Consider the following 72089-nt stretch of genomic DNA (forward strand, 5'->3'; position numbering starts at 1 on the left):
TCATCTAGCAGATATATCACTTGCAGCTGGAGCAGAGCCAGTGCCTTTCCTGCCATTATTAGATTTCATACCAGGAAGAACAATCGCTTCACCTTCCCGAGCTGTTCTCCTACAAAGAACCTCAGGATTATTACTGTGTGAAGACTCTGACAGTAAGAGCCCAGTTATCTATTTAAGCCTTCTGCCTACTGTGGGCGTGAGAACCTTGTATCACCCAAACTGCACCAGACTGCACCGGTGTCAGGCTGCTTTCCACTGGGAATGGTGGAATCTGTCCATCATCTTTTGAATAGTTGCCCTAAGTGGGACGGGTATGCCCAGACGTGGGTTCCGTGCTCCCTGTGCCACTGGATTCAAGGTAGCCTGGCTGATGAGGGGTGATACCCCGAAACCGGTTCCAGGATGTTTGTTTTCCGGTCCAGGGAGGACCTGGCATGGAAGTTTCCGCTAGACTGTTCCCATGGGGAGCAGGCTCAAGACTTATTTGCATATGACTGGGTCCAAATTGGGGTGGCGTAGTGCGCAAAAGAACAATGGATTTAACCCAGATCTGTGACTGGAGGTGAATGTTTGACAATGTTCAGCATTCTGTCCATCATCCTTTTGTGTTACTAATGGTGGAATCTTGCACAGCCATTTACACCAGTCAGTTGATGAAAATAAGACATATGCAAGAATCAATCAGTGAGATATGACTTGTTGTTTTTGTAGGGGTCGATTGGTGCAAATGGTGGTACTAAATTACCCAATACTTGTGAAATCATTATACTCCAGCCACTCTAGAATCTCAGTCTTGGGGTGTACGAGTGTGCCACGGCGAGCAGAAAGAATGCTGTATTAGAATCTCCACTACATTGTATTTAAGGGCATCATTTAGACGTTGGTGGAGTCAGATCACTGCTGTAAATCTGCGGTGCTCTGCCAAACTATTCTGCCACATCTGTCGCTCAGACACCCTATATGCCGTCGCTGTTGGCTCCACCTGTGTAAAGCTTTGATCTGGCTGCCTGTTTGCCATGTGGTCTGTTTGCCAAGTGACCACCAGGTCATAGTGATGGTTATTGTGCCTTATAGATAACATAACTGCTGTCAATGTTTTTTCCTTGACTCTTTGCCATGTGAGCCATGGTGGACACAAGCAGGAAAAAAGCAAAAAGGCCCCAACGTGTAGGGAGTTCTCTTCCTGCACCTCAAAGCCATTTGGCACAACTTTGTAAATCTTTTTTCGTTGAACAAAAAGGGTTTGCTGAGCAAGAGCTTCAAATATGGCACCTGCTGAGCACATCTTCAGCACTGTAAAGGGAGGCGCATGGTCAGGCGGTGGGGATCTCTCAATATGGTGGATGGTCCTCTGGTCATGACCTCAGTCATGCCGGCAGGTCAGGGATTATCTATTAGGGTTTAAACAAGGACCTTTGTGATAATCTCATATGTTTTGAGATTCGAGCCTGTCTGATTACAGAAAGCATCAGGAAGGTCCTCCCCACTATTGCAAACAAGCCAATTTCTAGGCAATTTGTTACAAACTGGCTTCTTTTGAGGTGGCACAATAATAATGACATTGCAGCACCAGTCTTGGGCTGCAGTTAGCAGTCTGCTGTCTGTGTACAGCATGACTAAAAGGGATCAAAGAAAGTGTTGGATGGAGTGCTTGAATACATCTCAGCCATCAAGTGGGCTGCATTCCAATCCATTTTTTATCCCACTGTGCCACCAGAGAAAGACCAGTCGTTTCCAAATCAGTCTTGCTTCTCCCCTTATAACAACAACTCAGCCAAAACTGCCAAGACAAGCCCCCCAGACAGGAACACAAACAACCCCAGACTTCTTTCCTCCTATTTCAGGCTCATCAGTGAGGTGGCGCTTGAGTCCTCTGGCACAGGGGGCGTGGGATCCATATCTGGACATACCTGTTGCACTAAGGGTCTGGTGCAACAAACAAAAAGTGAAACAAGAAATACTTGATTTATTATCAGCGACTGACGATCTCATAGGGCTGCATTCCAGTCCCTCTATTACTTTCCAATGTACCACATAAGACAGAGACCAGCCATATGCAAATCAGATTTGGGCCTGATTTGCATGAGCATAGTTCTTGTCTGTAGTGGCACAGTTGGCAAACATTATGAAGTTGAATGTGGCACGAGAAACTACAAGCACCTGAGATTAACTTAAGTATGCCTATCATCATAATTTTTTTCCCTCATTGTGACACCCTGAGGCTGAAGTGTCCCGTGCTCACTGTGCTATAGGAATCAAGTTGCAGCTCTCTGATAATGCCTAAATAGTTCAAAAATAGTGTCTATAGTCTACCTATTGAGAAGAGACCTGACATGACAGTTGGGACTGAGCTGTTCCTGATTTGAATGATGGTAGTTCTTGTTTGGGGTGGTACATTAGGCAAGACATGATGGCAGTTTAAAAATTGCACTCACAGGCAAGCAGCACTTATTGCGCCACCCACTTAAGTAGCCCATTTAACATATACCAGGCCTGCCATTGCTACCTGTTCGTGCAGTTAAAATCCGCCATGTCGACCTGGCAAGATAAACCTCTTGCCAGGCCGAAATCTTTCTTTTTAATACATATAAGTCCCCTACAGTAGGCCCTAAACAGTACAGATGGAAGGGTGCAGTGTATTTAACAATTGGGACATGTGCATTTAAGTGCCCTGGCAGTCTGAGGTACTGGGTTTTTCGGAACCCAGTGGTGTCAGGGTACACCCTAAGACCTCGGGTACTTTCCTGATTCAGACACAGAAACTCAGAGTCTTCTAGGTGAAGTCAAAGGTCGAATTTATTGGCTGCAACCAAGTAACAGGCGTCCTAGAAGTACAACACGATGTATATTCTCAGGAGACTGCTCAATCTTACAAAGCCAGTCTTCTCTTTTTATACAAAATATTATGCTTCAGGCAAACATTCTTAGGTTTACAGTTGACCATTCACATATTTTCACTACAAAGAAAAAGCAGAGTCATGATGACAAGCCCACATTTCAGTTCGTCCAGCCCACAACAAATTACCCGGCAAGGCCCAACATTTTCATCAGATATCGGTGGACCCCCAATAAAAACGGGCACCTCCTCCTCGTAAAGCAAGTCGTAGAGAAAGAATCAGGGACAGGTGTAAGCAAGATTAGGCAGGGTGTGTGTGCGATGAAAAGGTTTATGGTAGGCTGTGCCTTGATGCTATCTCGCTCGGCCACTGGGAAAGGAACTGGCCGGGCAGGTTCGGCCTGGGGCGATGGTTCCAGCTTGCCCAGGTCGCAGAGAAGTCAACCAAGGTGTACGTGTCCTTTGGAATCATGTTTGGCTTTAATCATTGGCCTATGTGAGGGCAACTCACAAAATGGCTGCCGTACACAAAATGGAAGCCGAGGGTTCAGGACGCAAATTACGAATTCAAGGTGAAATTGTCACTCCAATATGACGAAAATGCTTGTACATAGTGTACTAGCCATTCTCGGTCTTTTGATATCAAAATCGTCATACTACGACAAAGTTTATTACACGAGTCCAGAATTTTCAGAACCACAAACCCTCCTTTTGCCCTTACATAGGCAATTAACCTATCCTCATGCTAATCTGAGTCCAGGTCTATATTCCTAAATTCATTTAGATGTTGCTGTAACATCATCCTAGTCCTTAGCTCGTCTCTTGATACAGGTTTCCTTACACATGATGTAGCACAGAGGCCACATATTGCAGGAGCACACTGCACGCACAGACAGAACAAGAAAAGAATGGCTAAGACCATCCCAATGACCATCAGAATTTTCCATCCCCAGGCGGATATCAGTTCCCAGAACCATCCCATTAACGACCAATCTCCTTTATCCACATGAATAGGTTTGGAAATCTTATGCAGTTTGGAGATGGCCTGGTACACTGTTGGAGCGTTATCTGGAATGAAAACACAGCAACTCGATTGGATCAATTTACATACCCCACCTCGGTCTGCAAGTATGGCATCTAATTCGACCCTGTTCTGAAGGGTCATGAGACGATCCGACTGGAGCTCAGCAGTCAAGTTACTAAGGGCACCGGCAGTTTCAACCACGGTGGATTCAACCACCCTTGTCAATTGCCTTATGTTCCTGCTGTTAACCATGGGTCCCCAGAACGGCAGAAAACCCTTTACGAAGTCCCCAAATTATTGTCCTGCAGTGTCTTCTTTACTGAAGACACCTCTAACTATCCTTGTCTTATGGTAATCTGCCGCAGCTGTGTAGGTGGGAGGCAGCAGGAACGAAACAAAACAAAACATGTGCCCGAAAAGTCAGGGGGCAACCATGTGTAGGCTCTATCATGGCAGATGAAATAGGTACCCTTAACTGCTAAAAACGAAGGGGAAGTCTGGGACGCAAAAACATATGTTTCAGTACAGATACTCTTCCCTAACTGAGCTCTGGGATTCTTGCCAGTACCTTGCAGACACAGGTGACCCTGATGGGGTACTATCCAAATCGGGGAAGATCTCTTAGCTTGCTGTTTCTCACTCAGAGTAGCTCCATATCCGGTCACGTTCCATCCTATGTATACTAGTGTCTCATCTCTCGGGATAGTCTCATAGGAAATATCTTCCTTAATCATGTCTACTATACCCTTAACTAGAGCACTATTCTTAGGATTGTCTGTTACAGAACATAGGGGGTAGACTTCATGTGCATAGATGAACATGAACTGTATGCCCACACAGAACCATTGTTGCTGAATGGCAGGACCAGATAGGGAATACCTTTATCCGTTGCGTGAGGCATAAGACCACACACCCAACAGTTAGTCGTGTTCATTACTAGTTGGTGTTGGTGCAAAAGCTGAACGAAGGAGTTATTATTAAACTCTAATCTCCTAGCGGATTCATGTTCAGGAACGGGTTGAAAAGAGTGTGGGGAAACAGTAGAAGGAGGAGGTATGGGCGATGTAGTGGGTGCAAATGTCACTCGAAAAGAGAATAAAACATATCCTATTAAAAATATCATTACACTGAATAACATGAAAATGCACAATATCAAAAAGCTTTTCTTGGTCATCATTTTACATATTCTGCTTTTAAAGTTCATTTCTTTGGCAGGTCTCTCCATCTCGAAAAACTCCATCCTCTCTAATATGCTGCTCGCGATGGTTGGGTGTTCTATGCTAAGCAATGCTTCTGTCAGTCCAGGGCAACTCCCTTAGACCAACCAGAACTGTCGACCTAACGTCTTCAGCTGCACCCCAAAGACTTTGGGCAACCGCGACCCTACAGCGGAACCCGGATGGTGGTTCGAAAAACAAAAATAAAAAAGTTTCTCAGATGAGAGAGCTGCACTTTCAAAAATAGCAATGAAAAGACTTTTTTTTTTTTATTTGTCCATAGTTCTCGGCCTCAAATTATATTGTTGTTTTCCCGGTATTGTCTGGTCCCGGAAAAGGAGTTCAGGTTCTGTAGTGTCTAATCGAATTGGCGGTGGCACAGCTGCTTGCAAGAGATTGTCACTTTCTTTCTCAGAAATTGTTCCTTTTATACGTGCATCACTGAAAGGTGAAAAACGAGGCACAGTTTCAGTCTCTGAGTCAGCGACACCCTCCTGGACCCACCGGTCGTACGGCAGAGGCAAAGGCACACTCTTACAATGTACACCGTGGATCCAGTGCTTCTTTCCTTCTACTCGAACGGCTGATCTTGTTGAGAGAAGTACTAGGTGAGGGCCGGTCCACCTGGGCTGGTCATTCTTTGTGCGCTGAAAATTTTTCACCAGCACCCAGGATCCAGGATCGATGTGATGACCTGGAGCTTCAGAGGCTTGAGGCAGAGTATCGTGAACCTGTTGGTGTAAAACACGCAATTTAGCCGTCAATTCGTACAAATAGTCAAGCAAAACAGGGTGTTCGATTTCACTGAATTTCGTGGGCCTTGGCACTCCCCATATGTTGGCCGGGTGGCCGAACACTATTTCATAAGGACTAAGTCCCACTCGCGAATGCACAGTCATTCTGGTTGGTAGGAGTGCTAAGGGCAGAGCGTCAGGCCATTTAAGACCAGAGCTCGCTTGAATTTTGGCCAATTTAAGTTTTAACGTGCCATTGTAGCATTCTACTAGTCCAGCTGATTGGGGGTGATTTGTAGCGTGAAATTTCTGATGGATGCCTAGCCCTTCGCATACTTTCTTCATCACTCGACCCACAAATGTACTCCCATTGTCACTCCAGACCATTCTAGACATTCCAAACCTAGGGAAGAACTCTTTCACAAGGGCTTTTGCTGTGGATAAGGCAGTGTTGTCTTTTAGCGGATATGCTTCTATCCATCTCGAAAAGGCACAAACAACGAGTATGTATTTTAAATTGTTGCACCTTTCCATGTGGATGAAATCTAGCTGCAAAACCTCGAACGGATACGTAGGAGGTGCAAAATGACCAGCTGGAGTTGGGGTTCCCCTACCAGGATTGTATTTCAGACACACCATGCAATTCTTGACCACATTTTCTGCACACTTGGGAATTCCAGCATTCTGCCATACCGGAGCCAACAATTTACAAATCCCTTTCACACTGATATGAGCCATTCCATGGGCCATCGTAACCACTGCAAGCACATACGCATCGGGTAACAACCATCTCTGATGCTCTGACAATTCAACCCAACAACCATTGGCATCCATTTTACCCGTACTTTCTCTCCACACACTCAATTCTTTCTCTGTAGCTTCAGCTTGAATAGATTTCACACTCTATATCGTGTCTTCACACATTCCAACGTCACCAATCCATCTTGCTGGGCCTGCAACATACATTCGACTCATCACATTCCTTGCTGTTTCTTTTGCGATTTCGTCAGCAAATGCATTTCCACGACCAACATCATCAGTCACCTTTTTGTGTGCGCTACACTTCACAATCGCAACTTGTAACGGCAAGGTCAGTGACTCAAGAAGCTAATTCACCAACTGACCATGCTGAATCTTAGCTCCATGCTAACGGTGCTCCCTGGTGGCGGCGGGCGCCATCTTGGGTTGGGTTGGTCGGCGTGCTCCACCTCCGCCACACCCCCCTCGTCACCATCCTATTTAAACTCCCATTATGTGTCAGCGCAGCGGACGAGCGCAGCGGGCGCGACGTAGGCGCGCCGGAGTTGCGCCTGAGTTAAGCCCGTCTGCGCCCGTCCGCGGCCGACCGGGGCTAGGGGCATGTCACCCTGCCCCTTACATCGTCTACTCCTCGGAGAGTCTGAAACATCTGCAAAGTAACTGGCCGCTCCCTCCTTCCACTAGCAGCACCATCTCTGCCCTCGGTCTCAGCCCTCCTACCTTGGTATCCCGCCCATCCCCTCCGACTTCCCTCTCCTCCCTGTCCTTCATTTTATTGAACACCAGGTCGGCTGTGAAACACTACCAAGAGCTGTTTATCTTGCTTGACTCCCAGAAGCCAGATATACTGTGTCTAACTGAGACGTGGTTTTGCGAGTCCTCTTTGCCATCCCTCTTAGCTGCTCTCCCCCCTGCCTACGCGGCCCTTCGGGTCGATCGTCCGGCAGGAAAAAAAGGAGGTGGCGTGGCACTCATTGCCAGATCAGAGTACAACTTTCAACTTCTCCCTTCCACTCCTATCGACTCTGTTGAGTACCTCGTGGCTCGCTCAGTCACCTTTTCCCCCCCACTTATCTGTCTACTCACTTATCGACCACCCCAGAATACTCTCCAGTTTACATCAGCATTTCAGGACCTATTGGCCTCGTTAGCGGTCAATCATGCTTCTGTCCTTATATTAGGCGATTTCAACTACTGGCCCAACGATCCGTCAGAATGCTTAGCATCAAAGCAATTTACAGAATTGCTTCATTCATTAAACTTTATCCCCCGCGTCCAAGTCCCCACACATATTGGTGGACACGTGTTAGACCAAGTCTGGTCTCTTAACTACTCCATCTCTTCCATATCAGTGTTCCCTTGTCCATGGTCTGACCATGCATTTATTTCTTTCTCTCTTCACCCTAGCCTATCAGTCAAGATCCCGCCGGTAAAAAACACCTGGGCACGGAATTGAAACCGTGTTGATCTGATCTCATTATCATCCTCCCTCTTAGCCTCTGCACCCAATTTATCTGGTTTACCATCGTCGTCACAAGCTATTGGGATAGACACCTGGCTTGCGGGAGGCTGTAATTTCTCAGCCCCCCTACGCCGGATATCAATCAAAAGATCAAAGGAGGCGAATCAGTGGTTTGACGAAGACTTAAAGGGAAAAAAATTGTCTCTCCGGCGGGCCGAGAGATTATGGAGAAGGGAATATTGTCCCCTACTGAAAACCTGTTATCTTACACTACTGCAGGAGTACAAAAAAGCTATTGTAGGAGCTAAAACTGCCTATTTCTCAGCAAAAATTCTAACAGCCGAAAATCAATCGCGAGAAATTTTTTCTATTGTTCACGAGTTCGCTTTTTCAGAAAGGAGCATGTCTAAACCTCCTCCCACTCAATCCCTTTGTGACTCTTTAAATTTTTATTTCCTTGATAAAATTTCCAATATCAAGAGCAATATCCCTCCTCCTTCTGCCACTTACGTGGATCCCCTCCCGCCTATCCTTCTGCCTTGTCTAACATCAATTCCTCCCATCACGGAAGAAGTGTTTCGGGAAACACTTCTCAAAGTTAAGTCAGGTTCCCCAGCTGATATCTGTCCGGCTCGCATCCTCCAACAACTCTACTCCGTCTGCACACAGCCCCCGATCACCTTCCTCAATAGTTCCCTTTCACAAGGGGTTGTGACTCCAACCCTTAAAGCAGCCACTATTGTGCCTATCTTGAAGAAACCTGGACCAAAACAAACATCAAGCCCTGGTGCTCCTCGATCTCTCCGCCGCTTTCGATGCGGTGGATCATTCCATCTTGCTTTCACGTATCGGAGCGGCGGGAATCGGGGGCTCAGCACTAGTTTGGCTCTCGTCCTTCCTGCGGGATCACACCCAGGCGGTCCGGCTGGGAGAGTTCACGGCAGCTCCACTTAAGATCACTTGTGGTGTTCCCCAGGGCTCTTCTCTTTCTCCTCTATTGTTCAATCTCTATATCTACCCTCTTATCTTCGCACTTCAGCAGCTGGAGGTCACTGTATATAATTATGCAGATGACCTCCAGCTTGTCTTCAATCTTTCTTCTTCTACTCACGCTATTTCTAATTTTCAATCTATTATGATTTTTATCAGGGACTGGATGAGCCACAACCATCTGAAGCTGAACCCGGATAAAACCGAGTTGGTGCTCACTGGTGGCTCTTCCAGTCCCTGGAATTCTTCTTTCTGGCCTTCCACTCTTGGTTCTCCTCCGGTCCCTTCTTCCACGGTCAAGACCCTAGGTATAAAAATTAACAATCAGCTTACCCTCCAGTCACAAATCAGTTCTGTCGTTTCTTCTTGCTCCCTGATGCTCCGCACTATTCGCACTGTCTCTCGGTTTTTTTCCCCTCTGGCACTTAAACTCATTATGTCTGCCCTTGTGATCTCCTGGCTAGATTATGCCAATGCCCTATACAACGGCATCCCGGCGTACAGCCTACGTAAACTCCAGCTCGTGCAGAACCAGGCAGCTCGGCTGGTGTATGGCCTCCCCCGCTTCCATCATTCTACACCATTGTTGAAGGCCCTGCACTGGTTGCCTGTTCTACAGCGGTCTCTCTTTAAGACGGGCTGCATGGCTTTCCAGGCACGGCAGGGAACGGCCCCTGCCTTCATTTCTTCCCTGCTAAAAGATTATGTCCCCACTAGACAGCTTCGATCATCCTCTCAATCCCTGCTACAGGTTCCTCGCTATAACAGGAAAAAATGGGGAGGTTCCAATTTCTCAGTTCTGGCTCCCACCTTTTGGAATTCCCTCCCTGACCACCTACGAGCGACCAAACAATACTCCCTCTTCCGCAAGGGCCTGAAAACTTTCTTGTTTGTCCAGGCCTTCCCACACTAATTGTCCCTTTTTAATCTTTTGTTCTCATGCCTCCAAAAGCGCCAAGAAACCGTATGGTGTACGTTGCGCTATATAAGTATTTTAAATTCAAATTCAAATTCATGCGAAGTCAGGAACCCACGTTCTTTCCACAATCGTCCAAAACTGTGAGCCACACCAAATGCATACTGGCTGTCGGTATATATGGTCACTTTCATTCCTTTTGACAACACACACGCTCTTGTAAGTGCAATCAACTCTGCTGCTTGAGCTGAATTATGTGGGATACGTGCAGCTTCAACAATCGTATGCAAAGTCGTGACAGCATATGCTGCAGTCGTATCACCATTCGGCAGCTTGAAGCATGAACCATCCATCCATAAGGTACCATCACACTTTACAAGAGGAGTATCTTGGAGGTCTATTCTCCCTTTCGTTTCTTCTTCTGTTCTGAGAAAACAATCATGCTGTTCAGAAGCATCTAACTCTGCTACACTCGGCAACAACGTAGCTGGGTTCAGCTTGTTGCATCTTTTTATGTGCACATGACTCGCTAACAATGTCAACTCGTAACCTGACAATCGAGCACTAGTTAAGTGCTGTGTCTTGGTCCTGTTTAACAACGTGTCCACTGCATGTGGAACCATCACAATCAATGTATTATTCATCACTAAACCAGCAGACTGCCGAATAGAAACAGCTGCTGCCGCTGTGGCTCTCAAGCAACTCGGCAATGCTTTAGCTACCGGATCCAAAGTCGACAAAAAATACGCGCATGGACGCTGCTTGTCTCCAAACAACTGTGTCAACACTGACAATGCACAACCTTCTTTCTCATGGACATACAATGTAAAGGGCTTACTGTAGTCGGGGGTACCCAACACAGGAGCTGAACATAATGCATTGCGCAATTCAGAAAAACTTTTCTGACACTCTTCAGACCATGGGACGGGATTCGGTGTACCTTTACAAATTAATGCCACCAAAGGTTTGGCCAGCAAGGAAAAATTTGGTATCCATTGCCTGCAATATGATGTAATGCCCAAGAAAGCATGCACTTCTCTCTGTGTCCTTGGCACACTCAATTTTGCTATTGCCTGAATTCTTTCTGGGGTCAGTTTCCTTCCCTCCTTAGATAAGAGATGACCTAAGTAGGTCACTTCTTGTTGGCAATATTGCAATTTCGAGAGAGACACTTTGTGATGCAAATCACACAAATGACGCAACAATGACAACGTGGCTTTTTTACAGATTTCCTCAGTATCTGCAGTGACAAGTAAATCCTCGACATACTGGACAAGGGTAGCACCATCAGGTAAAACAATCGTATCAAGCTGTGTTTTTAAAGCCTGACTATATATTGATGGACTTTCACAGTAGCCCCGGGGAGCGCGTTTGAAGCGGAAGCTTCAACCTCCTAAACTGAAGCCGAAAATATCCCTCCTCTCCTCGGCTATCGGGATGCTGGAGAAAGCATTCTTCAAGTCAATCACCGAAAACCAGGCCGCGGAAGCTGGGATCATAGTCAATAGGGCAGTGATATCAGGAACGACTGGAAATTGTGGTACAACTATTTTATTCACCTCTCTAAGATGAATTACGAATCTGTAAACAGGTGTCTGGGAAGGGTCAGTACGCTTCAATGCAGGCAGAACAGGACTATTGCAAACGTTGCCTCTTGTCTCTTTAATCACATCTTTTTCAATCAGATCGTAAATGATCGCTAGCAACGCTTTTTCACCTTCACTAGAAATTTTGTATTGGGGAATGCGTGGCATTTTAACATTGGCTTTCAATGTCACAACATATGGCGGTATTTCCAAAAGACCTACATCATTAGGACCAGTAGCCCAAAGAATATTAGGTAGAAACGACAATTCTGTCGGAAGTTTATCCCTCGATAAATACATTGGAGAAACCATTTTCTTACCCAGTGTAAGTTGTACTCCAGAAGGAGAACAGTACAAAGTCGCATACAATCTTTTTAACAGATCCAATCCTAACAAGTTTTCACCACAACCTGTCGTTAAAATAAGGGGTGCTTTGAATTCGCAAGGTCCAACAGAAAGGGACAAAGGGTTAGAAATCGAGTTTCTAACTGGGGCGCCAGAAAAACCTACTGATACATTCGTTTTGCCAGACAAAGGTGCGCCAGGGAGTTTTGAGTGCATAATAGAACTCTTTGTAGCACCAGTATCCAACAGAAAAGGTTCTGACACACCTGATGTAATCACCTCAACGTAAGGTGCACTCTGATCTACTGGAACTGAAACAACTCCCTCTCTTTGTCTACGGCTGTCCTAGCAATCATTACCTTCCATATGCTCATCTTCTGCATAGTAATCACCAGCGTAGTACTGAGCTGTCCTACCAGACGCGTTATTTTGCTGATCAAAACTATTCATTGAATTCTGAGGCGGAAAGGTACGTGCGTTCTGGGGGAAATTTCCACGTCCTCTACCTCTAGGAGTTTGTTGAACACCTCGACCTCTGGCACCAGAAGCACCATTCATATGCTGTAACAGAATAGGACAACTATACTTGAAATGACCCTCTTCCTTACAATATGAACACTGATTGGGACCTACAGGGACACGTGGTTGAGTATACTCGACTCTTTGCGAGTTCCTCTGAAACTGTTGAGGCTGCTGATAGTTATTCTGATAGTTACTCTGACCACCACTATTTTGACCACCACGTGGCGGATACGCTTGCTGTAACAGAACCTTTGTTTTTAACTCTTTAGTTTTCTTCTCTGCTCTATCTTTCTCATCTTTGTCCCTATTTTCGTAGTACTGTGCAGTAGCCAGTATTTGTGCTGAAGTGGAAACGGCCCAAGAACTCTCTGAATCCTTTAACTTCTTACACAACTCGGGAAGCAAATTATGCACAAATTTATCGACGAACAACCGTTGGCCACCTTCTGTACTCATATCTTGACCACTGTGGTCGACAAACGTCTCTTCAAACCTGGTGAAGAAATCTGACACCGTTTCATCTTTCTTCTGCTTGCACGCAGACAATTTATCCCAATTCACACGCATCGCGGGCATTAAAGTTTTCATGTAATTAATGATCCTACCAGGGAGTTCTGCTGCTAAAGGCTCTGGTTTAGCACCACCCACTTGTCGGTCATTTGCAGCACTGATATTAGCCCATGAGTCACCTAACTCCTGATCATGATCTGCATGACGGATCTTTCCCCATAAAGGCTGTGGAACAATATTCCCAAACAACATGTCTATGTCGGCTAAATTCATAATGCAAGAGCCTGCAGTCTGTGACAGTTCCTTGTAATACCCGGCAGGATTTTTACGGGGATCAGGCAATGTCTGCTTAAGGGCCAATACTTCAGCGCGCTTCCATGGAACGTGCACCCAGACACGCTGAAAGTGTGGCTGAATAGGTGGGTTAGCTGCTAGGTCCCCTTCCCTCCATTGTGGGGGAACTTCTCTCATGGGATATTGTCTCACCTTCTTTTTAACAGAGGAATCAGACTCAAACAATGAAACACCTTCAGTCCTTAGTGACAACAATGTCGCAACTGCTTTCTTAACATCTGAACCCACAATTGCGCCTTTCCCCAAACTCGAACCGTACACGACACAACTCAGGCGGATTGGGCTCCTAATCATTCTCCTCTAAATCCTCACAAAGGAAAGTACACATTTTCTCAAAAACGTACCTCTGCTTTGATGCTTCCCACTGTTGGAAGACATCCATAACAGATTCTAGCGCATATGTTATCGGGTCGGTAACCCATTTATGTGCCAAATAATTCAACGTTTCCTTCTCCCTAGAATCAGGCAGTTGGCTACGTAACTGTTTACGCTCAGAGACAGGGGTTGCACTTGTTGCTCCAAAGAGAGGATATAGAAAGCTAGTAACAGTGCTAGTCATTCTCTGGCGAACAGAAGGAGAAGTCGATGAAAGGACAGGCGGAAAAGCAGAGTGAGGCAAGGCAGACGCAGGGGCAGTGTCAGGAGGAGTACCAGGAGTGGTAGTCGATACAGTGGTCAAAGTTGTAGGAAGTAAAGGCAGAGCAGATGCCAAAGCCGGTGGCCCTTGAGGAGGCTGCAATGGAGGAATAGGAACCAACTGAAGGGCAGCTGGTGGTTGTGGAGGAGCAGGAGGCAATACAACCAAAGGTTGCGCAGCTAAAGGTTGCGGAGGTGCCGTAGCAGTCTGCGCATAAGGGGGTGGCGAACTCAATAAATGCGACATTAGGGGATCTTGTTCAAGGTCTTTTGCTGCATCTTGCTGAAGAGCCGTCAAAACTGGATAACATTTATCAATCACCATTTTACGTTGCCTGTGCAACTGCTCACTCATCTGTTCTTCTTCGTTATCTTTGAACTGCATAGCAGCTTGCATTATCGAGATACCCCTTTCTATCTTATTTTTCTTTGCTAATTTAATTTCCTTCTGTTTGGCTTCCTTACGCCATAGGCGGAAAGAGTCAAACATTGCCGGCCGGGCTTTGTTCTTGAAAAGTTTGACCTCGAGGTTATCAAAGATTTCCGTGTCAAAGCTACCATATTGGGGCCATTTTAGAACACCATCCTTTCTGGTGTATCTGATCCACACTTCATTATACGTGATGGGGCCTACTCCATGTTTCACATACAATTCATAAGTTGGAGTTCCAATCGGAGGAATCGGACACGAGTCCTCCAATCGGGAATCCCTATTACTACCACAACAAAACAAGTTTCCAAGTCTGCTAAGACCAGGCATCTTCGCTCTCTAGTCTAGCTTCAAACTTCAAAGGATTATCGAATACGATAGTCTCGTGAATACACGAGTCCTTCAGCTTTGGTACTTGCAAGTTCCAAATCAAAGATCCCAAGGGGATACCCAAACTAAGAACCAACTAAGGACTGGGAGACGCTCCACTTATACTTAACTGAGGTATCGATGACGTCACCAGAAGACTCGTCTATCGTTTCGCTCTACCAAACATCAAGGGTCCAAATCAGGGCGATTGCCAGGGCAGCAGTCCTTCGTAGCCGTCGGGAAGCGGGGAACCACGCAGCAAAGACTTTCGGACCACGTCGACATGCAGGGGTCGATGAAGTGGCGGCCTTCCTCCAGAATTTTCACACGAAGCTCCTCACGAACCTCTGGCTTGGACCGGTACTGCTGGTATCGCCCCACGTTGGGCACCAGCTGAGGTACTGGGTTTTTCGGAACCCAGTGGTGTCAGGGTACACCCTAAGACCTCGGGTACTTTCCTGATTCAGACACAGAAACTCAGAGTCTTCTAGGTGAAGTCAAAGGTCGAATTTATTGGCTGCAACCAAGTAACAGGCGTCCTAGAAGTACAACACGATGTATATTCTCAGGAGACTGCTCAATCTTACAAAGCCAGTCTTCTCTTTTTATACAAAATATTATGCTTCAGGCAAACATTCTTAGGTTTACAGTTGACCATTCACATATTTTCACTACAAAGAAAAAGCAGAGTCATGATGACAAGCCCACATTTCAGTTCGTCCAGCCCACAACAAATTACCCGGCAAGGCCCAACATTTTCATCAGATATCGGTGGACCCCCAATAAAAACGGGCACCTCCTCCTCGTAAAGCAAGTCGTAGAGAAAGAAACAGGGACAGGTGTGAGCAAGATTAGGCAGGGTGTGTGTGCGATGAAAAGGTTTATGGTAGGCTTGTGCCTTGATGCTATCTCACTCGGCCACTGGGAAAGGAACTGGCCGGGCAGGTTTGGCCTGGGGCGATGGTTCCAGCTTGCCCAGGTCGCAGAGAAGTCAACCAAGGTGTACGTGTCCTTTGGAATCATGTTTGGCTTTAATCATTGGCCTATGTGAGGGCAACTCACAAAATGGCTGCCGTACACAAAATGGAAGCCGAGGGTTCAGGACGCAAATTACCAATTCGAGGTGAAATCGTCACTCGAATATGACGAAAATGCTTGTACATAGTGTACTAGCCATTCTCGGTCTTTTGATATCAAAATCGTCATACTACGATAAAGTTTATTACACGAGTCCAGAATTTTCAGAACCACAAGTCAAAAACTCTTACATTCGTTTTTCAGTACTGCAAGGCCTACCTCGCCCATAGGATAACATTGGGTTAATGTATTCATTTTAATAAGTGATACATTTCAATTGACAGCAGATAGAAATGACAAGTGTGGTGTCTACAGAATTGTAATTTAAAGCCCCCTTTAATGGTAAAGTCGGATTTTAAGTGACAATTCTGAAAGTGCTTGGCCCAACCATTTGATGCCTGCAGCCTTTTCCTGGGTAATATGACTAGGTGCAGTTGGCAGTTGAACTCTGTTTATTCCTTCCAGGCAGTCACACAATAGATTAGGGTTAGGTGTGCCTGGAAGGGCCAACAACTGGCAGGATGCAGGGGCGGAGCTGTGCAGAAGCCTCACTTGTAACTGAATAGGCTATGTCCTGCCTTCACACAAATGGCTTCTCAACACTGCAGCAGTATGCAGCCAGTAGAGAGGAGGCAGGAAACATTAAGGACTTCAAAGGGAATTCTCTAGAAACTTCTCCTTATTCAAAGTGGGCATCAGATATAGATATTGGACCCTCAGGTCCAACCTTTTCAGTACACTCCTGGACCTGTGGATGCTACAGAAAACTGGATACTATGTTGCTTTGCTGCCAGAAGAACTGCCAATCTGCTGCGCTGCTTCTCTGCTATTCTGATGCCCGTTGCCCTGCTTGCTGAGTAGGAAGACTGGACCTGCAACCTTTATCCCAGGCTGAAGTGACTCCAAGGGTATGCCAGCTGACCACCTGTTCTGAGCTATAGGGACATAACAGGCTCCAGGGGCTCCCTGCAGCTGCCTGCTGCCTGGACCTTCAACTTGGTCTGTCTGGGCCTTCCTGGCCTCTGCTGGAATGAGTTTCTGACACCTAGCCGGTGCCCATGAGGTCCTGGATTTGGTGTGGGCTCAGTAGGGCTCTCCTGAAGTTTTGGGTTCTTCGCAAACATGAATCAGCCTGTTGTCGCCAAGATCTTGCCACCTGCCACTGGGAAGTTCCAGAGAACCCGACTCTAAGCATCACAGTGACCCCCAACAACGCCCTGAAGCATGACATCTGCACTTCGCACTACAGCATCAACATCTTGCGGCGACCGACAATGTGAACCTCCTGGAATGACCAACTGTGACAGCCGACAGGATCTTCACGCTACAGTGATGACAGTCCACGACGCCTGGTCTGCTCTTCACATTGCTTTGATGATCATCTGTGACGCTCTCCCTGCTCCTTGTGGCCCCCTTCACTATGAACGGAACTCTTCACACTGGATTTTGAAGGTAACCCTTTCAGCTGGACTAACCTGGGGCCATGGCCCAACTGGCCAGCTGGGTAAGCGGGAAATCCCCTGGGAGGCTGAAGCCCCAGGAGGCTGGTTTTGGCACTTGGAGGCCGGTTTCGGCCTCCAGGAGTTGTGGTGCACATTACGCGATCCCGGTGGCAACTTGAAAGAGTTGCTCTGGTTCTAGGTGCATTAGTACTTCTGCAAATGAGAGCTGAATCCATCATTTTTGCCAGGGCTGTTTAAAGTTCCCAGTCCAGTCCTGCGTGGGACCTGTATACAGCCCGCACTCCATCGTAGCCAGCCTGAGCTTTTGATTTTCACCGTGTCTCACACAACCAGATAATTGTGAGTTGCGCTTTGTACTTTTAGGCGCTTTACTTACCTGAAATCTTTAAAATTGCACATCTCCAGTTCCACTGATTAGATTTTTTTCATTTTTACCTTAAATAACTTATTGAATATTGATCTGTTTTTTGGTGTGGGATTTTTCTTGTGTTGTGTTTTCACTTTATTACTGTTTAAAGTGCTGCACAACTACTTTATACATTGCCTGTAAGTTAAGCCTGAGTGCTTTGTGCCAGGCTACCAGAGGGTTACGCACAAGTTAATTTAGGATTTGCTTGTGTTTCACCGTGACAGAAATTGTGGTTGCTACTTAAGTAGGGTTTCACCCTCTTGCCCAACCAGTGACCCAATAGCCACTAATAATGATTATAACATATTCCCAATTATATGTCATACCACATATTTCCCTTACATTCTAATGAATATTCAGTGTTTTAGCCTCACATGCATTCACGCTGGACTAAGAGCTTAAAGAATGTTTTTAAACCATTCCCATTTGAAATGTATCTCATGCAAGTCCCCTGTCACCAATAAATATTTTTTTACAAAAATATTAGGGCCTCGAGATTTATTTTTAGAGCACGGTATCCACGTATCTTTCTTGGTGGAAAAATCATGGGTTTTACAACCTGGACTTGCCCTGATTGTGAGGTTGACTATGGCTGGGCGTGCCCGCCTGGTTTGAAAATTCTCCATCTCCCTAGACCAACTAGAAGAGGGGGTAGGGTGGGGGTCATATATAAGGCCTCCTGGCAGATTGGGACCATTGATATGGATCTGGTTAATGGATTGGAGCTGCTTGGCCTGTCCATAAAAAATAAAAAATTATTCCGGGCTTCTTTTTACTGGGGTTATCTGTTATAGACCCCCTGGGGCCTTTAGTGCGCAGCAGCAACAATCTCTTTTAGCCACCCTCACAAATATGGCAGCCACTCACAATAAACTGATAATCTTGGGGAATTTTAATATGTGGCTTAATGGCTCCCTTGATTCTGGGTAGCAAGTCGCTAAAGCTACGCACAAAGAAGGCCATTGCCTTGATGAAATCTTCTCTGTTCCCCATCTGCTGCACATGAGCGAAATTCTGCCCATGGATTGGACAGACCACTCTCTAATCAAATTTTATGTTAATTTTAAGGCTGTTCAGACCCGGGTTCCGCTTGCTATAACGGAATTTTTATGCAGAGACTGGAAGGCTCTCGCACGGCAGAGAACCTCTGACTTGGTGTTCAAGGTTGGAGATTGCTTCTACGAGTACAAGCAAGTCGATGAGAACTATGCTTCGCTGTGCCTTAAGATTACTTCGACTGTGGACTCTTACACCCCCCTTAAAAAACACCGCTGTAAGGGTAGAGTTTCAGCCCCTTGGTTTAACGACACTCTGAATAGTCTAAAGCTAGCTTGCAAACAGGCAGAGAGAAGATGGAGAAGGGGATATAATGAGACAGATAGGCTGCTTTGGAAACTCAAAATCTTGGAATACAAGACCTTGATTCGAAAATCCAAAGCCGACTATTTCTGTTCTACGATAGGCAATGCTGCGAATAGCTCTAGGAGTATCTTTAACTTACTGAACAGTCTTATCAGGCCAGACTGCACTAAGAACTCGGTTCCCCCTTCGCAGGAACTCTGTGACAACTTGGCCAAATTTTTCAGAAAAAAAATTGAGCTAATCATCAAGGAACTAGAGGATTCCTATGAGTCCTGTAGTGCCCTTGCTCCTGGGGTCCGGGCCTCGGAGGTTGTGGATAAAGGCCCCATCATACAGCTTACCGACCAACTATCGGAATTTCCACCGCTAACGGAGGAGGATTTCAGCAGGCTGGCATGGGGGATCTCCTCTGGCTCTCCTTTGGACCCTGTCCCACATAAGATCTGGAAAGAGTATGAAGAGGAACTTTTCCCTACTCTTCGTCTAATTTGTAATCAGTCACTGGCCAGCGGCACAGTCCCCTCTCACTGGAAGCAGGCCCTGGTTTCCCCGCTGCTGAAAAAGCCTTCCCTGGACCCTGAATGTTCAAAAAAACTACAGGTCAATTTCCCTGCTACCTTTCCCTGCAAAAATTGTTGAACGCATGGTTAGCACTTCCCTCTCCAAACATCTGGAGCAACATCAGTTGTTGGAGGAAGGACAATTTGGATTTCGGCCGGCCCACGGGACCGAAATGGCCTTGGTGACCGCTGTGGACGAGCTTCAAAGGCGTGTAGACAGGGGTCAGGCAGTAGCACTGATCCTGCTAGACTTGTCTGCCGCCTTTGACACGGTGAACCACAAAATCCTTCTGAGAAGACTGAGTGAGGCTGGAGTGAGTGGGTGCGCCCTGCAGTGGTTTCGTTCCTTTCTGCAGGATAGACAGCAGGCTGTGTCCCTTGCCCCTTTTCAATCCACTTTCTCCTCTGTTCCGTTTGGAGTTCCTCAAGGTTCGGCAATTAGCCCTATTTTGTTCAATCTTTACCTAAAACCCTTGATGACTGTCATCAAATCTCATAAGATTGATATTATTAACTATGCGGACGACACTCAGCTTATTCTCTCCTTTGAGGGTGTGGACTCTACGCCGCTGGAGGTGTTTCACGAGTGCTTGCGGGATACGGCCGGCTGGCTACAGAATAATTCCCTTCTGGCAAGACCGAGGTGCTCTTCTGTGCAGGGAACAGGATTCCTCATCAACTCCCTGGTAATTTCTAGCCTCCTGAAACAGCGATCAAGGTGCACCCAGTTAAAACTGTCCGCAATCTGGGTATTATGTTGGATAATAAGCTCTCCATGGAAGCGCAGGTTGGGAAAACAACTACTTGTTGGTTTGCAATTATTAGGTCCCTTCGGAAGATCTTTCCTTTATTGCCCTCACACGCGCGGGCATTAGTGGCCAGATGTACTATCTTGAGCAGGCTCGATTACTGCAATGCCCTCTTACATGAATCCCCTGGATTCCTGTTGGATAGACTCCAAAGAATCCAATCAGCTGCGGCCAAGTTAGTTTTAGGGCTGCCACAGTCGGGCAATTAGAGCCAAATTTCGGGGGTGTGGGGGGGCTGAAAATATTTTGGGGGGGCTAATTCTTCCCACCACAGACAAAGTGGCTGTGAGCAGGGGTGACCACACAACAAAAGCCTCATGTACAACTAAATGGTCTATTAAAGAACTGTTAAGTACTCGGGTGCGGCTGCAATTACATGCTCGCCAGCCCGCGAAGCTGTCGCAGCCTGGCCTGACAGGCACGATGGGGGGGGCTGAAGCCCCGTGCGCCCAATGGGTGTTGCGCGCCTGGGCTGCCATGAAGATCATCTGCTTCTGCAGCTCTGGCGGAACTTCATTGGCTTCCCCTTAGGCAAAGAGTTCAATTCAAGGCCCTCTGCCTTGTTTTTAAGGCTCTCCATGGGCTAGGACCCCGAGTTATGCAATCTAAATTCGTTTGGTACACTCCCACCAGGCTGCTTCGCTCCTCATCGGCCAGACTGGTGAGAGTACCTAGGTTTAAAAAAGCCAGGTCTGGGGGAAGATCTTTTGGGGTGGCAGCAGCCAAACTCTGGAACAGCCTCCCTTGGGAAATTAGGCAAATCAGAAAATGCGTGAAAACTTGGCTATTTCCTAAGGCCTAGTTCCAGTTGCCCGCCGGACTCCCCCTCCTTCCCCTCATGTAGCCATCAGCGCCAGGATGCCTGTAAGGTGACAGTGCGCTTTATAAGCCGAATAAATAAAATAAATAAAAAATGTAGTACATTTCACTTATGTGACCAGCCTGCAGAGGGCGTTCACGTTATTTTGGGTGCAGAAAGGCTTATTTTTGTTTAAATCATGTGAGATTGGCTTTATGATTATTCACAAGACTCGCCCTTTAGAACTATTTCATTTGCCAAACTCAACCACTGCAATTCTTTCATACACAGGACCTCACGTGATAGGGTTCTTCATTCGCGATACCCACCCTATAGAATTCTTTCATTCATATGGCTAACCCTTAGAATCTGCTTCCAAGGCCCCTCAGTCTCGAGAAGGTGTGCTGAAAGTTCTCTCAATACCTCAAAACTCCTTTTTTCAGCTGAACATATGTCTGACACTCCTCGGTTTGTTATAGCGCTCACCCTACTTCTAGGCTCTTGCTTGTCTTATCCGTCTCAAAAAGCCATCTCATGACGTCGGCCAGCTGCTTGAGATTTTAGTTTTGATTTGAGTAAATTAGTTTGATAAAAAAAGATTATAAATTGCTTATATCGAGCCCGACTTGCTTTGAACATACAGTTTACTTATTCATTAGGACCCGTACCCTCCAGCTCTGCCCCCGCCACCCTCAACCTGATACCAACATGCAGTACCCCACATCCTTTATTTTAATAACCAAGAGATTTAGGTGGGGTAAAAAAGGCCATGTTTAATTCTCCACATTTGAATAAACATGACAAGCATACACAATGCATATTGATATTCATAAATTCATTTCCAACAACACCTGTACTTTTCCTGTTCCCCCCAGCCTTAAGGGAGGAGCACCATCTGGTTCGCATCTCGCGCCGGGGTATCCTACGCCAGGTGCCGTGCACCTGCCCCTTGGAGTGGTAGGCCCGCCGTTCCTTGTCCGTCCTTACCAGGGCCCACCTCTCTACCACCCGGCTGCCCTGGGACGCCCGGGAGGCTCGAAATCTGTCGCCCTAGCCTCCCCAGCCGGTGGTGACTTCCTCCCCGCGGAGAGCTCCCCATATCCCCCCTCAGAGCTGGCCTATGGAGTCCGCCAGGCGCCTCCCCTGAATCACTGTTTATTGCTCGCAGGTCTGTACTCCGCAACAACATTCCCTTAAACCACTAAAAATCAGGGACGGGTGGGTGGGAGTTAAATTGAAGCCTCGGCCTGGAGTCCAAGGGTCAGCAGCGGGGTCCACACAGTCCAGCAGGGGCGACGGGAAAAGAGACCCCGGTCAGGGGATCTTGACCTTACATAGGGCCGAGGTCTCCGCCCCTCGCCCAAACCGGATGTGCGTCACCCGGGACCCGGAAGTGATCAACCCTGGAGAGAGGGGGAGCGGCCGTCTGCCATTGGCCGCCCGGCCGCCCCCCGGCTACCACTGTGGGCGGGGTCCGGAGGGGACGTGCCCTAAGGGCGCGCCTCGTGAAGCGCGTCGCTTGGCATAGGACCCGTACCCTCCAGCTCTGCCCCCGCCACCCTCAACCTGATACCAACATGCAGTACCCCACATCCTTTATTTTAATAACCAAGAGATTTAGGTGGGGTAAAAAAGGCCATGTTTAATTCTCCACATTTGAATAAACATGACAAGCATACACAATGCATATTGATATTCATAAATTCATTTCCAACAACACCTGTACTTTTCCTGTTCCCCCCAGCCTTAAGGGAGGAGCACCATCTGGTTCGCATCTCGCGCCGGGGTATCCTACGCCAGGTGCCGTGCACCTGCCCCTTGGAGTGGTAGGCCCGCCGTTCCTTGTCCGTCCTTACCAGGGCCCACCTCTCTACCACCCGGCTGCCCTGGGACGCCCAGGAGGCTCGAAATCTGTCGCCCTAGCCTCCCCAGCCGGTGGTGACTTCCTCCCCGCGGAGAGCTCCCCATATCCCCCCTCAGAGCTGGCCTATGGAGTCCGCCAGGCGGCCTCCCCTGAATCACTGTTTATTGCTCGCAGGTCTGTACTCGCCACAAGGGTGGCCAAGGCCCTCAGGTCTGACACCCTTCCCACCTGCGTTCGCAATAAATGCCCAAAGTTCACTTATGAATGTGTCCGTTCTTAAGTCCGACAGGTGTACCCCATCCTGGTGGTACATTGCTTCTCCTGAGATCAACCGGTGCTGAATGTAGCGCAAGCGGCCCTTAGCTGAGCACAACCTCGCCAGATCACCATTCAGCTTTCTCACTGAAACGTTCAAAGACCTGACCCGGACTCCCGGTCCCCATGTCCTGCGTGAGAGCATGCCCGACCAAACAATTGTGGCTGCCGGGAACACGTGTCCCAGCCAGGTGAATTCAGCCAGGAGGGCCTCCTTGACAGCCAAGCGTCCCCTGTCCACCATGTCGTTGCCCCCTACATGTATCACAATCCAAGTTGGGGACTTGTTCCCCCTCTGTGCTCTGAGTTCCTCCACCGTCCGCCTTAAGTGTCGGATCCGCATCCCCCCGATGCCATGCCACACGAATTCGACCTCGTCCAAGCTTGCTGGCTTCACCACCCGTCGTTGCTGCACACGTACTGCCGCCCGGCGCACGAACGAGTGCCCCAAGACCCAGACCACCGACTCGGGCATACTAATCAGAAGGAGAAAGAGGACACCGTTAGACATCAACAAACAAGGGATGACCAAGGCTGGTCATAACAAGTCCGGCCTCACATATCTTTTGTAGCATCCCGATGCCCAGCGCCCAACACCCTTGACAGCGCTGGGAGAAAGGCCCGCCCCTGCCGCTAAGGTAGCGGCGCCTATCCTGAAGGAATGAGAAGAAAACCCGGCAGACCCCAGACCCAGTACCCCCAGGGCAAGCCTGAAAACCGCTTTAAATTGGAACTGTGACAAACAGTGGCCATTCTCGTGTATGAACAGGGCCGTGCCCCCACCCTCGGGACGAAGAGGCAGGTAAGCCAGCATCCGGGCTACCGGGCATGCTGCCACCCCAGGGGCGGGCCGGAGATGCACGGGGGCACCCTTCCCCCCTTGGTCCGTTTTGGAACGCCTGAGCAGTACTACTAACCCCCCCGGGGAAAGAGCCAGGTCCCGGAACTGCAAGCCCCCCCCATGGTCAAATCTAGAGGACCCTACCAATTCGCTCAGGCGGAAGGCCCCATAGAAGGCTAAGCAGAAGGCTGCTCCTAGCAAGACCTCCTCGAACGGAGAATCGCACACAGACGGTAAGACCCTCAATATTTCCGACAAGGTAGGGAGATCCAGTGGCCTACGACAGTCCCGCCTTGGTCCCTCCAGTCTGGCCCACCCTGTCAGCGCCTTTCTGATGAGAAAGGAAGACCCAGGGTCCCGCACCCCTGCTACCTTGGCAAAGAAGGCGATGGCCGACAAATTTGCCCTTGCGTAGGCCACCGCCTTCCCCTGATCCCTTAGCCTTTGAAGGAAACCATGTACCGCCTCTGTAGAAAAAACGTTTGGAAAGCCTGACTGTTTGGCGAAACACAAGTACACATTAAATTGCTGTTGATACGACTGTTTTGTGCGTTCACTCAGGGAGGCACCTACCAGCCCCGCTAAAGCGGGGCTCCAATTGTCCACAGTGACGTAGGGAATATCGTCATTCGCTCCTCTGCCTGTGGGTTGAACCTCCGGAAATCCTGCAACTTGGAACGAGACAAAGCATCAGCTGCATGGTTATAAATACCTGGTATATGTGCCGCCTTGAAGGTTAAGTTTAGTTTTAAGCACGCCAGGACCAACAATTTTAACAAGCGCAGCACATGGGGGCAGGTAGCTCCCTGCCTATTGATGACTTCTACCACCGCCATGTTGTCTGACCAGAAGGTCACCGCCCTATCCCTGAAGTGTTCAGCCCAGATAGTCACCGCCACCCAGATGGGGAAGAGCTCCAGGAAGGCAATGTTCCTTGTGAGGCCACTTTTGTGCCAGGCCGGAGGCCAGACCGCCCCGCACCAAGCGGCGCCCAAGATGGCGCCAAAGCCGATGCTACCTGCCGAGTCTGTAAAAAGGCCCAGCTCCGCACTGGTCACCGGAGGGGCGGGCCACACCACCCGCCCATTGAAATCCGCCAGGAAACCACGCCAAACCCTCAGGTCCTCCTTCACACTAGCCCGTAACCGCACCCTGTGGTGTTTTTGGGTAAGACCCACCATGGCGCGGGCGATAGACCTGGAGAAGGGACGTCCCATTGGGATGATACGCAGTGCAAAGTTCAACTGCCCTACCAGGACTTGGAGCTGATGTAGGGACACCTTCGGGCCTGCTAAGGCCGCCTCAATTGCCCGGGTAAATGCCACCACCTTGTCCCGGGGTAATCTGCACTCCCCAGCTACAGTATCAATTTCAATCCCCAAGAAGGACATACACGTCTCAGGGCCCACCGTCTTGCTGGGCGCCAAGGGGACCCCGAATTCCCGGAACATGTTCACCAATTCGTCCAGCGCCTGCGCGCACTTACCAGACCCCGCCGGGCCCATCACCATGAAATCATCCAAGTAGTGCACCACATCAGTGCACCCAGACCTGTACGAAAAAACCCACTGCAGCACGGAGCTGAAGGTCTCGAAATATTTACAAGATACCGCGCATCCCATAGGCATGCATTTGTCATAATAAAACTGGTGCTGGACCTGAAAGCCTAGCAAATGGTAATCGTCCGGGTGCACCGGCAGCAGGCGGAAGGCCGATTCTATGTCCGTTTTAGCCAACAAGGCCCCTCGCCCTAACTCCCTGACCTTCTGAATAGCGGAATCAAATGAGGAGTATGTCACTGTACACAGTGCCGGGTCAATAGAGTCATTCACTGAAGAGCCCCTGGGCGCAGACAAGTTGTGGATCATCCTGAACTGCCCGGGCTCCTTTTTTGGCACTACTCCCAGAGGTGAACACACATAGTTTTCAAGGGGGGGGGGAGGGGAAAGGTCCAGCTACACTCTTTTTCTACCTTAGTAATTACTACTGACGGGAGAGTCCTGGCGGACAACAGATTGTTGCACCGACTAACGGGAGGGACATTCACCGCAGGGATCCGGAACCCAACTGAAAAACCCTGAAACAAAACCAAGGCCGCCCCCCTATCAGGGTACCGGTCGAGCCAATAAGTCAAACGTACAATGTCTACGGGGGTAGGCAGGTCAGGCCTGCGGGGGTTTAACATCTCTTGCCGCTGCCCCGCCTCCCCGCTCTCTCGCTTTTTTGTTGCACTTGAACTCGGGATGGGAGGGATGGCCGCAGAAGGAACAGGCATGTTTAAACTTGCATTGTCCAGGAGGGTAGGTGCACGCTTTGCTATTAAAGGTCCAACAAACTCCTCTCTTCTCCCCTGGGCCCCCCTGGGATGTCCGAAAGGGCTGCCTGGCAGGCTGCTCCCTGCAGCTGGTACTTTCCAACCAGGCATTCACCTCTACCTGGTCCCATCCAATACCTGGGTTTTGCTCCTTGGCCCAGCGGAAATCCCTGTCATAGTTCAACCATACTAAGTTACCTTGAGTAGCATGCGCCTTCACAATTTTATTCATATAAAACACCAGTGGGATAGCTAAATCCTGTCTCTTTTCCAACAGTACTGAAACAAAAACATGGAACCCAAAAAGCCAGTTGGTCAGAGTCTCTTCTACCCGGGGCCTCCTCTCTTTAAAGGACCCCTCCTTGCCTTCTCTCTCCCTGAGGTCTATATCCCTCCTATTGGGCCTGATCAGGGAGAAGATGTCAATGTAAGCGCCCTTCCAAATTTTCTCCCGCATTTCTGGGGACACATGAGTGGCCAGCATTCCTGATTGGGACAGCACGTTCCCTTGTATTCCTCCCAGGGATCCCCCAACTTCGCTGGCCCCCCCAACCCCGTTACCTAGCTTACCACCTAAGGGTCCAGCCGTCTGCGTGGCTGCCTGGGATAAGGATCCACTCGCTCCACTTGGAGTCGCTTTGCGCAATTCTGCTACCTGCGCGAGCTGCTTCTGAATGGTCTGCAGCGCCCCCTGATCTACTGCCTGCTGAGGGGCCCATGGCGCTGTCGCCCCTGCACTTGCTGGATCTCCCCCTTTACTTGAAGACGACAATTGCCCTACCAGGGTAGCCACTGATGCTAGCAGACATTCTACGGGGTCTTGCACTCCTGCCCCTGCGGCCACCGGCTGCGGCGGAGGCGGAACCGGCGTGCCCCCACCCGGGGCTAGTGTCTGTAGTGTCTCCCTGATTTCGGTCAACAGCGCCCCCACCGGGTCTGGAGGGACAATGGACTGTGGTACCCCTGTTATTGAGGTGGGGGCCACAACTACCTCGGGAACCATAGGGGTGGGGCAGAGGACGGGACCTACTGATCCCACGTCCTGCTCCTCCACTACGTGTGTCTGACCACGCTTCTTGCCCTTCTCTGCCCTGTTACTCTTAGGTATTCCTCCCTTCTTCCGCAGCGGGGGGAATGCCGCTCTAGGCGCTACCCCCTCCCTACGTGGCCTCTCCACTACAGGCTCAGGCTGCTCGTCCTCGCTCCCCGTCTCGCTGTCTGGGGTGTCCTTGCTCAGTTTGCGCAACAGTAATTTCATTATCTGGGCCAGCTCCGGGTCATTGCCCTTCCTCTTATGCCCTCCTTTCTTGGGGGCCATCTCGCTTATCTAATCTGGCCGCGTCGTCAGCGCTGCAGGCGTTCCCTGACTCTCCCCACCCCTACCAGCTATGCCGCTGAGCGACCTACACGCCTGGAGCCTCAACGCCTGCGCACCCCGTGCCCCTGAGCCACCGTCCACACCGCCCGGCAGGAGCCCGCACCCCGAGTGGAACCCCACGTGCAGCCGCAACCCCGAGAGCGGAGCTGGCAACCAAGTTAGCGACCCACCACACACCCTCCGCCCGTGAACCACGGCTGCCCGCGAGGTCCCCTGAGGCACCCGACTCCTTACCTGGCCACGTGCACGGCACCCTTCTCTCCTTGTTCCGCGCCCGACACCGGATCCAGACGACCGCTGCACTCCCTCGATAGCCGGAGTCCTCCAACCAAACCCTTCTCTCGGTGCCGCTCTCCCTCGACAATCCAACGGGAGACGCGGGAAGAGTTAAATTGAAGCCTCGGCCTGGAGTCCAAGGGTCAGCAGCGGGGTCCACACAGTCCAGCAGGGGCGACGGGAAAAGAGACCCCGGTCAGGGGATCTTGACCTTACATAGGGCCGAGGTCTCCGCCCCTCGCCCAAACCGGATGTGCGTCACCCGGGACCCGGAAGTGATCAACCCTGGAGAGAGGGGGAGGCGGCCGTCTGCCATTGGCCGCCCGGCCGCCCCCCGGCTACCACTGTGGGCGGGGTCCGGAGGGGACGTGCCCTAAGGGCGCGCCTCGTGAAGCGCGTCGCTTGGCATTATCATTGAAGGGTTTTGTATAGCGCTGCGCGATGGCTTTCGGTAATTTCAGAGCACTAGCTGGTAGGAAATACAGCGTAATTGCCAGAAGGTGAAACTGGCTTCAGTGTGTATTCGTATCCGATATTAAGCAGGGCCTATGAACCTAGCCAGTATCCGTTGAAAACTGGGGGCTGGTGTCCAAAGTGGATCTAACGGGGTCTGACACGTGCCAACACTTTAGAATAATCAGTGACTATGTACCATCATCTATGTGTATGGCTCCCCTACAGAATTGGAATTGGCCCAGCCCTCCTGAACCCACGTTGGACACCCCTTCTCAAATGCCACAGCAGCAGTGCGCCTTCTGCACGGCTGCCCCCCACCCGCCTCCAAGGGATCCCTGTGTGATGATTTTTCAATATTACACAAACTGGCGCTTCACGTGATTACCGCCGACCCCCCGCGGTGTTAACTGCACAGCCCCAGCAGCCCAGCCCTGCACTCGCGCTCTCCTCCCTGCCAGGCGCCATCTTCCGCCGCGGCCCTTTCCGTTGCCATGGTGACCGCGCCGCTGACAGTGTTTTAGATGATAAAATTGCTGTGTTGATGGTTTCTGATTGACTGTTGATGCTTGTTGGGAGAAGGAGTTGAGAGATCCCATTAGTTCCAAGTGGATTTCGTGTTGAGCAGAGCATAATGAGCGCGAGGAGGATTCCAGGCAGGGAAGGAAGCAACCCGTTTATTGCGGCGCTTTCAATGCCTGTTTGCAAAGACATCACCTTAAATGTCAGCGGGCCTCGCTTTGTATGAGGCAGCCAGGGTCTCAGGCAGCCCCGGGGGTTTACAACGGCTGCAAGAGTGGCATGAAACTCATTAAAAATAAAACCAGGTACCGTACTCGTTATGTGGAGGGAGTGTATTTATCACACCTGGTAAACAGAATTTACCTGGGTTGGTGAGAATGAACAGCTGCAGTAAATATGCCATATGCTGAGATCGCCTAGACAGAATGAGGCATAACATGGGAAACTGATGTTTATTGCACTCATTTTCATACGTGTTACCTATTGCCTGGTGTTTTCCTGTAATAGATTTTGCCAGGTGTTTTCTAGTAAAAACGGGTCAGGCTGACAATTGAACTGGGTGTGTGGTAATTAACACATGTGGTGCACATACGCCAGGCCTGTAACCAAGATAGATGTATTGGGTGGCAATTTATGCATGCGATATGTCCTCTGTACCAAGGTAGATATCCTGGGTGCTAATTACCACCCAGGGCATTTACCTTGGTACAGGGTACATATGACATGTGTTAATTACCACCCAGGACAATTATCTTGTCATATGTACCATGTACCAAGTCAGTTATTTGGAGTGAGAAAGGTAGCGGAGGGATAAAAGGGAAGAAAGGTTGGCATTCATGTAGCACCTGTTGCCCCTGAAATGAAATGAAATGAAAATCGTTTTTATTGAGCGCTAACAGCTGCCCTGAGGCGTCCAGGCGCTAAAACTACCATCAGTACTCTGAGAAAAAGGAGGAAGGAGGATCCTATTGATTAAAAAGGAATGTTTTACGCTGCTTGCGAAAGCTCAGCAGGTTAGAGTCTGCTCTAAGATGGAGCGGTAAGGTGTTCCATATTTTAGGGGCTTTGTAAGCGAAGGATCGGCCTCCGGCTCTTGCTCTGTGAATCCTCGGGACTTGGGCTAGGAAGGCGTGTGAAGATCGGAGAGCTTTGGTAGGTTTGTATGGCGATACCAAGGAGTGGCTAATCTCTGGACCTGATTTCCAATAGGCCTGATGTGCGATGCACAGAGATTTAAATTTAACTCTCTCTTTGATGGGGAGCCAATGCAATGCTCTTAGACCGGGTTGTATTGAAATTCTGCGGGGGGGGCCAAGCAATGTGCGAGCTGCGCAGTTTTGAGTGTGCTGCAGTTTTTGTATAGTGTACTTCGGCGCCCCAAGGTACAGAGCATTGTTAAAATCAAGGCGAGATTGAATTAAGCCTTGTATTACTATCTGTCTGGCCTCAAAGGGAAGAAGTGGAAGGATTTTTTTTACCATCCTTAGGAGGCCAAAACAGGTCGCAGAGACTTTGGTTGCCTGCGTGTCGAAGGTCAGTGATTTGTCTATCCACACCCCGAGGCTTTTGATGTTGCCCCTGATGGGTGTTGAAGCGCTTTTCTGTAGAGTAGCATGCTACTCTGGAAACCATAAAGGATTAGTGTTGAAAATTAGTATAGTGAAGTATGAAGTAATTTGATTGGTGGATATGTTATTCAGTTATTTGGATAGAGAAGGGTAGGTTGTGGGATATATATGTACCCTAGGTGGTAATTAACACGTCATATGTACCCTGTACCAAGTTAACGGTCCTGGGTGGTAATTAACGCATGTCATATGTGCCCTGTACCAAGGTAAATGCCCAGGGTGGTAATTAAAGCATGTGATATGTACCCTGTACCAAGTTAATGATCTTGGGTGGTAATTAACGTGTGTCATATGTACCCTGTACCAAGTTAAATGTCCTGGGTGGAAGATAATGCTTGTGATATGTACCCTGTACCAAGGTAAATGTCTCGGTGGTAATTAACGTAAGCGTCAGTCCAAAAGGAAAGCACGTAAAGTTTGCAAAGTTACCACAGGCAGTGCCTGGTCAGGAAAAGTAAATACATTCTGCCAAAATCCGCAAGTCATTTGTCTCTGCATCGGCCAAAATACAAATCCTTCTCCTTCTCGTCTCCTTCAGATCAATGTATATTATAATCCTCTTGTTCTGGTGGTGACACCTCCTTGGTCACCTCATCGTGTCAGCCCACTCAGTCCGTTGGTCAGTTCATGTAGGTTGATTGTCGTGGGACATACAGAAGACACATTTATTAAAGAAAGAAGGGATGCAAAGGATCATCCGGTATATGTAAACTTCCAAACAATGGTCCTTTGGCAAAAGGCATATGAAAAACTTCAAGAGGGCAATTACCTATAGCAAAGGTTCCCAAAGTATCGCCTTTGTAGCAAATAGTACTTGTAAGGGAGTGAGAACTTATTTAGTGAGACACAGTTTGGCTTCACATTGTAAGTTTATTAAACGTTATCATTAGTGTAAGGCAGTACAGAATTGGGACTAAAGCAGGCCCACAATAAAGTCAATTTAAAATGTGTAGAATATGAAATCATAGAAATATATGTTTCATGAATAAAACAATTCTCTAAGATTCTTTCAATGTATAGGCACTCAGAATATGTTTTTAGTTGTATTGTAAAGATCACATATAACTGGCATATTACTGAATTTTCAAAGTACATACCATGTAAAATGATTTAAAATCATAAAATATTAATATTGTTTCAAATGATTTACAGTAGTACATATATGAAGATAATTTTCTGAAGGTTTTAAAACATACACACTAAACATGGCTATGCAACACCACTTATTCTCTTGTCACTTTCCTTGCATGTTTTCAAATATGAAATGATGAATTTCAGAATGAAATTTTCAATATTACACGAAATATTATCTAAATCAAGTTAGATTTATTTCATTCTTCACACACATCATTATTTCAATAAAAATGATTTGGAATCTTATAACAAGTGAGTACATCACTTTAACTTTTTAATACATGTTGAAATAACAACTAAAGCTGGTTAATAAAAGAGGAACCTATATTATTTAATAGATATGATTCCATCTAGCCTACAATTATTCTGCATGCTTATACGATGCACTGAGTTTCTCACATTTTGTTTTCCATTACTCTTTACTGAATGATTAGTGTACGTTTATTCGCGTGTTACTCAATATGTCTCTTAATCGGTTTAGATATGTATCAAAGGATCTGGCTGCTTTTCAGCTGCATCACAGGGCCTCATTAAAAGTTAGAGGTAGTGAGACGCGGAGGTCCCGGGTAGCTGGAAAATTGATTCTAGCCAGTATCTCTGCACCTCGCTATCTTTTACAAGATATTCCATGTGTAATGGGAAGGAACTGTACGTACCTTTTTCAGACACACTCACACAGGGACTTGCGAATTCAGAGCGGATTACGCCCTGAACAGGTGGGAAATGTGAGCAGGAGTGGGCTTGGTGGTACCGTAGGGGGAGGAGGGCAGGTGCTGGAGGTCCGGTGCAGGGGCCAAGGATAGGCTGTGCTTGCTGCCCGAGCCTAAAGCAATTTTACCTGCCAGACCTTCTGGCTTTTTACGATGCGCAGACAGAATATCGAGTTGCACAAATATCGAGTAATAAATATTGTGGTTCAGAAATATCAACAGCAAGAATATCGTGGTCTAGAATATCGACTTACGGTAAGTAATATTCATTTAAAAAATATCGAAGTGTTTATTATCCTTTGCAAAAATATAGTTGTTAAAATATTGTTTTTTTAATTTTATGGTTTATATTTTAGCATATATTTTATATGTATGCAATGTATGTTTTTTTGTATAAGAATTGTTTGTATTTTTAATATAGGTGTTAAATTTGTAGTAGTTATGAATTTTAAAAAAATTAGAATTTGCCGTTTTTAGTTCCTCAATGGGTTGTGGGTTTATAGGGGAATAGGGTGGGAAGTAATTTAATTATATTACATTAATTGATCATTTTTTATTTATTAATATTTGTTTAATTGTGATTTTATAGTTTTAAATGTATAAAGTATTTTTAATTAACTAATTAATAATGGTTGTTAATTAATTTTGATTAATTAATTGGTAATTAATTATGGTAATTGTGTAATTATTTGTAGGTGTGTGTTGGGGTGTTTATAGTTGTAAAAGGTGGGGAGTAATTTATATTTAATTGATGAATTAATAACTGGTTGTTAATTAATTTTAAATAATTAATTGGTATTTAATTATGGTATTTGCGTATTTAATTTTAGGTGTGTGTTTTGGGGTTTATAGGGGTAAAGGGTGTTAAGTAATTTATTTTTTATAATTAGTTTTGTTAATTGATATTAATCAAATGTATTAAAATGTTATTATTGTAATTGTGTAATTAATTTTAGGTGTGGTTTGTGGTGTTTATAGGAATAAAGGGCAGGAAGTAATTTGCGTTTAATTAATTAATATAGTTGTTGGTTAATATTAATTATTTTATATTTATTTTGGGTAATTGTTTATTTTTTACTTTTAAAGAGGTAAAAGGTGGGTATTAAATACATTTTAATTACTAGAGGGCCCATTAGTATGGCGGGCGGATCGCCGGGCCGATGGTAGTCACCGCTGGCCCGGGGGGCCGATCCGCCCACCGTCCACACTTAAAAGACCCCCCGCCATATTAGGATGTCTGGGGGTCCGCGGTGGACGGAAAGACCGTCCACTGCTTTTACGAGTCGACCAGCGGAAAACATGGTTAATATGGTGGGGGTGTTTGCAAGACACCGGCATCCATTTTAGGATTACTGCGGAGATCAGCCTTACCATGGTGGTGTTGCCGACATGGAAAGGCATGTGGCCTTTGCCTTAGGGGGCCCATAGAGAGCCCCCAGAAAGTTGGGGGAGTGGGCGGTGCACATGGGGGGTACCTATGGTACCCCCCTGCATTGGCATGGACAAAGTGGCACGCACCGCGCGGTGCCTGTCACCTTTGTGCATGACGTGCATTACCAGCATTGTGGTGGGAATGCTGGGAATAGGGGTTGCCACCGCCATGGTGGCATCCTAATTGCAGGTGCGGAACCGCCGCACTCCTTGCGGACGGTCCCGCATTCCATTACGATGTCCGCCCGCCATTGTAATGTAACCCTTTATTATTAGTTGTTAAAAGTAATAGTTTCTAATTTAAAAATAAGTTTTAATTGTGTTTTATTATTTTATAGTTTAATTTAGGTGTGTGTTGTGGCTATTGTAGTGTTATAGTGTGTGTAGTCAATTAATGCTTATTAGTTTTTTTATTAATAATATTTGTAATTGGTTATTAATTATGTTAATTATTGAAGTAAATGCAATTTAAAATATGGACGTGTTTTGTTTTTGGTGTGGTAGTATAGTGAAGGAAATAAAATAAATCCATTTATGTATTATATAGTTTTTTTGTTCGTAAATATTTTCTAGTTTAAAAGTTTTAAAAAAATTATTTTATATATTATTTGTAGTTTTTTGTTATATGTAATTAATATTATAATATGTTTTCTTTTTATATATTTAATATATTTGATATTTGATTTGTTTATGTTGTTTAGTTATTTTAATGATTTAATTTATTTTAAAACGAAATCTTTTTTTTATCTGTCTGAATGTGAATAGTAATTTTTGTCTCTCCGCTATCCAACACTTTTCATAATGTTGCACTCGCTGGAGTGAGAATAGTAATTTTACCCCTCAGCTATTCAACACTTTCCCTAGTGTTGCACTAACTGGAGTCAGAATAGTAATTTTAACCCTCCGCTATTAAGCACTTTCCCTACTGTTGCACTCACTGGAGTGGGAATAGTTAATTTTACCCCTCCACTATCCAACACTTTCTGTACTGTTGCAATCACAGGAGTTGGAATAGTCATTTTTAACCCTCCGCTATCCAACACTTTCACAATTGTTGCATTCATTGGAGTGGGAATAGTAACTTTAATCCCTTTGCTATCCAACACTTTCCCTACTGTTGCACTCACTGGAGTGGGAATAGTAAGTTTAACCAATTCACTATCCAGCCCTTTCCCTACTGTTGCACTCAGTGAAGTGGGACTAGTACATTTTACCCCTCCGCTATCCATTATTTATTTTACTGTTGCATTCAGTGGAGTGGGAATAGTAATTTTGACCCCTCTGCTATCCAACAGTTTCCATACTGTTGCACTTTTTGGAGTGGGAATAGTATTTTTTGTCACTCCGCTATCTAACACTTTTCCGACTGTTGGTCTCACTGGAGTGGGAATAGTAATTTTTACCTGTCCGCTATCCAACACTTTCCCTACTGTTGCACTCACTGGAGTTGGAATAGTAAATGTAATTCTTCTGCTATCCAACACTTACCCTACTGTTGCACTCACTAGAGTGGGAATAGTTATTTTTACCCCTTTGCTATCCAACAATTTCCCTACTGTTGCACTGATTGAATTGTGAAATTTAAGTTTAAATATGTTTTAATAGTTTAATGTTTTAATTTGTTATAGATTTTTGTTCTTTTATATTTTAAATCATTAAAATATATTTAAATTTTTATATTATTTTAAACTTTTAACATAAATAAAAAATAATACTTTAATAATTTTTTTAAAGTGAACATATATGTATAAATTATGTGTTATATTGTATTAAAATGTATATTAAATGTATTTTATGTTGTTAAAATTATATTTAATATATTTAATATTTATTATTTTATTTTATACTTATATAAAAGTCAATATTTTATACATCTATATTTTTTACATTGATATTTTGTAGTAGATATTTTTGTATTTACCTGTTTAAGTATAGGAGTCGATATTTTTGTTGTCTATATTTTATTATTGTAATATTTTTAACATCGATATTTTTTACACCGATGTTGTGTCAGTGAACCGCTTCTTACATCAAGTGCGGTGTTCTTGCTTCTGGAAAACCTCCGTGCGGCCAATTATACTTGAGCAGAACTGTATCCCACTTGGGGATACAACATCACTAAAAATATAAAGTGACACTGATTTTGGCAACACTTAACCCTATTCATCTTTACATGAATTGACACATGCATTACAAGGTATGAAGAAAAGGTATGTTCAGCATCTTTCGTGACTATCTAAGGAAATAGTGACTCCTCCCAGTAGCCCCAGAGCCACTCTGCACAGTATGTCACATGTGAAGGCTATCAGATGTTTCTATAACAGGGTCGTCAATTGGGAGGAAAAGCACAAAGGTAAAAAAACCTCCTTGGCAAGTTGGATTGGAGGGGGAGGTGTTTATGTTGCATCAGAAAAGCCAGACCCCAAACTCCTCCTGGCATCCTGAAGAGAGGACAGCAAGGCCAAATAATCCACACGACTAACCAATCATCATCCAGCTGAGGAAGCAAAAATCCCAACCAAAAATAGAGATCAAACGGACAATGAATGTGTCAGACAAAGGCATTGGGATGCATCTTCCTGTGGTTATTGCCTTCTTATTATTCAATCATGAACTGATATTACAGGAAAGACTTGTGCTTCACCATGGAATGGGAAAGACTCAGGCTTCATTTTAGAATGGGAACGTCTCATGCTTCATCTTAGAATGGGAATAGCTGGTGCTTTACCTTGGAAGGAGAACGACTCGTGCTCCATCTTGAAATGGGAATGACTTGTGCTTCATCTTGTAATGGGAACGACTTGTGATTCATCTTGGAATGGGAATGACTTGTGCTTCATCTTGGAATGGGAATGACTCGTACTTCATCTTGGAATGGGAACGACTTGTGCTTCATCTTGTAATGGGAACGACTTGTGATTCATCTTGGAATGGGAATGACTTGTGCTTCATCTTGGAATGGGAATGACTCGTACTTCATCTTGGAATGGGAACGACTTGTGCTTCATCTTGGAATGGGAACGACTTGTGATTCATCTTGGAATGGGAATGACTTGTGCTTCATCTTGGAATGGGAATGACTCGTACTTCATCTTAAAATGGGAACAACTTGTGATTCATCTTGGAATGGGAATGACTCGTACTTCATCTTGGAATAGGAATGACTCGTTCTTCATCTTGGAAGGAGAACGAGTGGTGATTCATCTTGAAATGGGAACGACTTGCACTTCATCTTGGAATGGGAATAACTTGTGCTTCATCTTGGAATGGGAACGACTCGTGCTTCATCTTGGAATGGGAACGAGTGGTGATTCATCTTGGAATGGGAACGACTTGCACTTCATCTTGGAATGGGAATAACTTGTGCTTCATCTTGGAATGGGAACGACTTGTGCTTCATCTTGGAATAGGAACCTCGTCTCAAGTTCTCTGGACTGTCCACCATCTTGGGAAGGATAGGTAATAAGCATGTAAATGCCTTTTCCTTCAGAATCATGACATTGGCTAAAAACAAGAAGAGCTAGTTTGACATTCTTTGGCTGCTGTCATATTCACCTCCACTGCTACCTTTGTTGACTAATGTCTCCAACTGATTGTGAACCACCCCTTCAGGTGACCGAGATCACAGAATCATCAACACGGTCTAGCTGCTGGCATATGAATGAATGAATGAATGAAAATAGATTTATAACGCGCTAAACTCAGCCCAATGGGCATCAAGGCGCCTGAGCATGTGCTGGGGTGAACATTGAGCAATATGCTGTATGAGTGCCCGCTATACACAAAGTCTTCCTGTGACCACAAACAGCCTCTGGTAAGCCATGGGCAGAGCTGTTACAAATATATATGAAGTTCAAAATGTCTCAGAGAGTTACACATTCACTACCAATATCTGTTGTGGTCTGCAGGTCACAATTTTAAATTCAGAGAGGTTAACCTAGCCTTCCATCCTTATAGGGTTGGTAAATTTAGTACCATGATTATTGGGTAACAGTAACACCTGTTATTGGTAGTGCTTAAAATTAACAGAAGTGATGTGTGAAGTTATACAGAAAATAATTATTATTGTGTAGTCTTCTTGATTTCAGGAGGTGCACAAAATGCATGTTTCCCATGCAGGGCGTGATGTTACCCCACAATGTACACCCAGGGCTTCCTTTGCACGTACAAAGATGAAAAGTGAATCATAAACAAATTATGCAAATGAGGCGAGTGTGAGGACACTCTGCTCTGCAGTAAACCACACTGACGTCTGCGAAACATACAAACAGAAAACAAGTTATCCTAGTTGGACAATAACAGAGCTAACCTTGTGACCAGGGCTTAATTTGTAAAATATTATGGGTTGGTGCCCAGCGTTGTGCCCAGAAGCCTGCGGCTGGCGCTATCAAACGTCATGGGTGCTGAATACCAGTGCTGCGAAGTCTCGCTTAAAACTTAAGCCTCTTTAATCCACCATCAGGCTCTCCCTACTCTCTTGTTACACTCACAGATTCTTTTTCGCTCCTGTTTTCTTTGTTTGTCACTGTTGACAATCTTTTTTTTCTTCCTTCTTTCCCATTTTGTGTTTTTTTTCTCTCACTTGCTCTAGGTCAAAGTCTGATGAAGAAAAATAAGTTTGGGTCCCTAAAAAAGTGCTGATGGACAACACCTACAACCACCGGCTCGAATTAAGCACTACTATTAACAAGTACTTCAGCATTAAAAGTACCCAACATACAGTGTCAATAGCTGATTCTATTCATACGCACTGTTTTTATCGTCATTTTGTTATAAAATTGATCCTGGATAAGTGCATTATTGAAAATAGTTGTTGCTTCGTGTTGTCTTTTCATCGTGAGCTGCTGTGTGGATAGAAATTGTGATTCAGCTTGAAAAGTTCCTAATTTAAGATTTCATTCATAGCCAAATGGAGTTTGGTAAGTCCCATATATTAAACTGAGACTGATGTGGGTGTTTGCCCTTCCAGTTTGCTGCAGGTTAAAGTTAATCCTCCATTCTTTTTCTTATAGGCTGGTTTTGAGATGTACATGAGCTAATTATGGGTTTGAAAAGATAAAAAAGCACGCCATTGGATATTCTCTTCTAATCCCACAAATATCCCTTCATCTGCACTCCCACAATTACTACATGTTGATGGAGTTGCTGAGCTGGGAATGTGCCCAGAGGAACGGACATCTATCTATCTGCCCCTCACACTTGTAATGTTAAAATCCAACCTGGCTGGGGACAGACTGAAGGGTACAGAGGTTATGCCTCACTCCGACTCCCCTTAACCCTCACCGATCAAGCACACTACACCTCACAGGCATTCAGGCACCGCCGCCTGACATCACAGAGGCCCACAAACTATGACAGACACGAGTCCCTTTAAAAGAAGCTCGTGGAGAGCAGGGACGTTCAATGAGAAATATCCAGGCAGTGAGCCAAGTAAGTCTAAGACAACCTTTCCCACCCTGTTATTGTTTCCTTTAAAGCATTTTTCTTAACAGATGGCTTAGGCAGGGTCCTTACGAGATGTGAAGTGAGTCCTCACTTGACAGCAGTGAATGCCATGATTGTCAAAATCTAGCTCCGATTAATAATATGACATATACTCACATACCATAAGTACACAAACCAAAAGAGAAAACTTATATTTGTGTGCAGATTTGGTCTGAACTCTGCCTTAAAAAAGTAACACGGAGTCGCCAAAATGTTGCCAATTCCACTGGTAGAACGTAAAATTTCGCCCACCCCTATGGTATAGATTGAATATACCTGATACCTTCCATTTTCCCACTAATATCTGTCCGCTGGAACCTTGCCTATGTACTGTGCTCCTAAGGGAAGTGAATACAGACTGTAGGTAAAGGTACCTGATAACCAGTGGCTACAAGATAATACTGATAATAACCTCAAAAAAAGGTAAGGTTCAAAACAGACGCAGAAAATGCAGTGGAATTCAATCATTGCCTGCTTAACATTGAAAAATCAAATACATATCTATAAGAATAATAATGTCCCAAGGTTAGCAAAAAAAGTTCAAAAACAAATAATAGTATTTACTTTTCCACACTTTAATGGAACATGTATAATAGTCCTTTCCTTCTTTTTCAGAGGAAAAAAATCACTAGCCGTAAGGTTCGCAAAGTCACGGTACTGGAAGATGAGTATACGTGTCCAACAATAGGTAGCAACATGGACCTTGCCAATTTAGAAGAGCAGTCAGCTGTAGGTAAATCCTTCAGTACCTTTTTGTCTTTGCAGGTTCCACGGGAGAAGATAGCCAAGATCAGAAACACTCCTGCAAGCCAGCAAAATGAGGAGTAGAAAATGAGAGAACACCCAGGATGCACAGAAACATAAACATGGTCATCAGGGAAACAATCAGGTAGATTTTGTATTTGTGCACAACAATTGCAGGTGAAGAGTGACTTTAGGGTGCAGCTTTTATGGTGCCGCATCTGATTAGTCTAACCATGACCTGCACAGACCTCTGCGAGCAGTGTCGATGCAGGGGAGTACAAAACACTAGACTTCTTCCCCTGCCTAAGCCCTCTACTCTGCTTCTGGGTTATCAGCACCACTACTTGTCTCTGTGCAGAGCCGTGCGACCATGTCTGTGACATAGGCGAATAGTGTAGAGTACAGTAGTGTAGAGTGGAGTGGCGTAGAGTAGAGTGGCAAAGAGTGGAATAGCGTAGAGTGGAATAGTATAGAGTGGATGGCATAGAGTGAAATAGCGCAGGTTGGAGTGTTTTGCGATGGTATGGCATACACAGGGGTGATGTGGAGTGGAGAACAGTGGAATAGCGTACAGTGGAGTGGTGCAGAGTGGAATACTAAAGAGTGGAGTAGAACAGTGACATATAGTGGAGTGGCATAGAGTGAAATAGTGAAGTGTGGAGTGACACATAGTGGAAAAGCATAGAGTGGAGTGGCAAAGGGTTTTGGCTTAGAGTGTCATGACGTAGAGTGTTATGTAGAGTGGAGTGGCATAGAGTGCAGTGGTTTACAGCGGAGTGGAATAAAGTGGAGTGGCATAGAGTGGTCTGGCACAGATTTTAATGGCAGAGTGGAATGGTGTAGGGTGGAGTAGCATAGAGTGTCATGGGTTAGTGTGTTGTGGTGAAGAGAGTCTTTGTGTAGAGTGGAGTGGTGTAGAGTAGAGGCACATTGAGTGGAGTGGTGTCTACTGGAGTGGCATACAGTGGAGTTGGTGTATAGCTGAGTGGCATGTCGTAGAGCGGAGTGGTGTGTCATAGATTAAAGTGGCACAGAGTGGATTGGCTTAGAGTGGAGTGGCATAGAGTCAAGTGGCATAGAGTCGAATAGTGTAGAGTGCAATCGTATAGCGTGGAGTGGAATATTGTAGAGCGAGTAGCATAGAGTAGAGAGACGTAGAGTGGAATAGCGAAGAGTGGGGTGGTGTACAGTAGAATGGCGTAGAATGGAGTGGTGTAGAGTGCAATAGAGTAGAGTGCAGTGGTGTATAGTAGAATGGCGTAGAGTAGAGTGGTGTTGAGCCCAATAGCATAGAGTTGAGTGGTATAGAGTGGAATGGCATAAAGTGGAGTGGGGAGACTGGAGTGACTTAGGGGCTCATTAGGATGACGGGTGGACTTTGTCCGTCCGCCATCCCATCGTATATAGTGACCGCCCGCCATAAGGCCAGGGGTCCCATGCCTGCAATTAGGATGTGCCCACCACAGTGGCGGGCGCATCCAGCATTCCTGACATTGTGGCGGGCGGTGCACTCAGCACCGCCCGCCACAATGCCAGGAAGGCATGCTGTGCACTTCCATGTAGCCTGCCATGTTGTGCATGGAACTGCTGGTGGGTACCATAGGTACCCCCCATGTGCACCCCCCACCCCCGGAGTACCTGGGGGCCCGCAATTTCATGGAAAGAAGCATAGCACAGTCCGCAACTAATTTGTCTTGAATATACCCTTTACAGACAAAATAGTTACAGACTGTGCTATCCTTCTTTCCATGAAACCCACACAAGGCCGTAACCCTATTCAAAGCTGGGAATAAATAGTCAACACGCGGCTACATAGTGTAAACTTTAAACTGAGTATCCAGCTTCTCAAAACTATTTTTACTACCTCTAAAAAGACATCACATGCTGTTTCTAGGTAGCTCTGCACATACATACATAGGACTAAAGGCAGTATATGGGCTATGCAAATAGGCCTAACAAAATGCAACCTATTGTAACTTAAAATAGTATGACATAATTACCTATGATGTAGAGATTTTACATTATTTATTCAGAAATACACTTCTTTCACTTTAAAGTCTTTTTGCAGCTAGCTCAATTGTTGCTCAAATATGAATTTACTTTGAATAAAACAAAGCCAAGAGACGTTTAGCAAAACAGGAACAGTTGGTTTAATCAAACACTTCAGCCGGGAGCACAGTTACAGAGTCTGGGTCTGAGGGCTGTCTCAAAGTATAATCTTTTTGACTGCCATTATATACATTTCGTGGAGCATCATGTAACAATTCATAGATCCTTTTTAGGAAGAGAAATGTGGGCCTAGTCATGGAACCATAAATATTTCCACCTGATAAATGAAGGTGGGTCTTGCTCTTGCGTGGACACAATGCGGGCCAGTGGGTAACGTGTCCAGATGTCCAGCATGGGGAGTGCATGATCACTGCATGTGCATTGTCTTGATTGGCTGAGTGCTCCAAAACTTCATGCAGCATCTAACTTTATGGTGTTTTGGCAACACCCCCCCCCCCTTCTATGTGTGTTTTATTCGGGCCAATCTCCCCAGACATTTGTGGTGTCACTGCCTATCTGTGTTATTAATCTGTGTTTTTCCTGTTCACACGTTTGTCCTGTTGGTTATGCGCCACCCTACCTGTTATCTGTCAATCAGTTGCCTTAGGCCTAGGTCACAGGGCCTGCCTGACCATGTATTTTTGACTTGGGTTGATGGAGAGGTCACATCGGGTTATTTAGATAACTGATTAAATTTCATTTTCATGCACACGTGTATAATTGCATACATCGACATCAACTTTTTCAATATTAACATTCCCCCCTATAGTTGAATTTTCAACTACATCATTTACCTTATACTTCATGACATTCACATTATTAGGGGCTTGTCGTTTTTCAGTTTTAACTATTACTACTTCCCTAGTTTTTTGCATTCTACCCAATTTGAGGACTGCAGTTTATAGCAGGAAACCCCCACTTGTAGGAAACCACACAAAAACAGTACAAGAATTAAAATAGACAGCAATGACGTACACAGTCCAGTCACCCACTGGGGGAGCCAGAAAATCCAACTGATGTACCAGTCCTGGTTAGGGGCACCTCCCTCGTTACGCATGTCAGTTTGGAAATGATGCAGTGCTGGGATGGCAAGAGTCAGAGTCCCATTATTCATGTCATTGCCTGGTATAAACGTGCAACAGGACGCACCAATCGTGGCACACAGCCATCCTTCCATTGCAGTCATCAAGTCCAGCATAAATTGATGTTTCATTACCACCCAGGTTCTGAGGGTTACAGGGTTACCCCATTATACTCAATGGTCATTACCATGAAGCGGGTGGCACTTAGGGGTCTATTAGTATAGCTGGCGGATCGCCACCGCCCAAACTGCGGTAGTGATCCGCCCGCTATAACACACCACATGCATGCCATTATCCCCCGCCATATTATGATGGCAGGTGTACCGCGGAAGACGGGGAGACCGCCTGCTGCTTTTCCGCCCGTTGACGAGTCGACCGGGCGGAAAAGGGGTTGAATATGGTGTCTGTGTCTGCTAGACACCGCCATCCATATTACACTGCAGATGGAGAGCAGCCTTTCCGTGGCAGGAAAGGCATGCAGTGTTCACAGTTGGGGGCCCGTTGCGGGCCCCCAAGATATTGGGGGGCGGGAGGCCCATGGGGGTACCTATGGTACCCCCTGCATTTGCATGCACAAGGTGGCAGGCACACGTTGTGCATGCAACATGCACAACATGCATTTTTCACATTGCGGCGGGTGCTGCTTACAGCACCGCCTGCCGCAATGTGAAAAATGCAGGATCCTAATTGGAATCGTGGGACCGCCGCACCTATTGCGGGTGGTCCCATTTGCCGTTACGATGGCGGGTGGACTTTGTCCACCCACCATCGGTATAGACCTCTAAGTTCTTCCTTGATTGTATTAAGTCCGAGCTCAGTACTGTTCTTAATTTTTCATCTGGTTATTTGCAACCAACGGATGTTTGCTTTTGTCTGCATGGTGAAACAGGATATGGACCCTCCTGCATTGAATTGTGTGTCAAGAAGCAGTCTGAATTCTTCCAGAATGTCCTTGAACTGAGTCCAGCAAAATGATCAGCAGTTCTTTTCTCTTGAGCATGATTCAACAGAGTTGTTTTCTTCTGTGTTGGTACATCTCTGATAGATCTTCTACAGGAACGACCAGGGTAGAGGTGTGTATGGTGACCAGGGAGCACAGGCCCCACCATTCGGGGAGGAGCCTGGTGTATGAAAATTCACCGTACTGCCAGTAGGTATCCATCAACATTGAGGTGCCCTATTGCATGTCTGGTACGTGCAGTATTGTGCCCCAGTTCTCATTTGTGCCGAGTGGAGTCGTTCCTTTACGTCCGAAACACAAGGAATACGGTGTATGTTTCCGTACAATATGGGGTTGCTCCTTCCTTTCCCACCACGTGTACCTATCTATTTCAGTATCCCATATTTCCTAACATCTATGCTGGTGTTTAACCCTCCCCTTCGAGATAGATTCATTTCCCTTCGAATCACTGAGTTGGATGGCCCAACACTGGAACTCCATGCCTGGCGTCCATTAAAGAAGACTTCCCTAGACATGCTAAGGGCCACCCTGGGACCACAGGCAGAAGCGGTAGCAAACTTGTTTGTGCACTGGTGTGGTGGCTTTGTTATCTCCAAGAATCTCTTTTCTGGGCCAAAAAGTATCCTCCCCTTTGGTGTCCTGCCTACATATCCTATCTAGCTCTGTTTGAATCTTGCTAGGATCGGTAATGAGGTACAGTGCTGTGGGATTGGTCTGGAAATGAGTCACATTCACTACTACTATATGGGGTTCTACTCTGTTGGGTTGTATCTTGGCCCTAGTCTTACATAGCTATAGGTGGAGAAGGCTTTTCGCATTTTCAAGATCTATCTCTTGGGACAAGTAAAGCCTGTCTGCACATGACCTGGCTGATGCCTGGGCGCCCACGGCAGTCAAGCGCTGATACCATGTCTTGTGTAAGAGAGCGCTGTGTAGTGCTTGTTGAATGCTAGTGTTGGATTCAGTGTATTTATAAGTGACATGGGAGAGGTCCCTACACAAGCACTGTGCAAATGTCAGGGTGGACTCCATTTGGCTAGGCAGATCTTTGCAATGTATGTATGCGGCCACACCCACAATAAACAGAGGGTATACAATTGTATAACAATACATAACTTATTGAACATTGTAGGTCTTGGGGATGGATCCAGGAAAGATTTCTGTAGTCCTACGGTGATTGGGGGATTTCTTTACTTTGGAAGGGTTCGAAAGAGTTTGGTGGAAAAGTTAATGATAAAAGTTTGAGGTCTTGGACTTGCCGACTTGGGTCTTTGTTATAATTATGGAAGTGGTCGCTGAAGAGATGGTGGGTTGCTGTATGGCTAGTGCACTTTGGTGGCTCGATTGCAGACCTTTTGAATAAGAGCTGTTGTTCGTTGGTTAAGTTATGAAGACATCCATCTTTACATATCATCAGTCTTTCTTAGGGATTCCTGTGCCTTTCTTTTTTAGGGGTGTGCTTCCACATTTATATGTGTTATTTTTAGTGGGGTACCAGAAAGTGGCCCCCCAATCGAGGTGTCTACTTTTTTTTTTAAAAGACAATGGGTGTTTATTCATGGGTCACCTTAATTCTTGCTTTCGGGTCATCAGTTCTCTCCCCTCATCATGACAGAAAATGATATATTTTGTTAAGGGGTGTTTTCTGTGCATGTGTGGATGATTTCGGTTGTTTAACTGACATTTTAAGGGTGTTGCCAGACTTTCAATATCCTACTTTCCCTAGTGAGGGAATGTGGAACGTGCCTTTTGACCAACACATGCGTGGGGTGATATGTAAAGAGGGGGCGTGCCGTAATTAGGTGTTGTTGGCGATTGCAGCGTGCTTTAGTGTCATATGTATACCCCTCTAGTCCCAGCACATGGTGTGCAGTGGGGCCCTCTTTAACGGCGCCTACACCCTTTTTCTCGAGGGTTCTTTTTTAGACTAGCTTTGGGCTTCTTTTTGCTAGCATCTTGGGCGTTTGCCTAGGTTCTAATGTGGTTTTGTTATTTCTATTGTCATGTACTGAAAGGGGTCGGAGAGCTGTCCCATGGTCCCTGTATGTTTCTGATGTGGCGGCGCCTGAGACTGGGCACCTTCATTCCCCTAGAAAGTGTGTGTAAAGACTTGCGCACCTGTCATTTGATCGTTAGGCCAGACACAGCAGTGAGCACATTTCTGAGTACCTCGCACAGAGTTTGATGGGTTTTTGGGGACTCACTCTTTTCTGGCATCCCATTCCCTTTGGCTACCTCTTATCCAGGAGTTTTGGGCCTACTATCCCCGGCTGTGGACAGGAACTTCCAACCGGCGAGACTCCACCTTCATTTGATTTGGATGGACATGACCCTAAAAACAGGCTTCGGGTGTTTGGAAAACTTTGAGGGAAAGGAGGAGGCAGAATGTTGCTAAATGGAGTATCTGGTGCGAGGACAGAACTTGTCGAACTTCCCCTAACACGGGAAGGTAATGGTCTGGGTCGACTGATTGGATTGTTCTGTTGAACATCCCTGCTGACTTGACACCATGCGGTGCTTTTGCGATCAGTCAGCATTTTATGCTTGTGTTATGGACGTCATGGGGTCTTCATCATCCCAAGTGTGCAGGAAACCTGGCTCCAGATACTGGACATTGCTTCATTTTGGAACTGAGAAGGGGCCTCCTTTGACCTGGAGACTGTTGGCTGCAGTTGGGGCCACAGTCCGCGAGGGAGAATGGGGTACTTTTGATCTAGTAATCAGGACCCGTCCCAACTGGACTTGGGTGAGGGGACCTGGGTGCTTGCTTTTATGCACTGGAAGGGGAGCTGCCCTGCCCCCTGATCCGACTGTCCTCCCCAAAGCCAGCCAAACCCCACCCTGGAGAATCAGTAGCAGAGTGGGGCCTATGCTCCTCCAGGCACCCAAATGGAGAACTCTAGTGCGTATTCCCGATTGACACAATCTACAGCAGCCCTGAATTTCCTGAATACAAGTAAAGACTTGGGGCATCATTAGAATGGCGGGCGGACTTTGTCCGCCCGCCATCCTGACATAGAAAGGAACCACCCGCCATTAGTGCGGCTGTCCCGTGGGGGTCATTAGGATGCGTCAGCAGGCGCATCCTGCATTCTTGACATTACGGCGGGCGGTGTTTTCAGCACCGCCCGCCGCAATGCCAAAAAGGCATGTCATGCATTTTCATGCGCAACATGGCAGGCACCGCCATGTTGTGCATGAAACTGCAGGGGGATACCATAGGTACCCCCCATGTGCACCCCCCACCTGCACAAACACCCTGGGGGCCCGCAACAGGCCCCCAGAGACAAAACTGCATGCCTTTCCATGGCGGAGTCTCCGCCATGGAAAGGCATTCCACCACCATGATGATACCAGTGCCACCATATTCCTGGGCTTTTCTGCTCGGTAGGCAAACGGGTGGATTGCCATAGTAATGTGGCGGGCGAAAAGTCATGCGGGCGGTGGATTTTGGCGGGTGGATCGCCACCGCCATACAGGCAGTGGCGATCTGCCTGCTTTCATAATGACCCTCTTGGACGTCCTAATGTTCTCTTACTAGTCTTCGTTTTGAAATGTGTTTTGAGGTGTGCATGAAGTGTATATTCTGCATTGGGGGTCTGAAATTATTGTGTAGGTGGGTTTTGTAATTGTGCAAAGGCATTGCCTCACCAGACAGTTACCCCCTCACAGCTGCGATCTTTATTGGCCTGGGATCCCTGTTTGTTGCTGCTGTTGCCACATATTCGACCAACCACATGCTCTTTGCTGAGTTGCTTCAGTAGTTGTCTGACCTCCCTGAGGCTGAGACGATGGTGCATTCAGGTTACACTGGGCTTGATTTTGAGGATGGGGATTTTGTGGGGACTGACTCAGATTTATTGAGTTCTGCTTGTAATATGCATTTAAGCGGCATCAGTCACCCATGTGGCCCATTCAGAGGCAAAAATAACATTCTCTGAGGTCCAGTTTCTGCCAGCCTACCTGACCACTGCTGTTATAACTGGGTTTAAGCCGTTTGGGGGTTTGCGGTTGAACCCCTTTCAAGACTGGTGCCGTTAGTACTTTTGCTATTATACAAGGACAAGGGAACCCAAAGGTAATTCGGTAGGGACCTTGGGTAGTATCATATTATAGAGAACAGTGGTCCCTATTCTAAAAGAATAAACAAGGGGAGATAATCATACACTAGATAGAAAGTATGTCTTTTGTCCAGCCAGACAAGAATTTATTTTCATAATAGTTTTTAATTAGTAGTGTTTCAGGAAACACGGAAGTAGATGAAGCAATCGGGCTCACCACTACCACAAGAAATGCGATTGTGCATTTTCCACTGGCTGACGTCCAACACACGCTTTTGCGCAGGGACGCTCTGAGACTTATTAAGTGGAACTGGTACCCTGGCTTTTGGCCGAGCGACCTTTAATAATTAAATTGTGAAGGCCCGCGCGCCTCACAGAATTACGTGAGACTCAATTATAACTCCTGCCATAGTAAATGGAAAAAGGCGCAGCATATTACTGTCAAGACTACAATGTATAATTCTATTGTCCTGAAGATGATGCCTTGTATATAATAGTGGCATCGAAACGTCGTCGACACCAATACACCTTATGCACGAAGATTGAGCTGTATTAGAGTGTGCAATAGTGTTTATAAGTTAATCTATGTCTGTGTAAACTGAGTACAAGTATACAGACCCATTTTGGCTTGCCTTTTGGCCAATCCTTTTCGTTGTTTTGTTTTGTGTTTTGTGGGTCACGGCTGTGCCCACTTGTTATTGACTGTTTCTTAAACGCTACTAATTGAAAACTATTATGAAAATAAATTCTTGTCCGGCTGGACAGAAGTTAGTACTTTTACGGCCAAAGCAGCCCCCTCAAGGGCTGTCTTTTTCAATTTGTGTTGGACCAACTTGGCAGTGTCTCTGGGCTTGCTCCTGATTTTCCCCGTTTTTTTTCCTGTTTCTTTATGTAATACTGTAATATGTGGACCTGTATGTCTGACCAGGGTTTCGTGTCTAACCCTACCTTGCTCTTCAATCCACTTTGTATTTCAGTGGGTAGCCCCTTTTGAGAATGTTTTAGAAGAATGCGACCTGGGGACCCATATCTGTCCATGGCTGTCATTTCTCTTGTCCCAATAGTTCCCTAATTCTAACTAGAAAGTCTGTTACGGTCTCCGCAGGCTTCATACTTTCTGTCATCAATCCTCCTACTTCTGTGCGATCAGGGAATATTTCCCCCAGGGCCGTCAATACTGGGTGCCTTCATGAATTGAATTCAGCCCTGTCATGCTCAGTGTTGTCAGCAGGACTTCTGTGATGCATGTTTGAGTGAACACCAAGGGGTCGAATATGATTGCGGTGATTCCGCATCCTCCGGGCCGGTGGAAGCCACCGCCGGCCCGGAGGATGCGGAATCACCGCTGCGGACCTTCAATACACCCACTGCCAGATTATGATGGCGGTGGGATCAGCGGCGGACGGTAGGTCCGTCTGCCGCTGATCCGCGGGGTGTTGGACGCAATTTGGTGGCGGTGTCTGCAAGACACCGCCAGCCAAATTACGATGGGTTTGTAAACCTGCTTTTCCGCGGCGGATTTACCGCCGTGGAAAAGCATGTGGACAATAGGGCCCCCAGGGTGTCGGGGGAGGGGGGTGCACATGGGGGGTACCTATGGTACCCCCCTGCATTTGCATGCACGATGCGACAGGCACCGCGCGGTGCCTGCCGCTTTGTGCATGCAAATGCACAGCATGCATATTTAACCTTGCGGCGGGTGCTGCTTAAAGCAGCACCCGCAGCAATGTTACATATACGGGATGTGACCGCCAGGGTGGCGGACACATCCTAATTCCACCGGAGGGACAGCTGCTGCCCCTGCGGACAGTCCCTCCACCTCGAGGGTGGCGGACGGACGCAGGTCCGTCCGCCATACTAATAGGCGCCCATGTTAGCCTGCTCTCCGATTAGACTGCTTTGCTAGGTTTATCCTCACAGTGTTCTTCTCAAAACATAAGATCCATTTTCCCACCCCATGCATCTATTTTGGCAGTTTGGTTCTGAGCCCTTTCTTATCCATCTGGGCACATGGTACATAGATAGTCCATGATGGCACATTTTGGCTTGGGGCTGCACTGTTGGTTTCTCTCTAACGCAGCGCTCCAATTTTTTTAGGCAATCCAGCATGTAGGGGAAGTTCCACTTGGAATCTTCCGCAATAGCCATGTCCTCTGGTTCGAAGAACCATTCCTTCTGCCAGGGTCTATCATACTCAGCTCGTCATGAGCATGGTAAAGGTTAATTAATAATGTCTAAGTAAAAATATTTATTTATATGAAAATTATTTTTTTATTTTATTTATAATAATATTTGTAGGTATTTGTGATATGTATTTAACATTGTGATATTATTTTTTTAATGTTAAATATTTTTATTTTTCATTTTTCAACATATTTTTATTGTTTGATTAACTTTGTTTTTAAAATAATGTAATTTTGTTGAACATATTTTGTTTGTTTTTAATGTTGAACAGACTGGAGTGGGAATAGTAAATTTAACTCCTCCACTGTCCAATACTTTCCCTACTGTTGCCCTTATTGAAATGGGAATAGTAAATGTTACCCCTCCGCAATCCAACACTTTCCCTACTGTTGTACTGACTGGAGTGGGAACAGTAAATTTTACCTCTCTCCTATCCAACACTTTCCCTGCTGTTGCACTAATTGGAGTGAGAATATTTAACAATAAATTAGGCATGTAGAAGAGGGCAGGAGGGAGGCAGGTGGCGGGCAACTTCGCTCCGTCCACGGAGTGTGCGTAGTGTTGCCTACTACGCTAACTTTGCGAATCGCGAAGTAGGCAACACTACGCACACTCCGTGGACAGAGCGCAGCACTGCGCCCAGGGTTAGTATATATACATATATTTATTTGGTTTTATATTATTTTATAAATTATAACATAAATTAAAATAATTTGATAATTGTTTTTGTAAGTAGATATATGTAAACATATTTTAATTATTTTGTATATGTTTAATTTTTTTATATTTGTTAGGATATATATTAAATATTTTTTATTTTCTTTTAATTAATTTGACTACTTAATATATTTACTATTTAATATTTTATTCTATATATATTTAAAAATCGATATTTTATACAACTATATTAATGACCTAGATATTTCTTTTTGATATTTTTGTACTTCGCATTATAAGTATAGGATGTCTATATTTTTTACATCAATATTTTGGTCACAATATTTTTGTATGGGGATATTTTTAGTGTTGATATTTTGTCAGTGTACCCTAGTAACTATCTCCCTTGGTATCAGTTTGTCTACACTGTGCCTTCGAGGGGAGCAGCGGACTTCTTCGGACCTGCTCTCCTTGCACGCACTTAATGGTGTCATGTTGCTTTTCTTGCTTCTTAATTGAGTATGTACCAGACTACCTTGATCCCTTATCACCTGGTCAGCCCCTCTCCTACGCTGATGATCTGGTGAGACTCGGGACCCAGGCAGAAGCCTCCCTTCTAGTTCTGCCTCTTCTTCAAGTTATGTTATGTTATGTTATGTTATATTGGTATTTATAGCGCGCACAACTACTCATGAGTTTCCTGGCGCAAAGCACTAATACACCTATGGCGGGAGACAATGAATTAGTAGGCCTGGCTGAAAAGGTGAGTTTTGAGAAGTTTTTTAAAACATCTTATATCCTGAGTGTGACGTAGGACTATAGGTAGGGCATTCCAAAGAATGGCTGCTTTCACAGAAAAAGATTGTGATGATTTATACCTACCCGCTCTCCTCAGGTGAAGGGCTGTTCTCTTGTTGTTTTACCAGGGTGAGAGCTCTCTCTCTCTCTCTCTCTACATCCTTAATTCATGCCTGTCTGCTAACTCCCAGCTGGGTTGTCTCTCCTTCGTTTGGAGCTAGGCACTGTCTTCTGGGTAGGAATTTACCCTCAAACTCACTTTCCTTTGGCTGCCTGAGCACACTCTTGTCGTCTGATCGCGGAGGACTGGGGCCCTTTTCTTGGCCCTCACTAGTTTTATCGCTGTCCAGTACTGCTATAAATCTCACAGTCACCTGAGTGTGTTCACCCAACCTGGTGGGAGTGCACATTCACTGTGCCGCTGGAGTTCGATGTGTTGAACACGATGGAGGGGGGGTTAGATTTTGAGGAGCTCCAGCACTGGTCTGGAGTGATGCTCGGATTGCCTGGTCTGCTGGACTGCTAGCCCCCCCCATTTCCGGATCTAGTAGTTCAGTGTTCGGTGGGGGCCCTCTGGTACCCTTGACTAGTGGATTGGCAAAACCTACTATGGGGATGGCAGGCATTGGAGAGAGTATCTCCATTCCTACATACGTGAAAGAGGCCTTACTTGTGGGTTCTAGGATAGAATTATCAGTCTAGGCCTCCACAAACATGGTCCATAGTTCAGCGCCTCTCTTCTGGTCTTCTTTTGCCCTAGATATTTGGTCTGAATGTGTGTTCTTGTGCGTTCAGGTCACCCCTCTGGCCAGCAGGACATGTGTACCTTAGTGTGTGTATGCCATTCGTGGCAATACTTGCTACGTTTTTTAACCTGTGTGGGGAACCTAGTTAGCATTTGCTTTAGCGGCGGCTCCATGATAGCTAGGGACGTTTTAAGGGACTGATATGCTCTAGCTTCTCAGGAGCAAAACATTTTAGATTCTACACTGAACGTTGGGGGAAATAAATACATGGGGATTACTGGTTACAAATAGTTCTACAAGCTCAATACTATATCTATAGATGCATCAGAATAGACATTTCACAAACAAAAAATGCATATAAAGGGTCACAACCTGAAAGAAAGTTCAATTGTTAGTTCTAAATGTGTGATTTCAGCAGAAAAACAGCACCTGGAAAGATTATAAGAATTAGCAGCGCCTTCATAGGCATATTGAGTCATTAGCAAAACACAACCTCAAGACAAAAAGGCCGTTGCAACAATTTATCAGCACCACAACATCAAGAATGCAATTAATAACCACAATGAAGAAAAAGAGAGAAAAAACTGACATAAAAAAGATTGACTTTGTCAAAAAATACCTTAGCCCTCTCCTTAGCACAGGATCACCACCGAGGCTACCTTGCGACTACTCAGTTCAGACACATAAAATAGGCAATATGTCAGATTTCTGTCAGTGTAAGGGCACTCAGGTCAAATTTTTGTTCTTCTTCCTAGTTTGCAGTACGTGAAATACTGGGACTAAGGAGCAAATGTAGTTTCTTACCCACTGACAGTTGCTTCAGGATGGACCTCTGCCCTGCGGATTCAGCCGAACTTTCAAAGAATTGTGGCGTCTGCTCACCTTCCTTGCTGTGCAGATGTGAATTTGTCAGAGCGTGGTCTTTTCTTTCGGCTGCAGTCGCGTTTGAAGCACCAATCAAAGACAAGAGGCGTTTGACAAAACTGGAACAGTTGGTTTAATTTTAATCAAACACTTGGGCCGGGAGCACAGTTACAGAGTCGGGGTCTGAGGATTATCTCAGAGTACAATCGTTTTGGTGCCATTATATACATTTCTTGGGGCATCATAAAACAATTCACAGATCCTTTTTAAAAAGAGGAATGTGGGCCTAGTCATGGAATCATTAATAATTTCCACCTGATAACAAATGCAGATGGGTCTTGACTTTGCGTGGACACAATGCGGGCCAGTGGGTAAAGTGTCAAGATGTCCAGCATTGGGAGCACTCGATAACTGTGTTCTGTGTCCTGATTGGCTGAGTGTTCCTAACTTCATGTGTCATCTAACTTTATGGTGTTTTGGGAAAGTGCACCCCTCCGACCGTGTGTGCTTTATTGGGGCCTATCTCCCTGGACTGTTGTGGTGTCACTGCCTATGTGTGGCATTAATCTTTTTCGCGTGTTTGTCCTGTTGGTTATGTGCCACCCCACCTTTGATCTGTGGATCAGTTGCCTCAGGTCTAGGTCGCAGGGCCTGCCTGACCACGTATTTCTGACTCGGTGTTGATGGAGAGGTCACATCGGGTGATTTCGAAGACAGTGATTCAATTTAGTTTTCATGCACACATGTATCATTGTGTACATCGACATCGACTTTTTCAATATTAACACAACCATTCATTCTCCAGGGGGGCTCTAAAATGTTCTCTGATAAACCTCGCCAAGAACACAGACACCCTGGAGGGAGTACTGAGCACCATGTAAGTGCAAATTTAATATTTTATGGGTGTAATAAAGATAGTTCCACAGTATATTTTTGCAGCAGTGCAGATATATGCAATAATAGCAATTCCTCTAACATAATTAAAATAATAGTTCTTACACTTGTTCGATGTTTAACTCTGAAACTTTTAATTTTACTGAGAATAACTTATCTGGTCACTTTTTCTTTGTTGTGACACAATATGACACAAAAAGAGTTCCTGTCACCTTCTTCACAGCAACATAATTATACCTTTCATGTTTCCAGCTTTCAAAAAGTCACTACCTTTTTTTTTTACATTTACGCAAAGTGGAATCTAGTGAAAGATCGGAGCAATTTAATTCTTGTTTTACTAGTTTGAGTACTGCATCAGATTGTACATGGAGAAAAAATGACAAGAACAGATATGCAGTTTACACATGAATACATTGAGCATTCGTACACAACAGATATTGCCTTCTGTTATTTGAGAAACATCCGTCTGTTGGGGTCTAAGGCAGGTGTCTTTTTAGAATAGGTTAGCACAAAGCGCTGTGAAGTATTCAAAGGCCACAGCATTTTATTCTTTGCTGTTAGACATAGCATCCTTGGCATGCTTTCCCCCTAACCTTTTGCCTTCAGACCTACTTTCCTTGCTGGCTTCGTTTTGCTGGCCTGAGGACCCTGAGCACTTTACCAGTGCTAGCCAGTGCTAAACCACTTGTGCTGTCTGCTCAACACATGATAACATTGGTCTATATCCAATTGTCATATTTAATTCACTTATAAGTCTCTAGTAAGTGCACAATCTGTGTTCAGGGCCTGTAAATTAAATGTTGGGACTGTAGCACCGACTGTGCCACCCACTTAAGTTCCCCTTTAATTATGTCTCAGGCCTGCCATTGCAGAGCCAGAGTGTGCAGTTGTAACCTGGCAGGTCAAAAACAAAGCTTTTGACAGGCCCGGTTTTGAATACATATAAGTTAACCCAAATGTAGGTCCTATCCAGCGCCAAGGGCAGGGTGCAGTGTATTTAAAATGTTGGGCATGCACTTTTCAGTTTTACATGTCCTGGTAGTGAAAACCTCATCACTGGCAGGATGGGAGGGGGAGCTGGGTCCAGTCTCACTTACACCTGAATAGGCTGTGTGGTGTATTCACACAAGGGATGTGTGCCCTCTGTAATTATTCTGGAGCCAAGGCAGGGAAGGCAGGGCATCTCTGTACTTCAAAGGCATGCCTCGAGAAGCTCCTCCCCACTTCAAAGGCACAACTGTAAATAAAAGAAGGATCTCAGACCAGCCGCGGATGGTAGTGGGAGTGCCGGGCGGGCCGTGAGGTGTGGAGGGGGATGGGACAGGGTGGGGGGTACTAATGTATGGATTACGGAGTTTAACAGGTAAGTAAACATATAAATAAATAAAGCGAATCAAATGCGATGCAGTGTGTACAACAAAATTCGTTTTATTTATTTATATGTTTACTTACCTGTTAAACTCCGTAATCCATACATTACTACACCCCGCCCAGCCCCTCCCCACGTCACCGCCTGCCCGGTACTCCTACTACCGGCCGCGGCTGTCTCAGACGCCACCACTTCAGTACACTTCTTGACCTGTGGTTACTCTACCAGGAAGGAGGACTGCTGTGCTGCTGAAAGGACTGCCACTCTGCTGGACTGCTGCTCTGAAGGAACTGTTGCCCTACTGTGCTGACCTGCTGCCTGCTGCCCTTTTGCCTGGGTGAAAAGGACTGGACCAGCATCTCTTGAACCAGGAACCTGAGTGACTCCAAGGGCTAGTTGGCCAGCCTCCTGATCAGAAGTCTCAGGGACATAACAGGCTTCCAACAACCTGGCATCTGCTCATAGAATTTGTGAGTCTACCCTTCCATGTGGTCCCACCCCAGTCCTGGACTATTGGAAATGAGCTTAAAGTGCTTTTCCAGCCTCTGTGGGACCAGCAGAACCGACGCATATCCTCTGCTGAGTGAATTGGACCCACAGCAAAGAGTCACATCATCGCCACAATCCACATTGCCTTCAGAACTGCCGTTGTGCAATGCATCCTCGGCACAGGACCTTGCATCGCTCATTGATGGCAGCCTCAATGCCGACGCTGGATTCCGCATCACAGCCTTGCAGTTCTTCTGAACAGATGCATTACCCTGACTGTGTGGTGCAATCCCGATGTCGGACTTCGCATCGCAAGCCCCGTCAACAGGATCCTCATGGTCAACGCAACAGTATGTCACATTGCAGCCTAGCTGCATCTCGGAACCGATGCATAACTTCTGTTTTACAGCGCATCTTCGACATGGATCCTCACAATGCTCCGCAACCAGGATTTAAGGTACTGTTTTAGTGGACCTCACTGGGTCCCTGTAGTTGGCCTGTGCACCATTGCGGCCACTCTGAACTTGTTACTTTGTCCCAATGCGGCGTAACTAGATACCCACAGTTGGCCCTTTGTGTTGTTTGCAGCTATTTTCACTGATACCTTAAAAATTGAATATCTACGTTTCTAATAATTGGATTTTTGTCATTTTTGTATTATTTTAGTTATTAAATTAAGCTTTATTTTTCTAACCTGCTGTGAGATCGTTTTGTGTGGGGTTTTCACTGTTTTACTGTTTGAAGTATTGCACAAATACTTTACCCATTGCCTCTAAGTTAAGCCTGGCTGCTTTTTACCAAGCTGCCAGGGGGATGAGCACAGGTTAATTTGGGGTTTACATGTGCCTTACCTTAACTAGGATTGGGGTTGCTGCTTGACCAGGGCTCACACACCAGTCAACCAGTAACCCAATTTCTAACGCTCGCATGGTTCTTTTACCTTTTAAATGTATATGGTGGCCGTCTGCATAGCCTATGTCCTTCTGCTGCAACTGCCCTTTCCAATGCTGTATTGGGTGTTGTGATTGGTGCTGTGGTTACTGAGATTACCCGCCTCAAGGCTTTGGACACTCTCTTTATGTTATGTTATGTTATGTTATGTTATGTTAAAATGGGATTTCTATAGCGCTCAGCTACTCCGAGGAGTGTCCCGGCGCTTCAAACCCAATGCGGAAACAGGAACAGGCGAACAATGACAAGTACTACTGAACAAACAGCCAGGACTTCAAATCCTTCCTGAAAGCTAACAAGTTGACATTCCTTCTCAAGGAAACTGGCAACGCATTCCAAAGTTGGGGCGCCAAACATCGGAAAGAGCGACCTCCAATGCGTGTTCGTCTAATGCCCGGGACAGACGCCAAGGCCAGCGAACCTGACCTCAGCGATCTGGATGGCTGGTAGAAAGCGAGCTGTTTCCTGATGTATTTGGCCCCGGAATCATGGAGCGCTTTGAAAGCAAGCGTAAGCGCCTTGAAAACAATCCGTTTTCGGATTGGGAGCCAGTGAAGAGTTTTCAGAAGATCAGTAGCACCGGCTCTCCGATGGAGGCCAAAAATGGCTTGTGAAGCCGAATTTTGCACTATTTGCAAACGTGAAAGGAGATATTTCGGCAAGTCGAGATAAAGCACATTCGCATAATCCAAGCGAGAGCCTATTAAAGCCTGCACAGTAATTTTCCTGTGATCAAGAGAAAGCATAGGAAGAAATTTCCTAAGCATTTTGAGAAGGCCAAAACATTTCCCTACTAGACCAAGAATCTGAGGCTTCAAGGTGAAGCCGTTGTCAATCTGCACACCAAGATTCTTGGCCATGGATGAGGCAGCTGAAGGAGGGAACATGGCTGAAGGCCACCAAAACTGCCACTTAGGGTCAGATGGACAACCAAAAAAGAGCACCTCAGATTTATCAGAGTTGCACTTGAGGCTATTGAGCTGGAACCAATCAAACACCGCCCCAAGACAGCTTCTGATAATCACACCACCAAAGTCAGAGCCCTTCTTGCAGGTAAAAAGAAGCTGGGTGTCGTCCGCATATGAAACGATCTGGGCACCATACGACTCCGCCAGTGCTGCCAAGGGGGCCATATAGATGTTAAAAAGAGTAGGGCTCAAAATGGAGCCCTGAGGAACTCCTACCTCCAAAGGCGGCACCTCGGCAGAGAACAGAGGGGCCCAGACCGTTTGGCGGCAGTCCGCTAGAAAGGACTCAAACCAGCTAAACACCGCTCCCCGTAGCCCGATCTCCCTGAGTCTTAAAAGGAGACCGCCGTGGGGAACGGTGTCGAAGGCCGCCGACAGATCCAACATCACCAGCATCGCCTTACCCCCCAAATCAAGAACCTCCTTAATAGCCTCTGTTACTTAAAACAGCGCGGTCTCCGTGCTCGTATTAGCACGAAAGCCCGACTGAGTGTCATGTAAGATGTTATTACTTTTAAGGAAGTTGGAGAGGGAAGAGTGGACATGCTTGTCCACCACCTTGGCAAACGCTGGGAGGAGAGAAATGGGCCTGTAATTGGCATGTACCAGTGGGTCCAAATCTGGCTTTTTCAGAAGCAGCAGAATAATAGCCTGCTTCCAGGCCCGAGGGACCACTCCCGTGCTGAGTGAGAGGTTAAGCACAGGGTTGATTAGGGAGTTAATTACTGGGGCCATTTTCCCAAGGAATTTGGCTGGACAAGGATCCAATGGAGAGCCTGATTTTAATTTAGTGAGAAGGTCAAGCGAGGTAGAGCCGGAAAGAAAAGGAAAATTAGAAAGGATAGGACCATCACTAGTCAGGGACGAGAGCAAGGGGGCACTGGTGCAAGGGGCTATCACCATGCCAGAGAGCCGGAAAGAGTCCTGGATGGACTTAATTTTATTGGCAAAGAAATCAGCAAGTTGGGTAACCCAGGATTCAGAATGGGAATGTGTGGACGAACTCATAGTGGGAGAGGTGAATTCTTTAACAATTAAAAATATTTCTTTGCTAGTATTCACAGCAGCCTCAATTCTTCTTGCAAAATACGCTTTTTTCTCTAGCAAGATGTTACTGTGGTATAATTTGATGAATTCCCTGTATGCTGTTTTATCTGAAAGGTCATAATGGCGACGCCAGGCCCTCTCCGCTTTCTTACACATCCGCCGCATCTCAGATAGAGCGGCAGTGAACCAAGGGGCAGAGGCCTGACTAATGAGTTTGCGGGAAAACGTTGCAGGGGCTAGTTCATCGAGTCTCTCCGCAAACCATGTTTGCAGGAGGTCGAGATCCGCCTCTAAACTGCCAGACAGCTGGCAAGGATGAGATGATAATGCATGTGCCATCATGTCAGGGGATACTCGATAATAAGCTCGAGAGGCCTGAAGAGGACGTTCCTGCACCCTAGACGGAAATTTGTCAGAAAGAGGGATTTGGAAGTTCACTAAAAAATGATCCGACCACAGGACGGTTACCGGGGAGGAAATGTCTATTGGGATGGTGGAAAAACCTTGATCAAGTGTATGGCCTTTGTTGTGCATGGGAACGGAGAGATAGGGGGTGAGACCCAGTGGAGATGTGGTGTCAAAGATCTTAATAGCATCAACATTGTTCCTCATATCCATGTGAATGTTAAAGTCCCCCAGGAGCAAGCAATGATCCGTTTTTAGGCAGAGTGCCGAAACCGCGGCATGGAGCTCTTCATGAAAAGAGCCTATGGGACCGGGGAGTCTATAAATTAGTAGCCCGGCACAAGATTGATGAGAAGACAGGGATAGGGAAAACCCAAGGGCCTCACACCCTTGAATATCATCCGTTGGAATGATGGAACAAGTGAAACGCTTGTCCACCACCAACGCTAAGCCACCACCTCTTCCATTGTTCCTATCCGTCCTGAAAATGGCATCGTTTGAAGGAATAGTGGAGGCTATGTCAGGGCCAGAGCAATCTCCCTACCACGTCTCGGTTAGGAAGAGACAAATGGGATTAGCCTCAGACAAAAGATGATAAATGTCCAAGGCATGTTTACTTAAAGATCTGGTGTTCAGGAGAAAACAGGAGCTATTTTTAGGCAGATTACAAGGGGTTGTAGCGGGGCGCCGCCCGGAAGCCAGCCGCAACCGGGACAGCGCCTCTTGTTTTTGGGCCTGCAAGGAAAAACACTACAGCAATTGCCCACATTACCCTCAAGAGAAGTGAGCTCAACAGCTGTATATGTACGCATACGGTCTATTCGCAGGGGCGAAAATCGGACCCGCCCGCACCCGTCTGCCTCCGGGACGCTGATGGGCGCAGACGGGCTTACCTTAGGTGCTCCTTTGGCGAGAAAGAGGCGCACCCGCTCTATGCGTCCGCTGCGCGGAGCAGAGGGCCTCTAGATTTATATCTTCGCAGGCGAGAGACCGCACCACTGGTCCACCGACCAGCGTGCCTGGCTCCCCCTAAGATGGCCTCTAGCAATGTGAGCAGCCTACAGGTCCCAGAATACCCTGCGGCACCTCATCGGCCGTGTGGGTAGGGGACAGTCAAAGAAAGTCCAACGCGACACTGTTGTCACCAGGCAGAGGGGTGAAAAAGAGGTTCTAGCAAAGTAGGCAGAGAGCGAGATGTCACCCGGCTTTCCGCCTCAGGTGACGAAAATGAAAATAGAATAAAGTAGGAGTACACAAAAAATAATGCAACCCTAATTGTAAATATTAAAAGCGCTAGCAATCAGCGCGAATCACACCAAAGTTAAAAGCAGCTTGTAATCAGCAAATTATGCACCCGCTCGTCCACACCCAGCCTCCGCCTCAGGTTTAGCGGGAGGGTTCAAGATCTAACCGGGGCGTCCCTCTGCTCAGATTTATATCTTCGCAGGCGAGAGACCGCACCACTGGTCCGCCGACCAGCGCGCCTGGCTCCCCCTAAGATGGCCTCTAGCAATGTGAGCAGCCTACAGGTCCCAGAATACCCTGCGGCACCTCATCGGCCGTGCGGGTAGGGGACAGTCAAAGAAAGTCCAACGCGACACTGTTATAATATTAGTATGTATATATATATATATCTACATATCTATATATATATATATATATATATATATATATATATAGATATGTAGATATATATATATATATATATATATTGTTACCCCTTGGTTCCTTTTCGCCAGAATTTGCAGCGCTCTCTCGCCGGTTGGTAAATCCCTGCGGCAGAACCACGCCACATTTAAATACACAACCAATTCCCCCAGCTGGGAGAAAAACGGGACGAACCTGCGTTTGTCTTCTCTTATGTGCTTTTTTATTTAATCCTCACAGCATGGAGTTTCTCAAGCAGGCAGGCACAAATCTACGCGTTTCGGGATAGCATATCCCTTGTTCACGATCAATTTGGCTATAGCCTCTCAGTCTCAATATAGTGAGTCACATTATTACATAATTTCCTGTTTGATGTTATTTTGTCCCTCGGCCTTCTGGATGATGTCGTTTTTTGCAATTTTCTTTATAATTTTTTTTATCCGTCTGCATAGCCTATGTCGTTCTGCTGCAATTGCCCTTTCCAACGCTGTATTGGGTGCTGTGATTGGTGCTGTGGTTACTGAGATTACCCGCCTCAAAGGTTTGGGCTCTCTTTTTATAATATTAGTATGGATGAATATTGTTATTATTATTATTATAATTTTTTTTTATTTTCTCTTAACAACATAATTATTTCACATGTTTTATAAAGTAATACACAAAGATAGGTACATATCTATAGTGAAAACAAATGCTTATATACAGAGGGATATGCTGTACATTTCTGTTTCCGTATGGTGCTTATGTGGGGAAGAGCCAGATCTTGAGTAGTTTTCTGAAGATAAGGTGGTTGTCGGTGGATCTTATGTTGGGGGTAAAGAGTTCCATGGTTTGGCTGCTTGAACAGAGAAGGATGTGCCACCCATGATTTCTTTCTTGTATGGTGGGATTTTGAGGCGAGATGCTCCTTTAGAGCGGAGGTTCCTTTGTTGAATGTGTTTGGTGATTTTATTCCTGATGAAGTGTGGTCCTATTCCATGTATTGCTTTGTGGGTAATACAAAGCAGCTTGAACGTGGATCTTCTGTCAACCGGTAACCAATGCAGGGCTTTCAAGGCAGGAGAGATGTGGTCTCGTGGTTTGATATGCAAGAGTAGTCTGGCAGCCGAGTTCTGAATCCGTTGTAGTCTTTTCATGGTCGTTAAAGGTGATCCGTGGTAGAGGCTATTGGCGTAATCGAGTTTGGATAGAACAAGAGAGATCGTAGCCTGGACCTTGTGTGGAAATCCCAAATGAGGGAAAATTAGTCGCAGCGTTTTTATAGTAGCAAAGCTTGATCTTGCTAGTTTATCCACTTGGACATTCAGCGACAGCTTGGAGTCCATGGTCATTCCGAGGTTTCTTACTTCCTTCGATACTTTAGGCAGTGATCCCAGTTCATCTGGCCATGCGGCATTTGGGTTGTAATTTTTCCAATCGCCACACGTGAGTATTTCAGTTTTTTAAGCATTCAATTTGAGATGGCTCCAAGTCATCCACCGATCCACGGCTCTGAGACAGCTGAAAATTGGTGATTTTCCAATGTCTTTGGGGCATTCCAGTTGAAGGAGTATTTGCGTGTCATCTGCATAGTTGTAGCACGTGAGGTGAAGTTTATTGATCAGTACTGGTAAAGACTTCCTGTAGATGTTGAAAAGCATGGGCGAGATGATAGAACCTTGAGGGACCCCTGCTTTTGTGGAGTATGGTTTGGACGAGAAAGGTGAGGTGTGGATGACATTAGTTTTGTTTCGACGGTAGGACGCGATCCAGTCTAGAGCAGTTCCCTCTATGCCGGCTTCATACAGTCTTTGTTTCAGAGTGTCATGGTCAACCATGTCAAAGGCAGCTGAGAGGTCCAAGAGGAGTAGCGCAGCAACGCCATTGCGGTCAACTGTATTCTTCCAGATGGCAAGGAGGGCAGATTCAGTGCCTCTTCCCGCACGGAATCCTGTTTGGAAATCTGAAAGTATGTCATTCTCTTCAATGAATTGTGACATCTGGGCGAACGCTGATCTTTCTATCAGTTTGCCCAGGAAAGGTCCATTTGTAATGGGTCTGTAGTTGTCAGGGTTTAGCGGGTCCAAGTTTGTTTTCTTCGGTAAAGGGCGTATGTATGACTTTTTGAGTTCTTCTGGAAATATTCCAGTAGTTAAGGAATCGTTGATGATTCTTCTTACTGGAATGGCAGCAGAGGTTGTTAAAAGAATTGTCTTGAAAGTTTGTGGCGGACAGGGGTCAGAAGGGCTGCCGGCAGGCCTGCTTGCTTTGACCAGGTCCATAAATTCATCGTCAGCCACGGCCCGTGGAGGGAGCCCCGGCGGGGCGGAGAGGTGGGGCAGGGGAGGGGCAGAGCGGGGGGCGCCAAAAACCAGAGCATGGACAATCGAAGGCAAGCAAACAACTCAATAAACAAAACAAACCTCGTAGCGCAACCTGCACCGCATTTTGCGATGCAGGGCGCGCCACGAAACTTGTTCCATTAATCAAACCGTTTACTCACCCTCAACCATCCACACTCCCGCACCCCCCACCCCGCCCCCCCGCGCCACCGAAACTCCCCCCACGGGCCACGGCCGTTCATCGTGTGAGATGTGTTGGAATGAACGGAGATGCTTGATTAGAGCAATCTTGGATAGTTATTTTGTACAAGGGTTAGTGCTGGTGCTTTGTTTCTGTTTTAAGTACGAGTCCAATGTGCCTGCTTTGTCCGTGTAAGGATTTGCCAGTTTGTCTGTGAAATCTTGAGTAACAGGATGAGTTCCTTCTAGGCAATTTGGTTTTCGAAATTCATTGAGTATTTTATAGAATTCTTTATTTGCACATTTAGCGTTTTGAATTCTGTTAATTGTCGCTCCGCAGAGCCTTTGGCAAGGGAAAATGCACAGGGGGACAAGATGGGAAGGGGAATTAGCAGAAGTGAGATGAACAGCATCAGAACAGCATCCATGTTAACTAATATGTCGCTTTATGAAAATGTGACAAAAGTAAAGTACATTAATAAACACACTATTGTAAGTCATGTTAAACTTGTTTCAACCGTAATATTAATAATTCAGCATTTGCATATCAAATCTATCATAAAAATTATTAATACTCAATATTATTTCTCACCCAAAATTGCGATCTTGGAAAAACTTTAACAAGAGCTTCATGTGTATGAGTGCCAAGTGCAGCATGTGGGAGATAACAATGCATGAGAGGAAAGGACAATGAATGAGAGACAAGAAAGAAGTGTGTGTCGGTGGAAATCATGTTATCACGGACAGCTTCTTCGAAATGTCAGGGAAAATGAAAGGAAGCAGTTTGGGCCTGATAACAAATCTGGAGGTCCAAGGATCGCCAGACTCGCGGTGGTGTGGCGGTGGAGGTCCAGCCACTGCCGCACTGGCGGTCCGATGACCCCATTACGAGTTGGGTGGTCGGACTGCCGGCACCACCAGGGAACCGCCGTTCCCTGGAGGTGGTATAGTGGTCAGAGGCCACAATATGCTTGGCGGGACAGCCTTGGTCCCGCTAAGCATATTACGAGTTTCCTCTCCTCCAGGGTTTACATGGCGGTTCAGCCTCCATATGACCCTTGAAGGAGAGGAAACAAAGGGCCCCCTGTGCATGAACACAGGGGAGCATCACACGTGCCACCCGGTGTACATGTACAAATGTTCCTGCATGGCATAGACTTTCGTCGAGTCCACGCTGTGCAGGAACCTTGTGAGACAGTCCCATTGTGGTGCCTCTTTCAAAGGTACCGCACCCTTTAAAAAAGACACCGACATGGGAATGCCATGTTGCTAACCTGCCAGACTACAAATAACTCGTAATCTCGCAGGCGGGCAGCAGCGAGTCTTGGCAGTGGGAGGATGCTGTGGTGGAGTACCACCCACCCCCTGCATTCCCGCATCTAACCCCGCACCTTCGAAACTCATAATCATTCCCTTAGTCATCTTCTAATGCAGAACAATTTTCTAAGTTAGACACACACATGGGTGAAACTAGTAATGACTTAATCCAGCAGCTAATTGTGATTATTTGTAAATATACCTTTAAGAGTTGCCTCATTCAGTAGCATTTTCTACTCCAGAAAATTGCAGCAATCATTTAAACATTGCATACATTGCATACATACCCTACTTCTTATAACACAATTTTCTAACAAAATACACAATCGATACACAGCCCACTCCCATAAATGGAAAATGCTCAAATTGGTGAAACTGCAAAATAGAGTGAACTACTCACTTGGAAGTCCACTGTTTTCATCAAGCCCATGAACTACCACCAACCTGAATTTTCAGTCCTGTCCAGAAGGTGGCACAATTACCAGACTCAAAGAAAGGAGGAAGCTAGGCGTAAACTAAAGCAATACTCCATACTTCCCTTCTTCATCCAGTCCAGGAAAACACTTCACAAGATATTTTATCCAGTTTTGAAATTGATGTTTGAAACATTCCCCACCACCAACTATTTCAAAATCCCACACGACCACTAAAGGCCAAGTCTATCACAAATCAATGCTCTACAACCCCCAATGGCTGTAATAAATTCAAAGCCCACTATTAACACTAGTAATTAGATCAAATTTCTACACTAACACAAATCACCATATCCACTTAGAACTGGAAATTGTCCTAATAATCTAGGCATGAAATCTATATCAACCTACCACCCTGCACCAACTCCAACCCCATAATGAGCAATGCCAGACAGAAAACAAACACGGACGCTACACCTTAAGCATGCCTAGCTACAGACTGTATAGGCTGTGTACTAATAAAATCACCAGCATGACAATTTCTTTTTTTTTTTTTTTTTATAAAAACCTTTATTGTACAGAAAGTGCTCACAAATACGGGCCTACAACCCAGCGGGCTGGCCACCACATATCAGAAGCATAATTAGCAGTACGAAAGTACCCACAGGATATGACATCACGAACACAGGAGACCTTGGCCGAAAGCCATAGAGCAACTAGCATGGACAGGATACGGGAAGGTTGCTTTTCTATTATGGGAACAGGAAGTACAGGATCATGACGGGCAATGAATCAAGCAAAAAAGGGGGGGGGCCGTGGTGAGTCACGAACAGGCGAACTTAGAAGGTACAGGATAAATCCGACAAGGACTAAACACATTGGTAAAAACAATTCCAACGGAAGCACCACTAAGAAAGACAATTGCGCCCGCCGTCCAGCGCCCACCCACCACAGCTACAACACGACTTTAACAAACAGACGTAAAGAGCCCATCGTATAAATCAATACGTTACACACCCCAATAAAAGGAAAGAAATCCCCCACGAAAGAGGGAGGGGAAGGAAAAAGAAAAAGGAAGGGACTCCTTCTCAAACACGTGCCCCCTGGCGAACGAAGCAGGGAAACCTCAACCGGCACACCGCAACCATTAGAAATCAGTGACAGGAACACGTAGTGAGCCGTAATCAAAATGAGACCGGAAGGCCAGTGCATCCGAAACACCCCAGGGGAGCACACGACAAGACGGAGTCCTGAAAAAGAGAATACTTAAGAGCCATAGAACAAAAAAAAAGGGGAAAAAAGGGGGGGGGGGGAAAGACCCCCCAAAGTGACAGACCCCTCCACCCACCCCGCAAGCCCACCCTGCACCCCTGCAGAAGGCTATGGCCTACCCCCCAGCAGCGTGCCTGTCGCCCTAATTAGAACCCGAAATATAGAAGAGCAAAGTCGAGACGGAAACATAAGACAAAAAGGAGGGGGGGAAAGGGAAAAAGGGGAAAGAAAACGCACGGGAGAGGGCCATAGAACAGGATCAACAGCGCCCACCCACCCGCCTGAAAAAGGACAGAGCCCTTGGGAAGTCAAAGAAATATAAGGATACACTCCAGGAGCATCACAAATTCACACATAGTCATACCGTTACATGCCGATCATCCAACCATTACAAGACTACCTTACACAGAGGCAAGTTCGTCTCATCCCTGTCCTTGTTTGTCCAAAGTTGTAGTCGTCCGATTCACTAAGAACCAGACCGCAAGGAACAGAAGGCAAAGAACAGGGAGATAAAACGGCAGTCCAGACAAGATACGTGGAGTAGAACCCGGATGATCCGGAAAAGTCAGAGAACCTCGTAAGCAGTGCAGGCACAGTTTCAGGGACAGTTCGAAGAAAGCCGACCCGGCGGGGCCGGCACAGGAGCCAGGGTCGGTCACTCGAGGCGAAGAAATGCAGAAAGAATCATCGCGTCCAGTCCGGACGGGACCCAGCCCCCGGACCAGTGGCGCAGGAGGTGGAACAGGACGATGAAGGGCCTCGGAACTCCGCACACCCATTGAAACAGCAGTCGCCGGGCCCATGCTTCCCAGGATAGTTCCAGCCGCACCCAGCAACGGCGAAGCCGCACCCAGCTTAGGGGGCCCGAACGGCCCGACGAAAGGATCCACCTCCAGAGCGACAGCGGGTGCGGCCACAGAAGCTCGCCAGGAGTGTAGGGCGGCAAGGATGCACGCAAGTGTAGGAAAACCTTTACAGTATCCGGCACCCGGTCCATGCGGCGGGCCTCCAGCGCTCGTCCAGGCCCGGTTGAGACATTCAGGGTCGGCCGCCATCTTGGAAGCCCGGCGGGGCCGCGGCGTCCGTCAACCCCCGTCCGGGCAGCAGCGAGGCAAATGAAGACCAGCCGACCGGCAGCAGGGCACCTCCAGAGCAGGAAGGGGGGCCACCAGAAGAAGGGGGGATCGCCGGCTCCCCCGTGCCGCCGGCCCCGTTCTCCGAGTCCGGGCGGAGGGGATCAAAATGGCCGGACCGGAGAACAAAGGGGGAGCAAGCCGAATGTACGGTCAGCCCCGTCAATGGAAGGCAGCGCCTCCACCCAAGGCCACCGGTCCGCCGGAGTCGGCCAGCAAGTCACAGCCGGCCTAGACGTACAATGGCCTCTACGACCGCGTCCACCGCGCCATCAAGGGCCGATCATCGCGCTCCGCCCCGTCCGGGCGCCGCCAAGAAGAATCAGGCCAGCCCGCTCCGGAGACCCCGAAGCGAGCGGGAGCGCCGTTCAGGATCCACGGCACCCTAGGACACCCAGAGCCAAAGGTGAGTGCCTGCAAGGTATCCGAACGCTACAGCATAGCAAAGAGGACTTCCCGGGGCAGGATAACAGCAGGATATACGATAAAAACAGGCAGGCGAACGGAGCCGAGCTAAAACGCGGCCATCTCGGACGCGAGCTTGGCTCCTCCAGCATGACAATTTCTAATTGAAAATTAGAGAGGAATGTTCAGCTTTGAGGATTTTTTTCAAACAGCATCCCTTCTGTACAAATTAAAGGCCACATTTATATGGGTCGAACCTCCGCACTGTGCATACAGAGCACTCCCATGTTCAATGCATATTTTTACATATAGAGGGCTCGACATTTGTAGAGAGACTCTGGCTTTATTAATTTAACCACTTTAGCCAAATAATCTATAACAATTGAAAGCAAATGTAGAAAGCACTGGCAGCATGTAAATGGTGCCTGGCTAGTATGGCTGTCCAGTTGAAGGATGTGAAGCAATAATGTCTTGGTAGAACGCCATGTTTAGAAATTAATTTGAAGTAAACAAAAGTAGAAGGAAATGTAGGCATCTGCCAGCCTTAGGAGAGCCCTGTTGAAAACAAGATTTTGCAAAGCTGGTGGGTCTGGCATTGGCAAGCATGTACTTTCTTTATTTTTCATAAGAAGCATATGCCTAAAAAAAATAATAACTTGATGATGTCTAAAGGTGGCAGCCATAGGCCTTCAATACCATTTTAACACTATCAATGCTAAGGCAATTCACCCCTGGTGCTGAACTTCTTTGAATCCCATTGTTCATGACGAGCTCAGATCGTCATGAGCACACAAGCAGTGTACTGCATGACGAGCTGAGCTCGTCATGAGCATGGAAGGGGTTAAAACGTAGATACCACCTTGTATAATTTTAATAGAAGAGTGTGGTGCTTCTAAGCAGACAAGCTTACCTTATCAGATATAGGAAACCCTTTTTAGTTTTATTGCTTATCTCAGGAAAATGTAATTGTTATTGGCACAAATAAAATGTACTATTGGCTTTTAATTGCTCTACCTGAAGACATGGGGCCTGATTTAGATCTTAGCAGACGGATATCCCGTCTGTCGAAATATAAATACCATAGGATATAATGGGATTTATATTTTGGCAGACAGGATATCCGTCACCTTTGTGACGGAGTAATCCATCCCCCTTGGTGTAAATTAGGCCTATAGTTGACAAAGATGACGAAAAATAATAAAGAAAGTTAAAAGCCTTGGTAAACAAAAGTATTGACCCAGCATTACTAGCACTGAAGTGCACTCTTTGTAGGTGGATGTACACATGTGATCAGGTAAATGCTAGTATAATTGAGCCAGAGCCAGTGATTGAAACCGGCTGGCCCATTGTTGTATGCTGTAGTAGGCGGAAGCAAAAGATTTGAACTGATAAAGTATGATGGACAACACCCCTCTACAAATGTTTATATAACAAGCAAGAGTTGGTTGAAAGCTGAGCCTGGGTTCCACAAAAATGCAAAATGCAAGGCTTGCAAGCCTGGAGTAAATTAAAAACAATTATAGAGCCCTTTTCCTGCAATACATAGACCATTGAGAAGCATATATAAATGTAAGAGTGAATACACTGTCTATATGCTGATGTGTTCATGCCCTAATAAATATGTAGGATGTACAAAACCACAAAAGGATACGGTAACACCTATGAGTAATCAAGCATAGAGAGAACACATATACATTGACCAGACACTTGTGGAAAACTCACAATGGAGACAGCAAACTGTTGAGGTACAGTGTGATAGATGTGGTACGCAAAACCCTCAGAAGAGGGGATAGATAAAGAAAACTGTAAAAGGGTTTGGGTCTAGACACATACTTGCATATGGTATAAAAGAGCCCAGTGGGCTTAATACAGGTGAAGAACCGTCTGTACATTTATAAAATTCACAAGTTCAAACTTGAGCATCAATTTGGAAGGTATAGTGTTTAAGATTATGCAAGGTGTTTTAATACACAATTTTTCTTATAAATGGATTACGTATAAATGTAAACTGGGCAAAGAACTTTGGAGCCTATTGGGGCTAAATCGAGGATATAAAATATAGCTCAAGGCATGTATATAGTAGTGATGCAACTGGACCAAGACCACTGGGGTGTTATTGGAGAACTATGAAATGTGGAACCATGTGGAAATGCAAAAATACAAATGCAATAATGGAATTCAATTATATGAAGTTTGTATTTAATGGATATTATATTTTTAGACCTATAAGTAACCCTTCTTTGTGTATTTTTGGTTTATTATTTTTTCACTTAATTTTACAACGCAATGGGTAAAGGTTATAAGATTAAATTTAAAAATGTCACTTGTTCCTGTAAACAAGGCTACTGCATAGCCAAACACATCTGCGATGGTTTGGGTGAGCAGTGTTATCTTTAATATAATTAATATTAAATGTTAATTGATTAATTATTTTTAAGTGTTATTTATTTGCATACAGGTTTATTATTGGGGAATTGGGTGGATAGAGCTTAGGTAAAATATATTTACATTGATAATAAATGACTAATGTATTAATTATGCTAGTTTATCTTTCAAAAAATGTATCAATAAGTTCACATATTTTTAATTTATAAACATGTTTGTATATATTTTTGTAAACTAATTTTATGCATTTTGATGGACAGTATTGTGTATTGGTGTTAGAGCTGGCATTGTAATTTTGAAAGTTTATAATAATTATTGTTACTTTTCTAATATTTTCAAATTTTTATATTTAATATATCTTTTTATATTTTTACGTTTTGATATTTTGTGACAGGTGGTGTATATTGGAGTAATGAATGGGTACTGTTTTAATTTAAATTATAAATAAATATTTGTTATCATAACAAAGTTTATTAGTTGGTTGTGTATGATGTGGTTGGTGCTTGAGTTGAGGGATACCCCCTCAATGTATGCACTTTCCCCAATTTTTGTTAGAGTTAAAATAGTAAATCTGTTCAAAACCACCACTCCACAGTGTATGCACTTTCCCAAGTGTTTGTTAAACCAAAGTTAGAATAGTAGAATTGTCTCCCATTGAATCCACTTTACGGAATGTTTATTGCCATAAGTTCTGCACTGTTTATTAGACTGGAGTTAGAATAGTAAAACTGACCACTCCCTAAATGTGTACACTTCCCCAAATGTTTCTTAGAACTTGTTAGAAGAGTAAATGTTAATCTCTAGTCCTAATATATAGATTTTCACCAATTTTATACTATTTTAGCTGCTTTCATGTGGTTTCTTTTTAAATAATTTTTTATCTGAGTTGTGTTACTATATATTGTTTATTTAAGCCTATTTAGTTTTTTAAATTATATTTTTCTTCAATTTCATGTTCTATTGTGTTAATAAGTGTTTACTGTTTAGTATACTATAAACTTTTACTACTTTTAGATCTCTAGAGATAGAGACTTTAGATATATTCTCACAAAGAAGTCTACTTCACATTCGTTGGACTCACAGCAAAAAAATACCGGATATGAGGCAGGAACTTCTTAGATTTTGAATCAGATTAAACCTATTTTTTTTGGGGTAGAGTTAGCCAGGTAGCTAAAGGAAAATGAGGTCTTTGTGTATGAGGGGTGCAGATAAAATGCACCAACATGTA

The sequence above is a fragment of the Lissotriton helveticus genome, chromosome 6 (assembly GCF_964261635.1).
Source record: "Lissotriton helveticus chromosome 6, aLisHel1.1, whole genome shotgun sequence".
NCBI lineage: Eukaryota > Metazoa > Chordata > Amphibia > Caudata > Salamandridae > Lissotriton > Lissotriton helveticus.